This window comes from Hibiscus syriacus, unplaced genomic scaffold (genome assembly GCF_006381635.1).
Source record: "Hibiscus syriacus cultivar Baekdansim isolate YM2019G1 unplaced genomic scaffold, ASM638163v2 tig00110270_pilon, whole genome shotgun sequence".
NCBI lineage: Eukaryota > Viridiplantae > Streptophyta > Magnoliopsida > Malvales > Malvaceae > Hibiscus > Hibiscus syriacus.
Window position 1 is genome coordinate 81,030 of NW_024062656.1, and position 72,089 is coordinate 153,118.

Sequence of the window (72,089 nt, forward strand, 5' to 3'; positions counted from 1 at the left end):
CTCAGGCATCTTGAATTTGGGCGGGAGCACCAGGTCAGGAACTAGCACTAGTTCTATTGCATCCATCCCGTTGTGAGAGTTTTGTCCTCTCATTCCCTGAAATGTCTCTCTGCACCACTGTTTCAAATTCTCTGGGATCTCGTTCTTGGCTCTTCTCGTCGCTTGGTGACTAGGAATCCTGTTGGACGAGATAAGTGGTTGTGAATTAGCATGTGCCTTCACACATTCAACTGTTTCACGGGTCTAGGAAATTTTCTCTCTGCCTTTTCCTTGGTTAAGCTCAGCCATTTTTGCTACCATTTGGCCAACTATGTCCTTTTGGTTTTGCAAGATACGATCCACGGTGGTCTTTTGCATCTGCTCCATTTTAACCTCCCACTCAGCTTGCATCTTTTGTAAACTCTCTTCTAGCTCTTTCTTCAGTTGCTCAAATTTTGCATTCATTCTCAGTACTGTGTGAATGCAGTTGCACAGTTAGAAGTGTTTCCTTAAAGTTTCCCGCAAGGTATGATTAATGCATGTAACAATGCTTAAATGAATGTTGTGCAAAATGTAATGATGAAAATGCAGATGCAAAAATATTGATCCCAACGACGAATATTTTAGAACAATTTTCACCAGAGATACAAGTTTTCACATTACAAGACAGTCCAATTTACAAACATGTCTTCGCTTAGATGGTGAGCCTGGAATGGATCACTGCTTCATCTCGGATCTTCGTCCTCAATAATGATGCCCCTCAAGCGCTCTGTAATCTGACTCCGTTAATGCCTCGGTGGTAGTGAGGTCGGTGTGTCGCTCTTTGATAACTAGCGATGAAATGATTGTAGATAAGACTCCACTGCTAGATTACTCCTTGAATCAGTGGATCATCATCTCAGTATCGAATGATGCACGATCTTCGAGCTCACTGCTTCGTCTCGGATCTTTGTACTTGGAACCGATGCCCCTCAATGCTCTGTAAACTAACTCCATTAATACCTCGGCTATGCTGAAGTTTGTGCTTCACTCCCTGATGGTTAACGATGGAATAATTGTGGATGAGAATCTACTGCTGGATTACTCCTTAGATCAGTGGATTATCATATCAGTCTCGAATGATGCACGATATTCGAGAAAATCTCATTCTTGTACTCTGGACTTCTTTTTAGCCCTCGATGCATGTCTGTGTATGCGATCGCTCGATTGAAAACTTTTATCTCTTCTTGTGAAAATTTTCTCTCGAATATCCCCTTACGGATCAACACTTTTGCATTATGATGATGCAATGCAATGCAATGCAAATGATAAAATGACACAAACAAAAGAGAAGAAATAAGTTAGTATACACAAACAAAAGAGAAAAATAAGTTAGTACATGTAAAGTAACTGATACAAATAAAAAATGTAATTCAGAGATGAATATAACACCTACCCGTCATGATATCTACCCGAACATGCTTTCAATAAATAACATTCCTACCTAGACATGTTATCTACCCAAAATGATTTTTTTCAAGAAATTAATCCTAACCGCATGGTATCTAGTTCGCATGCTTTTATTTAACCTAATTTAAAGCAAAAAGGAAAGGTTCAGAAATGCTCCTCCTTTGTGTACACTTAGTTTGGGTACCTACTGACGGACAGAGGTTCGATATAACTATACCTAGGGTGACCGTTCTACGGTTCACTATATGCATGGTTTCGGCTCTAACAGGAAAATGGGACTCGAATTGTCCTTGATGTCGGTGCCCTCTTGAGCTGTCAAACCCTCGATCCTCACCCATTACAGGTTTCTAACGGAACGAGTTCAATTCGAGAGGATTCAATGTCTTATACCCATACGAGGAATAAATCCCTACGAAGGTATAAGATATGTATCCCATGGGTTATTAGCTAAAACTCATACGAAGAATAAATTCTTACGAGAGTAAAGCACTCACCCCGACTAATTTGGATCGAAGCTCGTGTCTAGAGCTTATGTTATGCACATGTATGTGATGTGTGTGAGGAGGAACGTACCTACCTTTGACTCAAAATGAAAAGAAAAAACTCGACAAAAACTTGGATAGAGCTGAAAGCAAAAAGATAAAATATTAGTATGATAATTAAAAATGAAGCAATTAAAAACTTCAATAAATGGATCATAAATTAACTAAAAACTAGAAATCATAATTTCCACCAAGATGACAATATGTAAACGACATACAGCCTGACTCTCTAAAAAAGGTCCCCAGCGGAGTCGCCAAGCTGTCATAACTATTTTTTTTTATAAAAACAATTAAATATTATTTTAAAAACGATTATGACTTTAATTAAAAAAAATTGGTGATTATGGATTAATTAAAATTAAATTGAAAATGAGTCGTCATCGACCTTTGGGTTAGGTAGGTCGAATACCTAAAAACGTCTTTTAAAAACAATTTTAAGAAAAATAGTTTTATAAGACAAAAATTTGATCTACGTTACCAAAGATTCATTTAAAACAGGTTCGGGAGTCGGTTACGTGTGGGGAATGATAAACACCCCTACAACGCCCAAAATTGGTACTGTGTCGCTTACACGTTGTCGTAAATGGTGGAAATTACGAATCGAATATAAATTTAAAAGATGATCCGTTTATTGAATTATAATTAATTTGCTTCGAATTAACTAATTACAGAAAATCCTTTAACTTGAAAGGAAATATCGAAATTAGCAATCCTCCATTGGGAAAGCTAATTTGACTATTTCTTATCAATAAAAGAATATTCCCTCATTAATAAATACGCGAATCGATTATAAATTAATATTGATAATTACATAAAAATAAATTAATAAAAACACATTGAATCATTCACATAAAATATTTAATTAATAAAATAAAATAGATTTATTTCAAGTCCTATTTCGTTCGAACGTCGTATCGGATTGTACCACTTCGATCAAGTGATGCTTTCCATGCCCGTTCTACGCATACGTGTACTTGAAAATATTCGAGTGACTGACATTTAACAAACTATTAAATAAAATAGCATTTGATAAAAAAAATATCTAACTTCACTACATAAACATGTAAATATTCATACACACGAACAAATAGATATAAAAAATTTAAAAGGACATAACTTACATAATAATGTTTATAACAAAAATACATACAACTATTTTAAAATATGTAATGTACAATAAATAAATAAAATGGATATCAACTTACAAAGTAAATAAGAAACAGGGAGTAGACAAGCTATTATTTTTTAGACTAACCAGTGATTAATTTACAAATTACTAAGATACATGGACTAAAAATGAATATTACAAGAAAAACAAAGGTCCAACTACAAAATATACACTTACACAGAGAACATCAAAGGATTAAAATGAACTGACATAAAAATTATCAGCTAAAATTAGAGATTAAACCATTGTACATAACACAAATCAGTTAGGACTAAAATGAAAGAAATCGCAAATATGGAGAGAATGTTAATAAAATTACTTAAATGTATCCATACCTAAGATAGTGACCAAGACATAAGAATCATAAACCATGAGGCCAGGTTCGAAAATAAGCAAACATAACTCAAAGTATGAAATGGTGACTTAAATGAATACGGGGTGAAACATATGGTTCAAAGAAAGAACTTCACAATTTTATATACTAATAAATATAAAGGACCAAAATATATGCAATGAAAAATTAACAACCAGAAGTCTAAGAGTATAAACAAGCATAATAACTATCTTACAAGGACTAAAATAAAAAACAAATAAATAAAGATCTTGAAACAACAAAATGAAGATTTCATTAAATAACTAAAATGCAAATATTACAACACAGGGACCCTCCTCACGTGATTTACCCATGTACCGACCTGAAAGTTGCCCTAAAGCACCTAAACAACGTTGTTTTGGGTTACTTAAATACCCCATTTTATGATTTTCGGCTAAAACCCTCCCCATTTCTAATTCACAGCCGTTCTCTTCCTCCCCGTTTCCTCTCTACTTCGTATCCTCACTGCCGAGGAAAACAAAACCCAAAAAAATCCCTACTACCGTGACTCGGTGGCCACGGGGAGCACAACCAAACTTAAACAACGAAACCTTTACCTTCGAAACAAAAGGGTTTTGGTCCGGTGAAGCTCGCGGCGGTGATGGCTCGGAAGGTAAGACCTTTCGGTCTTTTTCTCTTTCTCTTTATTTGGTTTTATTTTTTCTTTTTCCTTATTGTTTGGTTCTCACCCAATGCTCTCTGGTTTCTCTTTGCTTTTTTTTTCCTGGCCTTCCGAATCCTCCCTTGCATGCTATTTTTTTTGCTTCATTTATCCTTGATTTTTGGTAGGAATAATGATATCTATGTATAGGGGACAATTTTCCCGATTTATCGGGATTTTAGGTATTATTTTAATGGGTTTTGGATTTGATTTAATTTGTGACTGATTTGGGTGATATTTTGCATTGATTTGTCACTGTAGGGTTTCTATAGAGGACGACAGTGGCGGTGGGATGCTATCGGCGGCGACAAGAGTAAAGTCCAGCTCGAGCGTCTGCTGGGAACTGGGGAGTTGAAGGCGGCGGCTGGTGTTAGGGGATTAGGGTTAAAACCCTAATTTGTTTTAGGGTTTAAAACCCTAATCTGATGGGTTAGTTCAGACTGGGCCTGTGGATTGGTTGGCCTCCTGGTGGGCTTGAGTTGTATTGGGCTTTGGGTCTTTGTACTGGGCCTGGAAACAGAATGTAATATGTAAATAAAATAATAATAATAATGCTAATAATAATAATTAAAATAACGATAATAATAATATATAAAAAAGACCCGGACAAAAACGGGTGTCTACAGTTTCAATTTCAAAACTTTAAATAATGTTAAAAATTATTCAAATACAATTCTAAAATTGTTTGAATATATCAAGTTTTAGATGTCTGGGTAAATTACCCTGAATTTTTGTATTGATCAAGTATTAATAATAGATGTTGCTTTAGTTTAACTCACATTAAATTTTAGGTTTGATTTTAAATAATTATTTCTCTTCTTCTTATATAGCAAATATGATATGTTTTAGTCTAAAATATTTATAAATTTTGAAGAATATTATTTTTATTAAAATTTAATTTTAGTAACTAAATATCTTAACAAAAGTGAAATTCTTATAATCCTTGATCTAAATCAACTCTTAAAATTAAAATGCTTTTGGAAAACTTAAAGGATGCATCGAGTCGTCTCCTACAACTTTCAAATTCTCATATAATTTTATTATTTTAATTGACAATCTATTTTTCATTCTCCTTAAAATTTTATAAATTTATAATCTCAATTTTTTTAAATTTACCCTGCAACATAAATAATGCGTTTGACCACGGGAAAACTTATTGTTTGATCTAATAATGGGCAAGAGTTCACCTTTTGCTTTAATTGAGTGCTTAATGGATAAGATTAATAAGGTGATGTGCGAGTTTATATAAAAAAATTTAAATATTTTGAATTCCTAGGTAATATAAAAAAGATAATATATTTTTTGGTTAAAAAAATAAGATTTCAAACAAAAATTACTCTTCAAATCAAATAAAAAATATTTATAGTTTTTATTTTGTGAGATTTAATATATTTTATTGTTAGAGTGGAAATAAAAGAACAATTAAAAATTTAAAAACTCATTCAATTACTCAAATATTTTTTATTTTCTAAAATTATTAAGTTATTGTTAGAGTAAAAAAAATATTAATTTATTTTCTAAAATTATTAAGTTATTGTTAGGGTAGATATAATATATTTTCTAAAATATTCATAGAGTAAAAAAATTATTGTTATTTTCTAAAATATTAAGTTCAAATATTATAAATATTAAAAATACGAGTATCCATTGGTGAAGAGTTGAGAATTTTAGTAAATCACAAAATTACTCAAATCCTCGTTAACACGTTGTCTTATTACAAACAAGTGGACAATCTATTCATCTCATATCTCATTGAAAAAAAAAATAAGAAGAAGATAATGTCATTATTATAAGTAGGGATTAGCATAGGTTGGGTCGGGTCGGGTTTTTAGTTCACTCGACCTGAGAATAAGGGAGTCTTCATCCGAGATCCGACCTGACTCGATCAAAACAAGGTTTCACCCGACCCGACCCGAATATATGACTTAGAAACTCAATCCGACCCGACCCGAAATAATAAAAAATTATTTTTACTCAATAAAAATATTAACTTAATTGAAAAAAATTATATATAAGGGGAGTTATTATAATTATTCCTAAATATATGAGGTAAAATTATATATTTTTTCGGGTCAGATCGAATATTTTTCACCCTAAACCTCACACGACTCAAATATCACACTTAAAAAAATCGACCCAACCTGAACCAATTTTTTTTAAAAATCCGACCCGATCGAAATCCGTCGGGTTGAGTGCCCATCCCTAATTATAAGCCAACTCATAATTGGGACAACTTATTACAATATTGTCCAATTTCAAGGTGTATATACTTTGATGTATGAATCCAAATCTCTAAAAATTTGACACTTTTGTTATGAATCTTTTCTGGCCTTTCTCCTCACGTTTACCCCATCACTCCCTTTTCCTTTATCCCTTGTCTGCAATTTGATCCAATTATTGCAGTGGGGGACTTACAAAAAAGAAGAAGAAGCTGGATTTAATTCAATATTCCAAATTTCAAATGCAATTGCAATCTGGGTTTTGGCCTGATAAAATATTCCATTTCGGTAAGGATTTATCGATGGATTTGAGCTGTTGAGCTTCGATCTTCGTTAGGGTGTTGTTCTTCTTGATTGGGTTTTTCTTTGATTATCGATTGATCTTCAGTTTTTTTATTTTTGGTTGCATATTTGATCTGGGTTTTGTTTCATTTTAATGTTTTCCTTTCTTGGTAGCTTAGAATAGAAAATTTCCTGGAAAAATAAAAAGGGGGAATTATTCCATATATATATATCGAATGTTTGATCTGCTAGTAAATTTTTAATTTTTGGGTTCTTTCAGTTTTGATTTTGTTTTGTTTCTTTCCAATTTTGGTTGCTAGTTTTAAGTTATGGTCCGACTCGTCCATATTCTTCCCCAGTGCGTAGTTTTGCTGCTATACGAGATCTAACAACGAGTGTTTGTTCTTTGCTGGCATTAACGTTCAATGCTAGAATTATGGCGCCTGGTGGTGGTATCTGCAAAGAGATGATCGAGTCCCCTCTCGCGTTTTCCGATTACGATATGACGACTTCGAGTGCGGAGTTAAGAGGTTCACCTTTAAGAAAAGCTGCAACTGGTTTATGTGGAAATCTGGGATCGTCGTCGACCAACGATGTCCATGAACTACTCGAGTGTCCCGTCTGCGTAAATTTGATGTATCCTCCAATTTACCAGGTAGATTCACGTTACATGCCAAGAATAAAGTATTTGGAAATGCAATGCCTTTGAGATTTATAATTGTTTTTTGGTCAAATTGGTATGCATTCGTATTCGGTATCATGTTTAATGCAAAGTGAAACGAGATATATTTGTGTAAATCAATCAAGATTGAAGAAATTGACATTGCATCTATGCACAAAGCTGGAGATTTTTCCTCCGAAAATCTTTTATGCAGAAGAAACTGGGATTTTAATCTCCATGGAAGTAGTTGAAAATGTGCTAATATTTTTACTGCTATTTGGTTGTGGATATGTAGTGACTATGCTACTTCTTAATCAAACTATTTGGATGACTAAAGCTCTGTTTTTCTGAATCTTCATTTATATTAAAAGTAACCATGTTTGATGTATATTCGGACATGGATGTGGGGATATAAACCTTCCAAGGACTGTTCAAATATATGGATAAACTTCAAGAAAGTTTAATATATCCATGTTGGATGCATAGCTGCATCCGATGTTCACACGAGCCCGAGCAACATTTGCATCTCCTTGATTGCATCAATGCATCACAATCATTACATAAACTTTATACTTCAAAAATCTTCTATTGACAGTTTTTGGTATCTTCTATGTTAGTGTCCCAATGGTCACACTGTATGCTCGAAATGCAAGACTAGAGTTCACAACTGTTGCCCAACTTGCCGCAATGAGCTGGGAAATATAAGGTGTTTGGCTCTGGAGAAAGTAGCCGAGTCGCTGGAACTTCCCTGCAGATACCAGATTCTGGGTTGTCATGATATTTTCCCATACTACAGCAAGCTCAAGCACGAAAAAAACTGCAGGTATCGCCCGTATAATTGCCCGTATGCTGGAGCTGAATGCTCTGTCACTGGTGATATTCCTTCTCTTGTCACACATCTCAAGAATGATCACAAGGTCGACATGCATGACGGGTGTACTTTCAACCATCGATACGTCAAATCCAACCCCCACGAAGTAGAAAATGCCACATGGATGTTAACGGTGAGATCTCTCTTCCTCTCTATGACATTACACAAACTTGCAACATTCCAGAATGCATTTGGGGAATGATTACACAGCAACAGATGTTTAGAATTGCAATTTGAACGAACTCTAAAGTTGGCATTCCTTATTACATCTTCTGCTGATTAATTGAATGAATTATTTCGATCTTATAGTATGTATCAATGCAATTCCATTTGGTTTGATCCATTTATGTGGATCTGGTGCAGGTTTTCAATTGTTTCGGACGACAATTTTGTTTGCACTTTGAGGCTTTTCACATAGGAATGGCTCCGGTTTACATGGCCTTCCTGCGGTTCATGGGTGATGAAGACGAGGCAAGACAATTTAGTTATAGTCTGGAAGTTGGGGGCGGTGGCAGAAAGTTTATGTGGCAAGGGGTGCCTAGAAGCATTCGTGATAGTCATCGGAAAGTTCGTGATAGTCAAGACGGACTTATCATTCAGCGGAACCTGGCACTCTTCTTCTCCGGTGGTGATAGACAGGAACTGAAGCTGAAAGTTGCTGGCCGTATTTGGAAAGAACAGTAAGTTCAGCATTGAAAGCTGAGATATATATATATATATTTGTGGTAGGTTTTTGTGCATCTTTCTGTAAATTTTGTAGATAAAGATATCACTTTGTGAAGGAAACTATGAAGTTTATTTATGATTTTTTATGATATTTCAGCGGAATACGGATTTGAAGGAACTTATAGTTACAACTTACAATGGGACATAATTATAGAAGACAAAAATTCTATAAAAATATTAAACTTCAAAATCATCTTTAGAATAATATTTGTTTTTCAAATGATTTTTCTCGACTAAATTGTATGAGGGATGGGCATTTGACCCGAGCCCGAAGGGTTTTGACCCGATACAATCCTATAGAATTGAGTTTTCTTTTAAAAAAACCGGGTTCGGGCCGGACCATGTTATACGGGAGAAAATGTTGGGTCGGATTAAATCAGGTTTTTTAGTTCAAATTTCGGGTCGGGTGAAATCTCTTAAAATCGGGTTTGGGTTTGGATCGCTTGACGGATGGAGAGTAGTATTTTTTAGGTTAGAATCAGATAGATCAAAAATCCGATCCGATCTATGTCCATCTCTAATTGTATCTGGTTAATTCTAAGATCAAGTAATCAATTGGATAATAAATTTATAAATAGTATAGATACAAATAATTTATAGATCTACTTATATTATTGTCAAATTATATTAATCTTACATATTTTTTAATTGTTTGTTTATACAATTAGTGTTTTTGAAAAATTATTTCATACATAAGAATATAATTATTCTTGTAGTGCAGTTAAAATTTTGAATCAATATGATATTTTTCGTCTGTTGGATTTTGGCAACATCCTAACACAAACCAATCTCAAAATCCAGGGGCCACCACATGCACACATTTCAACCTCATTTCAGTTTCCCTATAAATGCATCTTCTACATAGCAAAAAAGAAGAAAGGTGGAGGCATTTCAGTCTTGGGTTTCACAACACAAGCTCACTGCCATTGGTAACTTTACATATGTTTCCTTTTTGTTTAATGCTTTTTCTCCTTTCATTTGCCTTGACATGCGGGTGTTGCAGGAGCAGTATAGGCATCAGCAATTGGGGCATCACTGGCCTATAATAGTGGCGGAAGAAGTTCACTTAAGCCAAGTGTGAGGCTTATTCATGCTAGGTTCTCTTCTCACCATTTTCTTTCTCAAAACCGAATTAAACTCACCTCAATTTGCTTTGTTTTTAATCATCATTTCTCTGTGTTTGATTTGATTGGATGTAGGATGCACTCACAAGCCTTAACTCTAGCGCTGTTGTCTTGTGCAGCAGCTTACCATTACTATGAAAAGAATGGCAGCAGTTAAGACTATGGTTTTAAATCGCTGTCGCGTTTTCGGTTATTTCGAATTTACCGTGATTGCGGCCATCGCGGGTAACTCGAACAGCGGCGAAACCGTTATATCGCGGCCGAAATCACAGTCGCGGACCGTTTTTTAAAACCCTGGTCAAGACAGGATCACCTCCAATGCCTAGAACAGTCATACCTCATAATTATGTAACATTGAAATCTTTTTTTTTATGGATTAATGGGTTGATGATGATGATGATGAAAATGTTGGAATTAATGACATTTCAAATCTATCAGTTATACTTGAACAAGTGTGTTAAGCTGCTGCAATCTACAAAACATTAAACATAAACCACTCGTTGCAATCACATATCAGGAGAAACCCAAAAAAATCAACAAATGAGAAAAATGAAAAACATTATGCGATGAACGTGGATTGAACACATGACCTTCAGATCTTTCGTCTGACGCTCTCCCAACTGAGCTATCCTCGCAATTGCTTAAATAATTATTAACTATATTGAGAAAATAACTTCAGTGATCAAAAATACCTTATAATATACGATTTTAACTAACTTTTTTTGAATTTGCCAAAATGACCAACTAAATTGCAATGCGATCGATAATTCGCAACGCGATCTCCGGTATCGCAAATCAGTTTTCATATTCGCATTGCGATAGTCCAAGTTCGCATTGCGATTTACATATTCGCATTGCGATAGTCCAAAATCGCAATGCGGACCACGACCACGACCCGACCCGAGACGGATGGCGGCGACGGCGGCGCGCGAGAGTTCCCCTTGTTCTCTATCACTCAACAAGGAAGTGAGAAAGCCAAACCTTAAATACCATTCACAATAGTATTTCTAATACTATGTGAGATTGAGCATTACCAACACTTGTTTACTTATGGGCTTTGTTTAGATAAGAATACAAGAAGAAAGGAACTTTCTATTTTTTTGGGTAAAATACACATTTAGTCCCTAATCTATTAATTTTGATCTATTTAGTACCTAAATTTTCATTATTTTAAAAAAATATCTAAATTTCATATTAATTGTTTTTATATTAATCTAAATCTAAATCTGATATTCGATATGATTTATTATAAATCCAGATTAAACTCAAATTGCTTTGGTTGTTTATAAGACCTTATATTACTACGCTACGAACAAGTAAGGACTTTGTGGCCCAATGGATATGATATGACGCTGGTCTACGGAACCAGAAATTCTGGGTTTGATCCCCAGCAGAGTCGCTAGCTCTTTTTTTTCTTCTTGGAATCCTGGCATTTGATTTTGACGATGAGTGCTCACTCATTTATCGTTTAAGATATGGTTGTCAGTTTTAACATGAGTGAGAAATTGAGAGAATAATGTCGACTGATGAAATACCCAAAACCCCAAACCCTTGAATGTACCGATGAAAATACCCAAAACAATCTGATTCATTTCCGACTATGAAAAGAAGGAACTTTGGGTCTGTTGTTGTTCACAATAGTTTTAAATTTGCAGTATGGTTGGTGTTTCGGCCACTGCTATGGTTTTCTATCATAGCTTTTAATAGAATTTACCTTTTTATAGTATTTAATTAGAAAATAAGTGACCAAACTATACCACTTTTTTCAAATAGGTGTTCAATTTTTTTTCGATTCATTCAGGTACCTAACGTTACAAATGTTATCATTTTAGATGTCTCGATCATAACATTCGTTAAATTCTACTGTTAAAGGACACATGCCACGTTATAATAATTTTAAAAATTAAAACTATATTTAAAAAACTCAAAACTTCGAAAATCCTGATTTCAACCCCTAAACCCACCCTGATCGCCACCCTTTTTTATCGACAAACCTCCACTTGACGATCGATAACCCCATGAAAAGCCACCGAAAGAGGAGTCAATCGATGATCGTTTGATGTGTGTACCCTGAAGAACCCAACGCTATAAATCGTAACTCCACACAATTTCGACGGTTAATCGACGACAAGGATGATGGCGTATGATTAGGAAGATAGGAAGGACGGCGGGAGCAACGACGGTGGTCGTGGCAAGGATGACGTTGATGGGTTAGGGTTAGGAATTTAGAATTTTTAGAGATTTGGGACTTTTTGTAATTTAAGAGAAATTAAGGTTTTTTTAAAATAAATATAATATTTTTTTAATTTTTTAAAAAATAAAATTTCCAAAATTATCAGAACGCGACATGTGTCACTTAACTGAGAAATTTAACGATCGTTACGACCCAGACACCTAAAATTGTAACGTTTGTAACGTCAGACACCTGAATGAATTGAAAAAAAGTTTAGACACCTATTTGAGAAAAGCGGTATAGTTTTGGTACTTATTTTCTAATTAAGCCTTTTTAAATGATCATGCGTTACTTTTTGCCAAACAAAATTGAATTAAAACTTTTGAATTTTTATTTAGGTTACTTGCCTACACCCTAACCGGGTAAATTTAGGAAAATAGTATTTTTTAAGGAAAATGTAGATTATATGAAATTATTTAGGGATTTTATGGTAAAGTGAACTATAAACTTATCCAATGTTAAGAAATAAAGTGAAAACCTTAAACTCTAAACCCTAAAATTTAATTGATAGTGAGCAAAGAGCCAACGACGATGTAAAAGATGATCTAGGGATGACAATAGTGGAAGCAATTTGAGTTTGTTTTTGTCAATAATAGTTTTGAATTTATAGTGTGCTTGTTGATGAAGAGAATAATCGCCGAGGAAGCCGTCATAACCAACCATTGGAATACATATGTTTATTTATTTATTATTATTATTTAGCTCAACTTTACATCTGTTTCCTTTTTTGTTTAATGCTTTTTCTCCTTTCATTTGTCTCGACATGCGGGTGTTGCAGGAGCAGTAAGGGCATCAGCAATTGGGGGGGGGGGGGGGCATCACTGGCTTATAATAGTTGGGGAAGAAGCTCTCTTAAGCCAAGTCCGAGGCTTATTCATGCTAGGTTCTCTTCTCACCATGTTCTTTCTCAAAACCAAATTAAACTCACCTCAATTTGCTTTGTTTTTAATCAACATTTTCTGTGTGTTTGATTTGATTGGATGTAGGATGCACTCGCAAGCCTTAACTCTAGCGGTGTTGTCTGGTGCAGCAGCTTACCATTACTATGAAAAGAATGCTAGCACTCAAGACAGGATCACCACCAATGCCTAGAACAGATTCATACCTCATTATTATGTTAATTATGTAACATTGGAATCTCTTTTTTTATGGATTAGTGGTTGATGATGATGAAAATATTAGAATTAATGATATATCAGATCTATCAGTTATAGTCCCTGCTTAGTTTCTTTCATGTTCCCCTACTCATGTTCTTTAATAATGGATGCAAGCTGAGAAAAATAATGAAAAGAGAGAAAATGAGTGCTTTGAGATGACAGAAACTCTCTTTAAAGCATTGACGATGAAAAAAATATGGAACAGGAACTTAACTCGAAAAAGAGCAGTAAAAGATGTTTGTCCAAACTAGGAAGGTCAAACTGCCAAAAATGCAACTCAGTCCAGACCATTAACAGATTCTTGAACAAGTGTGTTAAGCTGCTGCAATCTACCAAACATCAAACATAAACCATCTTCTGGTTTGCGATGAACGTGGATTGAACACGCGACCTTCAGATCTTCAGTCTGACGTTCTCTCAATTGAGCTATTCTCGCAAATACTTTACAAATTGAATAAGCAGTTATTAAATCTTTAATTTATGCTTCTCATGACTGGGGATTTAGAAGAATACTGTCGACTGATGAAATACCTAAAATCCATTTTCCCTGTAAGAATGTACCGATGAAAATACCCAAATCAAGTTTCACAAACTAATTCAGTTCTGATTATCAGGGAATGGAGTAGAAGAAGAAGAAATGGTGATGATGAAAGACGATATAGGGATGGAAAGAAATTTGGGTTTATTGTTTTTGGCAATAGTTTTGAAATTGCATTATGCTTGGTGTTGGGAGAATGGTGTTTCGCAACACTACTATGATGAAGTCAATGATCGCCGCCGCCACTGCCGCCGCCATTGGAATACATATGGGTTTTGTTTAAATAATAATACAAGATGTAAGGAACCTTTTATATATTTTTGAGTAATCTACACTTTTAGTATCTAAATTATCAATTTTAATCTACTTGTTACCTAAATTTTCATTATTTTAAAAGCATATCTAAAAATTGTTAGCAAAATTAAAAGTGTATTCGGATAGTTATTAGTGTCATGGTATATTAGTCATGATGCCATTAAATGGTATTTTAATGTTGTAAGTAGCCATTCACAATTAAAATACAAGATGGGAATGATTTTCAGCATTCACTCTCAACATGGTATTTCCATGTGAGAAAAGATTATATCTTTATGCTCAAATTCGTCTGGTATAGACTTATATTACATAACTGATTGTGTTGTCTTCTAAAGGCTTCATATATTTCTGTTACCTACCATAATTGAGTCTTGAAGGAAATGGTAGGTGATGAGTGTGAAATACTATTGTTCCCTTTTAAAACGGTTTTGCTTTAGAACCCCAAGCATTCCTTGTGTTTGTATTTCTAAGTCAAGTTTCTTTCAGTTTTAGCAGTCAGAAAATGACTTGAAAACAATATTTGGAACATAAAAGTTTAAGGCCTTTGTGTCATTGTATCTTGTGATAGTATTGTCATATCAAAGCATTGAAAATTAAGGTCGTGTATTCTGATAATTAATCTTTACTCTTGTTCATATTCTTCTTCTTAGATCTCTATTGCTTAATGTTTGTTTAGATGTATCTTAATTTGTATTGAATGCATAATTATGCTATTGACCTTTGGAAGTTTTTGGCCTTTGTTAAGACAATTTATTTAAAAGCCCTTTATCAGTTGTATTTGGCGCATATATAGACACAAGTGTGATGGTATTGGACCTTCAAGGATTCTCCAAATATATGAAAAAAACAGAGAAAAATTCATCGTGCTTTGTCGGATACATACATATTTTTGATACTCACATCTGAGTTTGAGTAAATGATGCATATATGTACAATGTTTTTCCCTTGTAACAATTGCTTCCCTTGGTGTGAAACTGAGAATTTTAGGATACGATAAATGATTGTTCTTTTTCCTTTTTAGTTCCTAGCATTTTACTCCACAAGGGGTGGAAAAGAAGAAATAATACAGATAAAATGCTGCATCGATGGAGTATTTCCCTTTTAACTTCATGGAATCATTTTAACTCCAAAGTTATACATTTTCTGTAGTTGAATCATTAACATTTTTTTGGCATTTGTTACATTTTTAATATTATTTTTTATAATATATTGATGTTTGCTTAAAGTATTCAGCATGAAAACCGGACGAATATACGTGGGAAGGAAAAGAGCAATAACATGCAACTCTTTTGTCATCTGCAATTGCTTTTTTGCTTACGTTATTAGCATTAGTTGCTGCTTACAACTTTTTGATGTTTGCTTTTGCATCAAGTCATATTGTGCTTTTTGTCTCTTTGAAGCTTGTTTTCTTCCATAACCATATGAATCCTTGAAGATAATCTGGTTACATATCTTTTAAGCCGGGGTTTAATACTTTGGTTAAGTCACCACAGAAGCAATGCCAAAAGAGGGCTGAGGTATATGCTTCCAAGCATGACTTGCCCCACGATTTCATTTAGTAAAGCTACGTAACTCGAACTCTATTCTGAGTCTCAGAAATGAGTGTGTTGGGCAAGGATATGTTCAATTTTTTAACTAGGGTTTTCATGTATTTGGAGAGTCCTTATAGGATCATATTTCTATACCCATGTTCAAATATTAAGAGTCGGAGTAAAATAAAAGCAGAGAGCTTATTTTGCAGAGGTTGATGCATTTGAACTAGAAGAGGTGGCATTAGCTGATGAGTTGGATTAGATTGAAGAGTATATTACTGCATCATTTAGGATAATGTAATTAAGATTCTCTGACCCTGCAATATTATCTAGAGATACTCAGAGTTTGAGTATCGGATACGAATATGTTTCTAACATGGGCATGTTTAATATTTTCTAAGGTCATACCTCATGGCCATACACATGTATCGATACGTATCTGATACGAATGTCTTCCCCATTGTAAATATATAGATACTGACAGATTTCGCTGTAATATCAGATGCTCGAAAGTCTTCCCCAACGTAGTCTAGCACTGTGTGCATCCAGTTATAGCTAGTTAAGTAGTTGACTGATAGATTTTCTGTGTCCATCCAAGTTTTTGCTGTTGTACACCAATAATGCAGGCTAGGCTTATGTTACTCGGATCAAGTTTGAAGCAACAAGGGGTACGCAGCAGTCCGGTTGTGCGAATCATCCATGTTTGAATTGTTGTCGTCGTCGTGTTGTTGTAGTCATGTAGTTTATTTTGAATATGACTGGTGGATGGAGGCTAGTGAAAGAAACTCTTTACCCTGGAAGGCTAAATGAGCCTCTAGATGGATTCATTTCTTTTTTCCCCCCCAATATAATAATAGTAAAGTAGCATTGGCATGTGATTGAGCACATATTAAGCAATCATTAATTATTAGAATATTTATCTGATTTCTTTTTCAACTTCCATAAGAAAAAGAAGAAATTAGTGTCTTTTGCTAATCTAATCTTCTTTTTCAACAGGCTATGGTTAAAGTTGATCATTCATTTTTGGCCAGAAAATCCAACAGTCTGGTATATTAATGAAAACTATACCTTTTAGAATAGCCATGTTTAATATTTGTGTTCGATAACTTCGTATTAGAATACTCGAATTCGTTAAGTTCGATTACTTGAGATGTTAGAACTCGAACTCGACGATGATTAAGATGAATTCTCTCCCTTTGTTTCAAGTCGAATTTGAGAAACTTGAAGAGCACAAATGTCCCATTTATTAAACATACAAATTTATTCAACATACAAACATTCACACAAGTGGAAAACATGGACAGTTTTAAATTGTACAAACAGCTCAATCAGTCATCTCAAACTGGCTTTTTTTACTTTCTTGCAGGAATGAAAACATGCTCTTCAATTTGCTTTCCGACAGTTGATTCTGATTTCCCCAGAATTTCCTGTAAGAGGTTTAATGTTTCCCATCTTGATCATAGACTTGGCAAATTCCTTGAAAAATAATTTAGTGTTGGCAGCATATCTTTTAACCAAATCATCAGTTGATGAATTCCCATTGAAGAGTTCTTGATCTGAATGGAGCAGACCCTTCTTGTCCAACAAATTTCCGTAATACAGACTATCGAAACGAATCGGTGTTTGACGATCGAGAGGGGCGAGCACATTTTCGTTTCCGCTTCTCGGGCAAATCTGTCGCAACGAGTTGGCGAAGGAGGGGTCTATGTCTGAATCATTGTAAATGTGTGACCGGAACGATGTGCATCGGGCAAGGCCAATGGTGTGCGAACCTGTGAATCCAAATCGAACCATGGTAATTCGATGTTAAAGTGTACTTGTTTGTAGGATAATCAGGATTTTAAATAGTGACCGCAATGAAATATCGGATTTCTTCGAGACATTTGGATTACCGGAAAGTATTACAAGGTCTTTTATTGAGAGACCCTGAGCTGAGAAGCTTGAAATAAGAGCACTTAGATTAAAGGTTGGTTGTGGAATGCTGCTGTTTGCTGCACTTTGGCTAGCGGTGGTCGAATCCCTTCTTCCCAAGCGTACCTTCCATGACGGACCCCCTAACTACAAATTCGAAAAAAATTATCAGTCCATAACATTGTTAATGCAAAGATTGTCGTCCAGCTTTCGCTTAGTGTACTAACCTGAACAACCGAATCACGAGCTGCAATGGCTAGAATATCAGCGCAGGATACAACTCTAGGACATGCTTTCTCCAGTTGAGCTTTGATGTTGTCGACGACAATGAACCCTCTCGCCGAGTTATTGTTTGGAGCCGCGGTTTTCTCACCTATGAAAGTCGAGTTATCGTCCAAAAGAATAGATCCATCACATCCCTATTCACCACAAGGATCCACATAAACTTAAATCAACGAAAATATCGAACACTATGTTACTGAGACTTGTCCAAAAACACATTCAACACGACTGTTCAAGACAGTATTTCTAGAAAAAAAAACGAACACTCACATTAACGAAACAGTCGTGAAAATGTAATCTCAGCAATGAAGCTCCAACGCGTGTTTCGTTCTTTATAGCAGCGGCAACTTCAGCCTCAACAATAGATAAAGCTTGTGGGCAGGTGGATGAGTAATAACCAGGGGAGAGTTGGCCTTTGGCCTGAAATGAACAAACAGCAGTAACCAAGATAAGAAACAGTGGACGAAAACAAGCCATGAAAACACTTTGTCGAACCGAATACAGAATGTAATTTGTTGCCTATCATATTGGAAACAAAATGATACCCTTTTTATATTGTGTAAAAGCGTTAATTTGATTGATTATCACAAAGGAAATGGCAAACGTGTAAGGTTTAAACCAAGGTAACGTAGGTTGCCAAGTAACTTTTATCAGCTGCCTTTAGTTTGTTGCTATGTTTATTTCTTGCAGGATCTTCTGATGAACGCTTGAGGTTCCTTTAGCCTCCAATGCTTCCTTTGAGTAAACAAAATCTAATTCGGTCCCGAGATTTTGTTTAACGAATGCCATCGTAATCGATTACTGCGATTCGACAGAAATTTATCGAAATTTAGTGGTGATCATAATCATAGTCATATAATTGCAGGCATATCTTTAATCAATCAAGCTGTTTCAGATAAAAGGTAGCATTCTCTATTAGTTTAGCCTATAATCCTCTTACAAGCACCATAATTTGCAGTTTTTTATTACATTTTGTTGTTTCATCAGGTATTTTCAATTGGCTTTCCTGCAATCGATCCTAATTTCCCCAGAATTTCCAGTGAGAGGCTTGATGTTCCCCATCTTGATCATGGATTTGGAGAACTGTTTGAAGAACCTTGAAGAATCTGCAGCATAGTTTTTGACTAAGGAATTGGTTGAAGCGCCGTTGACAAGCTCTTGATCAGAATGGAGGAGACCTTTGTTCTTCAACAAGTTCTGAAAGTAGAAATTGTCGAAAGAAGTTGGTGTCCATAAGTCGAGGGATCGATGAACGTTATCTTTCCCTGTTTTCCGGCATCTGTGTTGCAGGGACTTGGCAAACAAGGGATTTATGTTGGAGTCGTCGTAGATGCGTGCCCGAAACGATGTGCACCTTGCTAGGCCAATAGTATGTGCACCTGCATACAAAATTCTTATAAATACTCTTGTTTGAGATGGGCACCGAGACATATGACCCTAAACGTACATGAAAAAGACGTACCGGAAGTCTTAGTAACATAGTTGGAAATGATGGAATTCGACGAGTTTGAGTTTACCTGAAAGTGCAACCAAGTCTTTCAACGAGAGTCCTTGAGCACGAAAGCCAAACACGAGAGCACTTATGTTGAAATTGGGTGCAGGAATGAGCCTTCTTGCAGCATTTTTGCTAGCAGTGGTCCGAGTCCCTTCGCCCTAACTTAACTTTCCATGATGGACCCCCTAACTTCAAATTGTGGTCATAGACATTTTTTCAGTCACATTGCGGTCAACGGCTATAACATCTACTTAATTGTGGACTTACCACGACAGTCGAGTCACGAGCAGCAATGGCCAGAATATCGGCGCAGGAAACGACTCCGGGGCAAGCTTTCTCGAGTTTAGCTTTAATGTCGTCAACCACATCAAATCCCCTAGCCGAGTTCTTGTTCGGAGCTGCGGTTTTTCTCCAGTGAACGTCGAATTATCGTCCAACAATATCGATCCGTCACACCCCTGTAGGATTTTCCAAAGATCAAACAGCTTGAAGACTGAATCCGGTGCATCAAAAAAACAACATTATGAAACAACAATGGTCACATTAACAAAGCAGTCATGGAAATGCAAGCGGAGCAAAGATGCCCCAATGCGCGGTTCCTGCTTTACGGTGGCTTCGACTCGAGCTCCGACGATGGAGAGTGCTTCAGGACAAGTCGATTTGTAGTACTTGGGAGAGAGCTTGCTTCCATGGCTGCCAACAACAGATGCACGAGAGACAACAAAGATGAGTAGAAGTAACAAGGAAGAAGCTTTAGCCATGGGAATTCTTATGAAATCTTGAAGAAAAATGGTGCTTTTGGGTTCCGAAAACTACGCAAAGTGGAATATACAGTACCCTTTTGAGCCTAATATCGGCTCAATTTGTTCATATATTTAGAAATCTGCCATTGGTGTTTAACGAGAAAGTGAGAAATTATACGTTGTTTAATCACACAATAGTCTTAGAGTTAACCCTTGAAGTAATGGCAATTTTTTTCTCATAATCTATGTTTAGCAAACTCATCAAAATGACATTTTTTTACATTGTTCTTCAACATCATTTCCATCTTATAAAATGATTATTTGATCATCTTTGATACATGTTTAATATTTTGATAACATCAAATTTATCTGCTACATGTATTAGCTTGTAGCTACGGCCTAGTAAAATACCTAAAATCCCTAAATCTTATTCAGATTATAGTGTTCAATTCAATTTTTTTGGGGGTCTGGTTCATTGATAAATGAGAGCTTCAAAGAAATCTGTCACATGGAGAGGAAAAAGAGCAGTCTGGTGGCCCTTTGGATTGGAGAAAACTATCGAAGACAATAATTCAAATTAATGACGAGACGGTAGATAAAAAGAATACTATAAAAATAATAATTAAAATTCATACCACACATCATCCATCTATTCATTTTCTTAACCAACGTAATAATTCAAATTTAAAATAATCGCAAAATTAAACATCTACCTTAAAAGACCCCAAATTTAAAATAGATGTAATTTAAATATTTGTTTATTAGTTAAGTCAGTTCAATCTAGATAATAATTTTGAAGTTACAAATAAAATCACAGTACTGTAATATTTATATGATTTCGATTAGAATCAACAGTGCAAAACATAAATAAAATTACAATACTCATTAATGTTGGGAAATAAAACGAGTAACAAGTAATTTCCCTATAACCAAATTAGTGAGAATGCGAAATAAAAGCGGAAAAATAATACCCGAAATTGATAACGGAGTTCAGCTAATTTGCTTACGTCTCCAGACTGCTGCAGATCTTTTACTAAGAGAGAAAATTTACAGGTGTTTACAAAACACTCACTACTCACAAGAAAGCTCTCTAGTATTGGGAGAAAGAAATGATTTTTGGGATGATTTTGAAGCTAAATGAGCTAGGGTATTTATAGTTGAAGCTAAATGAGCTAGGGTATTTATAGTTGAAGCTTAAGGACTTAATCTTGTAAATACCCTAAAGTCTAGTGACTAATTATGATTATCCCATTACAATATTTCAACAAACATCTATCAAACTTTGAAAAACCATTTTTCAAAGAAACATTTACCAAACTTTGAAAACCATTTTCAAAGAAACATTTACTAAACTTTGAAAACTATTTTTTCAAAGTTGGTTGCCAAACTTTGAACTTTTAACAATCTCCTACTTGAAGACTGATTTTAATCTGTATTCACACCTCGATCAATGCAGTAGCTTTTCTAGTCTTGTTACTCTAGCATGCCAACTGAAGTTGAACACAACTTCAGTTTGTCTATAGTCACCGTCTTTGTCAACATGTCTGTCAGATTTTGATCTCCACTAATCTTTTCAAGCTTCAAAATCCCATCTTCCAGAAGAGATCGGATAAAATGGTATCTCAATTGTATGTGCTTCGTCCTAGAATGAAAAGATGGATTCTTTGCTAGATGGATAGCACTTTGACTGTCGCAATACAAGACATTGTTTTCTTGTTTCTTGCCTAACTCTTCTAAGAAACTTTAGAGCCAAACCATCTCCTTGCTGGCTTCCGTAACAGCGACATATTCTGCTTCAGTTGTGGAGAGAGCAACTATCTTCTGTAGTTGAGAAACCCAACTCACTGTGGTTCCTCCTAGAGTATAGACATACCCTGTAGTGTTCCTTCTGATGTCAACATTTCCGCCTAAGTCAGCATCTACATAGCCTGTCAGTATCGTATCTCCACCTTTGAAACAAAGTGCTTTGTTTGTGGTACCCCGCAGATATCTGAGGATCCATTTGACTGCTTCCCAGTGTACCTTGCTCGGATTATTCATGTACATGCTAACAGCTCCCACTGCTTGAGCAATATCTGGTCTGGTACAAACCATGGCATACGTCAGATTTCCAATTACTGAGGCATACAGCACCTTCACCATGTGTGTACATTCTTCCTCCGTCTTTGGTGACTGTTCTTTGGAGAGTCTGAAATGAACACCTAAATGTGTACTTACTGGTTTAGTATCTTGCATGTTGAACCTGGAGAGTACTTTGTTGATGTACTCAGCCTGTGATAATATCAAAGTCCCCGACTTTGTGTCTCTCTTGATCCTCATCCCAAGAATCTGCTTTGCAGCGCCCAAATCCTTCATAGCAAACTGCTTCAACAATTTTTGCTTCAAGTTTATAATCTCTTGCATGTCTGAGCCTGCAACGAGCATGTCATCAACGTACAACAATAAAATAATGAAGCTATTGTCGAACCTCTTGATGTAGCAACAATGATCTGTTTGGCATATGGTAAAACCATTGCTACCCATGAAGCTATCGAACTTCTTGTACAACTGTCTAGGAGCTTGTTTTAAACCATACAAGCTCTTCTTCAACCTGCATACCAGGCTTTTTTTGCCTGCCTCTATGAAGCCTTATGGCTACCTCATATAGATTTCTTCCTCCAAATCACCATGAAGAAAAGATGTCTTCACATCTAACTGCTCAAGATGTAAATTCTCTACAGCTACAATTTTCAACACCAGTTTAATTGTAGATAGCTTCACGACTGGAGAGAAAATTTCATTGTAGTCAAAACCTTCTTTTTGCTGAAAGCCTTTGACAACCAATCTTGCTTTGTAGCGTTTGCTCCCATCATGCTCTTCTTTGATCCTGTAAATCCACTTGTTACGGAGTGCTTTCTTGCCTGGTGGTAATTCAGCTAATTTCCAAGTCTGATTTGACATAAGTGAGTCCATCTCATCTTTCATGGAAGACTCCCACTTGACTGAATCCTCCAGCTGCATTGCTTCATCGTAGCACTCTTGTTCACCATTTTCAGTCAGTAACAAGTAGTGCAAAGAAGGCGAATAACGCTGGGTTGGTTTAGGAATTCTAAGGGAGCGTCTCAGTTTTGGTGTGCCTGGTTCTTCTTGAACTGCTTCAGGACTGATCTGAACATCATTTCCAGAAATCTCCTCGAACTCAGCAAATTCTTTTATTTCAGCTTCGGTATTGGAGCTACTCGATTCTACGGTTGATATGTCTTTGTACATCACATTCTCATTGAAAATGACATCTCTGCTTCTGATGATCTTTTGATTTTCATAGTCCCAAAACTGGTAACCGAACTCATCACCACCATAACCAACAAAGACGCATTTGTTGGACTTGGCATCAAGTTTACTTCTTTAAGTAGAATCTATGTGTACATAAGAAATACAACCAAACACTCTTAAGTGTGAAAGGTTTATTTCTTTCTTACTCTAAACTTCCTATGGTATTCTGTCATCCAAAGGAACTGAGGGCCCACAGTTGATCAGGTAACTTGCAGTGTTGATAGCTTCATCCCATAGAAATTTGGGTAATCTGGCATGTATCCTCATGCTTCTGGCACGTTCATTCAGAGTTTTGTTCACGCGCTCTGCTACGCCATTCTGCTGCGGTGTCATGTAAACTGTTGTCTTCATCTTAATCCCATTGTTTGCGCAGAAATATCTGAATCTACGATTTCTGTACTCTCCTCCATTGTCAGACCTTAACCGATTGACTTTCAGACCAGTCTCATTTTCCACCATGACCGTCCATTTTCTGAAGGTATCAAAGACTTCTGATTTCTTCTTCAGAAAATAAACCCACACCTTCCTTGTAGAATCATCGATGAAGGTGACATAATATAATGAGCCTGCAAGAGATGGAACTGGAGATGGTCCTTATACATCAGTATGAACCAACTCTAACTTTTCAGCCTTGGGTGTCTTACCAATCTTTGCAAAGCTGATTTTCATTTATTTGCCAAAGATGCAATCCTCGCATAGTCCGACATCTACATTCTTTAGATCTGGCAACTTCCCTTTTGACAAAAGTGTCTTCATCCCTTTCTCGCTCATATGACAAATCTTTTGGTGCCATAGGTTTGATTTTCCATCAGCATCTGCTACAGTAATGATATTCTCTAAGTTTGAGGTTATATAGAGAGTATCAGTCTTCTTACCACGAGAAATGATGAGTGCTCCTTTGGTAATCTTCCATTCACAGCCTGAAAAGGTTGTATTATAACCTTCTCCATCAAGCTGTACTACATAAATCAAATTTCTTTTGAGTCAATGAATATGTCTTACTCCTTTCAGCGTCCAGGTGGTCTGGTTTTGCAACTTTAATCGGATGTCTCCTTTTCCGACGATCTTCAAGGTTTCATCATCAGCTAGATGAACCTTCCCAAAATCACCACTGACATAGTTCTCCATGATTTCTCGGCATGGGGTGGAGTGGAAAGATGCCCATGAATCCAAGATCCATGATTCAATCGTACTGTTGACGCTTAGAATCATGGCATCACATGTCTCCTCTGTCATGTTGGCAGATTCCTGTGCGCCGGTATCTTTCTTCGGTGCTCGACAATCTCTTTTAAAGTGACCCTTCTTGTCACAATTATAACAAGTATAATCTTTCTTTCCCGTTCTTGATTTTTCCCTTCTGGATTTGGATCTGCCACGATTTGAATTTCTCTCTGAAGTTCTCCCTCTAGACTCCGTATGCAAGGCTGAGGAGGTTCATGCTTCACCCGATTCTCTCCGTCGAATTTCTTCGCTCAGTACTAGATCCCGAACATCGTCGAATTTCAATTTGTTGTTTCCCGACGAGCTGCTAACTGCTATAACAGTAGCATTCCAACTGTCTGGTAGAGATGATAAGAGTATTAAAGCCCAAACTTCATCATCAAATTCAATTTCCACGGAACTCAATTGGGTTGTGATTGTGTTGAGCTCATTTAGGTGTTGAGCCACTGATGCCCCTTCCTCCATCCACAAATTGAATAATCGCCTCATCAAATGAACTTTGTTTGAGGGCGATGGCTTCTCATACATATTGAAGAGAGCCGCCATAAGACTCGTCGTGGTCTTTTCCTTTGCTATGTTAAAAGCAACATTTCGGGACAACGTCAGTCGGATAACTCCGAGGGCTTGTCTGTCGAGAAGAGCCCAGTCTTCAATCTTCATGCCCTCTGGTTGTTTTCCTGAGAGAGGTTGATATAGATTTTTCTGGTACAGAAAATCTTCAATCTGCATCTTCCAAAAGCCAAAGTCCGCACCATCGAACTTTTCAATTTTCACATTCCCTTCGTCTGCAGCCATCGCTCCCACTCGAATCTGGCTTCTTCGAATCGTTTATGACAATTTGTGCGAACCACCGTGTATTATAACACCTCCGTCAACAAACTCGTATCGTCGACAAATTTTTTACTATTCACAAAATTCATTATAACCTCGCAAAAATTGACAAAATTCACAATCAAAAGCTCTGATATCAGTTGTTGCGAAATAACCGAGTACGAGTAATTCCCCTATAACCAGATTAGTGAGAATGCGAAATAAAAGCGGAAAAATAATACCCGAAATTGATAACGAAGTTCATCCAATTTGCTTACGTCTCCGGACTGCTGTAGATCTTTTACTAAAAGAGAAAATTTGCAGGTGTTTACAAAACACTCACTACTCACAAGAAAGCTCTCTAGTATTTGGAGAAAGAAATGATTTTTGGGATGGTTTTGAAGCTAAATGAGCTAGGATATTTATAGTTGAAGCTTAAGGACTTAATTTTGTAAATACCCTAAAGTTTAGTGACTAATTATGATTATCCCATTACAATATTTCAATAAACATCTACCAAACTTTGAAAAACCAGTTTTCAAAGAAACATTTACCAAACTTTGAAAACCAATTTCAAAGAAACATTTACCAAACTTTGAAAATTATTTTTTCAAGGTTGGTTGCCAAACTATGAACTTTTAACAATTAATATATATAAAGTACGATTAAAATCAATTCTTACAGTATATAAATTATAGCACTTATGCTTGTTGTTTTCTTCCCAAAATGATGGCTTATTATTCTCTTTATCCATATTTAACAATTAAGCCTTATTGTGTTTTGCTTAAACGTCCCGAAAACCATGCACTTTAGGTAACCTTAAAAAAAGGGAATGATTGGGGTAATATTCGTTTGAAATTGCCGAGTACAGGCACAGCCTCTCACATCACTGTCCAGATAAATTAGGGCATTTGGCCCTGCTTGTCAACCCCTAAAACTGGCAAAACCCTAAGCCTAGTATACTGTGGAATAATGATGCCATGGGATCTGTTATTTTCTTGTTTTGGATAACGTTCGAACATGTTATTTAATTTCTGTCACCGAGGGAAAACAGGGTTGGGATCTCTTCTTTTCTTGTTTTGGATCAATATTGAATTTATTTTCACCCCAAAATTGTTTGCTGATATTATTATTATTATCTGTTTTAAGAGAGCCGATGGGTAAAAGATTGATAAACTTGATTGACACACTCAAAACCATGTTAACCCAACCCTACGTAAATATGTAAACTTAGACTCAATCAATATATTTTCCATTTGAATTCTTTCGGGGGTTTAAATTATAAAATAAAGTGTTTTCTTTTAGATATTTCAAGTTCGAGTAGTTTTATTAGTATAATATGTGTATATGATGAAGAATTTAAAAATATTTTTGAGAATATATATATATATATATATATATATTCATAAAACAAGTAGAATTAAATAAGTTTATTAAAGTTGAAATCCAAATATTCTTTCTTTTTATAGAATTTTGAAATGGTGACATTGAATTACACCTATTTAAACATTGTGCTATTAGTAAAATTTGAAGGTTGTCCAAATTATTCAGAATATAATTTAAAATATATTATTTAAAGCTGTTTATATAAAAGATGATTATTTCGACAGTGAATATTTTGAAAAGCAAAATTTAAATCTATCATATGTCTTATTTAAAAATTTAAATTCTAAACTTTAATACTTCGAATTTTAAACTTCAAACCTTGAATGTTAAAAAATTAAGAATTATGTTAATATGACATTTTAATTATTTTTCAATCATGACGTGACATTATATTATGATGATACATGAACATTACCCTTAAACTTTTAAATATGAGTGACCAAAATAGAATCAAAATGTAACATTAAATATAATTTAAAATAAATAAAAATTAAGTGGCCAAAACATAAACTAAATAATAAATGGGTGATTGAATAAATAATATACCCTGTTTTGGGCATAGGGCCCATGGCCTATGCATAGATGCCTCTGAATATAAGTCCTGTTTGGTATGACTTTCTAAAATCACTTTTAGTTAAAAAAACTCGATTTGACAACAAAATCAATGTCAAACGTGTAAAAAAAATTATGGTGAAAACGATGTTTGCAAACCAACCGCAAAAACTAAGATTTGTAGCTTTTTTCATTTTTAACTTTACGTTTGGAAGCAAATTATAATTTTACACTTACTAATGGATATGCCCCACTCAATTATGTATTTACATTTTATTTTAATAATTTAGTATTAACATGTTTAAAAATAATTTTTTTACTTAATAATTTATTTTAATTACCTAAAATAAATGGTGCAAATTTTGATGATGCACAATGACGATGCATAATGGCGATACAAATTTTATTTGTATACATGCAGGTTTTGATGATGCAAATTTTATGTTGTACGAAAAAATGACGAGACTTATGAACATAACACAAAAGATGTACAAGATGGAAAAAGTAATGATGATGATGAATTAAACGCTCCATCTTGTTATGAAATAGAATTATTGAGAGATATCATAACTTCTAATTTAATAAATTCACTTTAATTTGTATCCATTAATGTATTTTTTGTAATATTTATTTTGTAAAAATAAGTATTTAAATTATTATCTTTTAATAATTTTATATCCACATATTAAAAAGTATTGATGATATATTTTTTTAATAAAATATTTTATATATAAAAATATTATTAATGAGTTATCTGTAAATATTTTTATTATAGTTTATGTTGATATATTTTATATATCATAGTATTAATAAGTGTAAATATAATTTAAATTCTATATTTTTAATTTATAACATAATGTATATAATAAGCATTTTATATTTTCAAGCCACTTTTTAACAACAACCTCAAATAATTAAATTTTAAACTACACTTTTAAAAGTTCTTTTCTACAACACTTTTAAAAGTCACTTTTCAAAAATCCTACCAAACTGACCCATAAAAGATTTATTTGGTTAGGTGAAAAATAGAAGGATGGAAGAAGGAAATCAAAAAATAAAAAATATAATAAAATTTAAATGTGTTTGGCAGGAAAGAAAAAACGAGAAAGAAGAAAATGAGAGGATGACAATTTTCTACACTCTTATGTAGAAATAAATCATTTCAATTTGAAAGAGGAAAATGAGAGAAAGTGAAAGAGATGTAAGTTAGTTTAAAACATGTATTTTTAAAATTTAATTGTTTCTTATTAATTTTTTCAATTCTACGAAACAATGAAGGAAAAGAAAATACGATTTTCTTTTAATTTTCTATCTTTTTTACCAAGCGCATGGAAATAAAATTTAATTTGTTTATCTTTTCATTTTTTATTCCTTTAATTTTTCATCTTTCTAATTTGTGCATTTTGAGAAAAGAGATTGTAACACCCCAAATTCTGAGCTAGTAGTTTCAGGTTTACTCGATAGACATGTTGACCTCATGAAATTTATAATTAGAGTCGTTGGGCCAAGTTGGGCTCAATTGGATTTGGAATTGAGCCCAAAAGAGTTATAAAAAGGAGATTTTAAATATAAGACAAAATATGAATGACTAAAAGTGTAATTTTTCCATTTGTGAAAATATGATGGTTTTATTTCCTCCTTCATCTTCATCTTCTTCTCTTCATTCCTCATTCCTCATTCTCATTTCCTTCTCCTCCTTCCTCCTAAGTGTCATACCTCCAAGGTAAGATCTTTAAGCATCTTTCATGCTCCCTTTAGGCTTAAAATTTGTCCTTAAGCTTTCTAGCAACTTTTTTGGTGATTCAACAACTTGATTTCATGTTTTGGACAAAAGGAAATGGGTGGTGAGCATCCTAGAACAAGGAGAAGGTAAGAGAAAGTGTGGTTGAGCTAAAAGACCTTTATTTTAGATTCCCTAACTAAGGTAGTGTATTTTTAATCCTTTTTTGTGTTATGAACTTCCTAAACATGATGCTTTGTTGGGGATTTGGGTTTTGAGCATATTTGGGGAGTTTTGCATGATTTGTCTAGGTGACGTTTTTGTGGTAAATGTAGTATTTTTATAGTTCTAAATAACCCTAAAAAACTCCCATAAACTTTAGAAGTTAATTTGGGACCAAACTAGAGTGTTTAAGAGGATTCTTGAGTGTTTCCCGAGCTTAAACAAAGCATTTCTGGGTTTGAGTATCGATACTGGATGAACAATATCGATAATGGATGAACTAAGATGAATTTTGGGCAATTTTGGCAAAAAGTATCGATACTAAAGGGAGGAGTATCGATATTGCCCCTCTGGTATTGATACTGAGGGTATATGGTATCGATATCATTGCTAGAAATAGGTTCTAATACCAACTCTGGAAATAGGTTTTAATACCAATGTTGGAAAAAGGGTACTAATACTGGGAATTGGAGTATCGATAATGCTCCACTAGTATCAATACTGAGGGTATCTGATATTGATATTGGGCCACTCTTTAGCAAACAAAAGTAATTTTTGGTACCGATACTTATAGGGATATTGATATTTGACCTTAGGGTATAGATATTGCAAGTTGAGTATCAATAATACCCACTTTGGATAGTTAGTTTTGACCTCGTTAAGGCTCGTAAGAGTCAAGGATGATCCAAAATGGTAAAACTTAGTTCGTGAAAGACGTAAATAGCCAAAGGGGCCCTCAAACACTCATAAGAGTGGGTTACAATCGAAGTAAACCATAATAAGCATATAACTTATGAGTTTCTTCAATCAAACACGTATTGAGTAATCGTGAATGAATGATAATTTCGAAATATATGCCAGCGAGTGAGACGATGAATGAAGTGAATAAAATGTTAGTGGAAGACAAGTACTACCCATATACATATAATCAAGGATATGTAAGTAGTCCTACTGGTTCAAGGGATAACCGATGAGAAGTACGATGAGAATGATTAGGGAATCATTGTTAGTGAATTATACCCAAATCGAGTGTTGGGCTTGTTATTTTATACCTAGTGGGTAGCAGTGATTATGAATTACGTTAAGGGCATAAAACACTAAAATACTAATAAGCTTTTGTATAATGTTCTAGTATAGAGAACAAATGAGATAATAGTGAGTGAGGGAAAAATTTCACCTACTTGTGTTGTAATTGACAATAATGACAAGATAATAATGTGATAATAACGTAATGATAATGATAATTTTGTCATAATCATAAGAACCTTATGAGGTAAGATTCCATAATACTAGCCTTTGTGTGACACTTGGGAAACAACAAGGACTCCCGAGTTACTTTAGTAGTATAACAATCATCTTACGTGTACAAAATATTTGGATATATCCAAGTTAGTGAGAGATCAATTTAAGTGTTATTTGAACGTTGTACTGATGCTATGTGACCCAGACACATTCGAGTACTCTAAAGGACTATACTAGCAGGACGTAGGCTCCGATGTTATGTGACCTTAGAGGCGTCCTAGGTACTATGCAATAAGGGCCCTTTCTAGATGAAGATTTCGATGCTAAGTGACCCGAGTCTTATCCAGGGTACCTTTGGTAGGATAGAGGGGTGTGAGTCCTGAGATGCTAAGTAACCCTCTGACTACACCATGATGCCTACCCTTGTTTTTGTGATTGTACTTGGCGTCTTTGTGATATTGGGTACTACATTGTGTGTCCATTATGATGCATTATAGTATTATACTGAGGTTAAAGACCTAGTATATGTTTACTCATGGCGAGGCCCTCAGTAAAGACTAAGGAAAGCGTGAGAATTACACTAAAGAGGTAGCATTGTTGAATCTTAAGTAGGTAACACTTGATTAGGATCATGCATGTACCTACTACTTATTAACATGTCTTCTAGCATGCTTATGTTTATGAGATGCATATGCTTCTCTATATTAGTGGTTACACTACCGAGTTTTGTAAGCTCAACGTTCGGATTTTTTTTGTAGGTTATTATATCGAGTCATTCAACGAGCACTATTGTAGCAGGTTTTCCAGCATTTCTCTCAAAGTATTGGTTGGCTACTTGTAGTGGGCATGTGTATTCATAGAACCCTTACTTATGTATCATGAGTTGTAAACTTTGATTTGTATTAATTGATTTTATATGTGTCATGGAGCTCCAATTTATAAAAATAATTTTATTACTATTATTGATGTCTTTTATAAATATATTGTATTTTTAAATGAAAAAAAATGGTTAGTCACTTCGGTGGTTCCATGCGACATTCAAATCCTCTGGACTTCGAGTAAGATCGGATTAGGGTGTTACAGAGATTGCAATTTTGGAATAGATAAAATAGTCCTCGGAATTTCAAAATTCAAACAACTTGCTAGAATTCAAGCTAATATTTGTTAGAGATGGTTCAAAATTTAAGCTAGATTTTGCACCTCTTGAAATAATATACAATTATTTTAAATTAAAATTATTTAATTTAAATAAAAATTTAAATCAAATCAGATTAAATCATACTCTCATCTTCCCACTAAAGGTGTCTCTTTTGATTTTTAAAATTGTCTCATTTAAAATATCATATCATAAAAGTTAACAAACAACACTTATATTTCTTTTTTTTACCTTTATATGCTCCTCTCTTTTATATTTATCAAAATAAATCAGTCAAATCTATCAATCACCTTTTAAGGATAATTTTATTAGTTAACTTGATCGAATATATCTCTTAAAACTATATGAATAATCAATATAAGACACAAACTATAGGACAAAAAGAATAATTTAATTCTTTAGAAAGCTTTATGTGGAACTCAAATTTAATTTTTGTTTAGATTGTTGGTATTCATTATTTTTTTATTATATCATATATTTATTTTTTAGGAACAATCTTAAAGTGAGGTTTAGCATGCTTGGCTTTTACACAAATTTCACATTTGTTTAAGCTAGTTATGTCTAGTTTAGGCATAATATTCATTTTCATATGTTTCTTTAAAGATTGAATATTTACATGACCTAATCTAATATTCCACATATCAATAGTTTCAACAATATAAGAAGAAGTAGTAACTTTATTTTCATTAAGTTGAGTTTCTATGACAAATAAACCCCCATTTAGAAAACCTTTCCAAACATAATCACCGTTTCGGGAAAGTACAATTTTATCTGTCTCAAAAACTGACTTAATGCATGCCTTATTTAAAAGTCTGCCTCTTATTAAACTTCTACGCAAGACAGGTACATACATGACATTATTATTGAGTAAAACCTAGCCTTTATCCAGCACTTCAGAGCTGCTGGAGTTTCCCATGTACACGCGTTCACCTTTATCCCCATCCTCAAACTTAGTGAAAAATTCACTCTTTGCGTAGAAATGCCTAGAAGTGTCAGTGTCGACGACCCACTTAGTATTGTTCGTCAGTAGATTTACTTCTGAAACCACCGCGATAATGACATCATCAATATTGTTCTCTGTAATATTTATTTGTGGTTTGTTTCAATTCTAGTGATTAGAACGGTGTTGACACTGATAGGCTTTATGGTCGACTAGTCCGCACACATACCTCTTAAAGGATTTCCCTTCAACTTTGGGCTTACCTGGTTTTTTTAAGTAGGCATTCTTCTGAGGTTTCGTCTTCTTGTTTTGATTTCCTCTTTTGAAGTTTGTGATTTTTTTAAACTTAGACCCTGAAGCAACACCAAACTCAACCAGGTTAGCTTTAAAAGATAATTAACTAATAGAGTTAGTAACCTTATCCTTTAACCAGTTAGCCTTTTCTATCTTCATATGACCCACCAGCTCCTCAAGCAAAATGTCCCTCTTTTTATGTTTGAGAGAGTTACAGTAATCAGACCAGGACTTGGGTAGCTTCTCGTCAGTCATGGACTTGGTCCATGATCGACTTCTCGTCAGTCATTTGGAATCTCAGTCACTCGCCAACGACATATTTCTTGATACTCACATCATCAACACCATACTTCTTCTCCAACGTGTCCCAAATCATCTTGGTGTTCATTTCTTTGAGGAACATGTCAAACAACTTGATAGACATGTGACTCAAGAGATGACCTCACACCGTCTTGTTGTCTTTCTTGTACTTTTTCGCGGAAGTGATGGTAGCAGCAGTAGCAGCAAAAGAAAAGACGACATCAGGTGTGGCCTCATCAATAGTAGAATCAACTGGGGTAGTCACCGGAGTAGGCAGTGATGGCTTCAGTAGCACGAAGTCAAGATCAAGCTGCTCGAAGAAAATCAAAATCCGTTAGGACCACCTTCGATAATTCAAACATTCTAAGGTATCGAGTTTGGAAAGATAAGGGATCAATTTGCTCAGTGGTGTCGACATTTTGCAATAATTAATTTGTTTCTAAATTGTTGGAAATAAAGACTGCAAAATGAGACGTTAGCAATTGACTGGACAATATAAAAATTTTGAAAAATGAACAACGAAAAATGTGTCGTTGTGAAAACCACTGCCTTAGAAACAAATTATCCCCCGAGGTTAACACGGTCGTTCCAAATTCTATACACCTGAAATCAGAGTGGACTTCTGGTGGTACTGCTCATCTAATAGCAGCAAAGAGAATAACTCAAAATATCTTTAAATGAAAAGATATGATAATGTTGAGTGTGTTGAGATTGATATGAAGCTCTCTATTTATATGCTATGCTTTAAGGGTAAAATCGTCCAATGCAAATCATATATAAAATCTGATTAAGTTTTTTAATTAAAATCGTGTTTGAAACTGTAGTAATAAACATATGAATTTAACCTCAATTTGGCCCAGGTTCGTGCTTTAACACTCAATTGCTTGTCTCCAAGTAATTAACTATGTATCCTTTGTAATTACTCTATAATTGGCACAACAAACACTCTGAACATAGTTGTAAAATTGTCCATATTCATTCAACGTTTCACATACATGAATTCAAAAGCTGACAATTTAAAATTTAATTTTCATAAATTAAAGCGACAGCTAACCATGTCCACAAGCACGAGACGAGACAAAAGGCAGCAATGGTGCACAATATTTTTCTTTGTTCTATATCACTCAACAAAAGATGGAAGAATGAATACTATAAATATTTAAGCCAAATGGTATTTTCCACTCAATATGTAGTGTTTTTCTGCATTACCAACATAATGTTCATTCAACTCCCAAAAGCAATCGATGGATAAAACTCCCAGGGATAAATTATGTAAGTCTTATATTCATTATAATACAACTTTTGGAGTTTAGATTTATGTATCTTATGCTGTATGAAGTCTTGTAAATAGTGATCATGTACATGCTTATAAATTATAAGCAATTGAAAGCTATCTATTATATTATATTATATTATATTATATTATATTATATTATATTATATTATATTATATTATATTATATTATATTATATTATATTATATTATATTATATTATATTATATTATATTATATTATATTATATTATATTATATTATATTATATTATATTATATTATATTATATTATATTATATTATATTATATTATATTATTCAGAAACATCTCAATCACAGTTTCCTTTTACTACTTTTCTTCACGTGCAAGGAAAATAAATGTATTCTCTAACATGAATTTTACAAAATAATAAATTTACGAAAAGTGATAACTTACAATGATAACAATTGTTTGGATCTCATGTCAAATTACACTTTTCGTCCATCCAGCTTTATCTTTTTAAAATTACACTTTTCGTTTTTCTCTTTACTCGTACCTTTTGTATATGCACTTAACATTGTGATAACTAATATGCACATTGTAAATATATTATACAACTACAAGCACTTAACTTCTATTTAAAAACTATGAAGTGTAATGGTTGTTTATCTTATTTTTTAATTATGTGAGTCGAATCCGATCTCTATTCATAAGAATAAGAAATATTTTATGATCAATCATTTATTTTTAGCAGAACACTTACGAAGAAGAAAAAGGCACGGTTACTGATAGTAGATACCCTAGTTTTGACAAAAACAAGAAAATTTTGTGCTAGGGGCTGAGATGGAATTAAAAAATCGGGGGAGGGGGGAATTTGAAAATTGTGTTAAAAAAACTTAAATTAAGTTTTTGGAATTTAAGATGTACTAAATGTGATATTCTACCATTAAACACAAAGGTTTAAATATTAATATAGACAAATTTGTAGCTAGAGATATAGACCAAGGGAGACTGTGATTGGTTATCTCTAAAAAAAATTTAATTCTCATATAATTAAAGTTTTTTTTTTTACATTTTCTATTATAATATATTTTATTTTCCTAAAATTTTATAAATTCTTCATCTAAAATTTTATAAATTTATTTTTCTATAGATAAAATAATATGTTTATCCTTATTTAGTCCCTAAATAAGATACGAAGAAAAAAGGTGCGAAGGAGTATTATGCCACATCTTTGTGCAGCTTCAAATGAATTGATTGTAGTGACTATATAAAGCGCTGGCTTTTGCGTTGTGTGTTTAGAAATTGGAAGTGCGTGCAAGCTCTTTCACTACACCATTTGCTTATAAGTTTCGCAACGCTTCTTTCTTCTTCTTCATGATTTGCTTATAAGCTTCTTCAAGTCGCCGTCGTCTTCTTCTTACTATTATTTTCTTGTTCTCTAATCTAATGGAAACCAAAGGTTATACCCAAGACGGAGCTGTGGATCTTCGCGGCCGGCCCGTGCTTGCCCCCAAACTGGGAAATGGAAAGCCTGTGCTTTCCTCGTTGGTAATAAACTATCACCTTTTCCTTTACTACTTGAAGACACTTCTTTTATCGCTCAAGTCCTTATATATATATATATATATATAATTATGATCCACTTATATAATGTAATTTTTTTTTAATTTTAGACAGATTTCATATTATTGTACAAGTGAAAATAGTGTCTAGAATAACTCATACTTTTTTCCAATGAATATCTCCTTATTTTCTATTGTAAATCTCAACAGTCTATTTTCATTTATAAAAAAATTAATTTGTGTAAAATTTTCATTCATAAAAAATTTTAAATTTGTGTAAAATAATATATATATATATACCGTGCTTCAAGTCTAATACATAATCTGAAGAATGAACATGATATGAAGCATTTGAAAGGATGGCTTTCTATGGAATAGCTTCAAACTTAGTGAACCACTTGACCACACAACACCTTTCATCAGTTAGAAATGTGAATATCTGGTCAGGATCGGTCTGGATTACACCAATTCTGGGAGCATTCATCGCAAATACTTACATGGGCTGATTCTCTCTATCATGTATCTTTCTAAACCAAGCTTTTATTTATCCAGAAACCGATGTAGGATTTTATATTAGAGAACAAACTTATAAAATTTTTAAGAGATAAAAATATATTATCAATAGAAAAACCATCATCCGCCTCTCCCTGTGTACATCAACATACTATTCATTATATTGCAAATGTAATCTGAATAACTGGTGATGATTAAAACCTGTATTGAAAGGCAATCTAAAAAGTAACATAAATCCAAAATGTATATTTCAAATGATGGGTGTTTATATTCACTATCTTCAACCACCAAGGAAAAAAAATTAGATGACCCTTATTCTCATATGTAATGAGGTAAGGGGGAGGTATGATAGTAGGCTGCCCCCAATACCAGGTTGAGAGCAGCTTCCGTGGGAGACATCCGAATTATGAATTATCAACCGTGGGACTCAATCCCACGACCCCAATATTAAGAGCCTTGTACTCTACCAACTGAACTGGACAGACAATTCCTCAACCACCAAAGAGGTAATACCAATTGTTTGGACCATATTTGTAGATAACTACCATCAAAAGGCAAATAGGGTTTAATAATTTTTTTTGTTTTGGCTATGGTGGGTCCACTGAATGATGCTAAGATTTGATTTAGTGGACTTAATTAACATGGACATTACTTTACATTTTGCTATGACACAGAGCATATTTTATTTTCATTAGGCCCACAAAGAAGATGCCATCTACATTGGGAAACTATTATGTTCTATTGTTTTAAATTCATTAAATACCACTCCACAAAGAAGTTCTTGATTTGACTTGCAGTGCTATTTGAACAAATGAATGGTACATTTTTTCTATCCTTAAACTTGTGTACATGTAATGTAATATGTTATGTTGACGTCGATGGTAATTTAGAGTGATAATAAGATTATATCTATTTAATTTTTTTTAATTTTAAACAATACACTCCCTATAAATACAGCTACTCGAACATGAAATCTAACACTCTCTTTTACCACTGAAGTTTAATAAGTTCAACATTAAATGAGTTTTAATTTGATTGATATGTGATTGTATTCGAATAACCGGGGTGACACGTGAATCAGGGAATGATAATGTTGACAACAGCAGTTTCATTGAAGTCTTTGAAGCCAACTTGCAGAGAAGGTGTTTGTAACAAGGCGTCAACGCTACAAGTTGTCTTCTTCTACACATCACTTTACACCATATCCATTGGAGCAGGGGGAACAAAGCCCAACATATCAACCTTTTCGGCAGACCAATTTGATGATTTCAATCCCCATGAAAAGAAGCTCAAGGCCTCATTCTTCAATTGGTGAATGTTCAGCTCTTTCTTGGGTGCCTTGTTTGCCACTCTTGGCCTTGTTTACATTCAAGAAAACTTGGATTGGGGACTTTGCTATGGGATCCCAGCAGTTGGCCTTTTGTGCTCCCTATTTGTGTTCTATTTTGGGACCCCAATGTACAGACACAAAGTAAAGAAGACTAAAAGCCCTGCCTGGGACCTTATTCAAGTCTCCATTGCCGCCTTTCAGAATCGGAAACTTCAGCTCCCTAACAACCCATCTCAGCTTCATGAACTTGAGCCTCAGGATTACATCAGCAGTGGAAAAAGACAAGTGTAATACACTCCAATTTTCAGGTTCTTGGACAAGGCTGCAGTCAAAGATGGGAACTCAAGTAGCCCACCTTGCACTGTAACTCAAGTGGAAGGAACCAAACTTGTCCTCGGTATGCTTTTAATATGGCTAGTGACCTTAATACCTAGCACCATATGGGCTCAAATACAATCTGTTTGTGAAACAAGGCACCACCATGGACAGAAGCATAGGTTCAAGCTTCCAAATCCCAGCAGCTTCACTAGGGAGCTTTGTCACCCTCTCCATGCTCATCTCCGTGCCATTGTACGACCTCCATTTCGTGCCATTCATGCGTCAAAGAACCGGAAACCCTAGAGGGATAACCCTCCTTCAAAGGCTTGGCATTGGATTCGTCATCCAGATCATTGCCATTGCTATTGCATATGCTGTCGAGGTTCAAAGGCTGCATGTCATAAGAGTGCACCAAATCACAGGGCCTAAAGAAATAGTTCCCATGAACATATTCTACCTTTTACCTCAGTATGTTTTGATGGGGATTGCTGATGTGTTCAATGCCATTGGACTGCTGGAATTCTTCTACGACCAATCACCAGAAGACATGCAAAGCTTGGGGACGACCTTTTTCACCAGTGGTAACAGAATCGGGAACTTTTTGAACAGCTTTTTAGTAACAATGGTGGATAAAATTACAAGCAGAGGTAATAACAAAAGCTGGATTGGAGACAACTTGAATGACTCTCATCTAGATTACTACTATGGATTCCTTTTGGTCATATCAACCCTTAACTTAGGGGCCTTCCTTTGGGCATCAAGCAAATATGCCTACGAAAGGGAAACCAAAGAAGTCAATGAGGGTTGTATTGAAATGGATAGTAAAGCCTTAGAGAAATATCCAATAGGACTACAAGTATAAACAGATAAATATATACATAGATATATTAAAAAATGATGGTATATGAGATCATGTTATACCCTTTTGTATGATATGTGCATCAATTAATGTTTTCACCTTCTATTTTAAAGAGGAAAGTGTGTGTGCATGTATCATAACAAATGCAAACTATATATAGAGAACAATAATTTGAAGAATGAAGACAATTCAAAACACTACTCTTGATTGATGATTCTCTCCAATACAATACAATAGGAAGTGGGTTTAACTGCTAAGGGAAGATTTATCTAATTCCAAAACTGAGATCATTGGTTTTGTAATGACTCTTAATGTACAAGATCTTGTGAAGGTTTGATGTACAGAATCCGTACAAATGTAACCCTCCAAAGCAACATAATGTTGTGCATTTCTCATTTCATCCTTGCCGTTTCATAGAAGTGCAGATCCTCCGTTTAGCTGATAGTCGAGGCCTCAACTGCACAGGATGTGAAATGTAACACTACAAGGTTCAAAACTATCCTGAATTCATATAAAGTTACTATGCAAGAATCTCGAGTGCTTTGATTCTAGAGATTAAGGCAAGCCCAAAACAACGTAAATAATGAATTAATAACCACATAATCATATAATAGTTGTCCAAGAAATTTGATTCAATAAAATTACATTTTATTCCACCCTGAGATTTTGTTTCACCCCTCCGACCACTAGAAGCCTTTTATCTGGAAATACCATAAATAATTAATAAAATACAGATCCTTTGTGTGTCTTTGAATCTGATGCCAAGGAAACAATCTAACTTGTTGCAGGAGTTTCTTTCTTTTTTTTTTCTTCTTTCTCTTTGAAAAGAGAACATATTTGGTAATGGCATAATGTCAAAATTAGCCCCCAATGTTTATCAAAATGGTCATGTTGGCGCCTATTCTTTTTTTGGAGCATTTTGACCCCAATGTTACAATTTAGGGCAAAAAGGCTTATAACGTTTGACTGAATGGTCACTTTGAGCCCTATTTTTTTCTGAAGCATTTTGCCTCTCAACATTTCATTTTAGAGTACAAAGGACCCCATTTTGAAGCGTTAACCTTTTGTTAACTAACGGTACACGAGGGGACTTTTTGCCCCAAAATACAAACATTGGAGGCCAAAATGTTCCAAAATAAAGAATAGGAGGCAAAACAACCATTTTGGTAAATGTTGGGGGTTAATTTTGGTGTTATGCCTTTGGCATTTCATACAGTTAACAATATTCGTACTTCCATGGAGTTTTATGGTTCATATTGAGTAGTTTTAGTTCTTATTTCTTTAGGCACTTTCAGCCTAAAATCAAGTAGTAATAGGTCAAAAAGCTAAATTCGGATTACAAGGAAACAAAAAACAAAAGGAATAGTAACAAACGTGGCAATAAGCAACCCAAACTCAAAACTTACCAGATGATGGCATCAATTCTACTTGATGAATCTTTCAACTTTCAATTATTCTTTTGGCAGAAAGAAAATTATGAGCCTAAAACAGAAAAGAATTTCATCCCTTTCAACCAGAAGCCCGGTTTTGGAGGTTCTGTATTCAGCACATCTAATAGTATAGGATATATAAATTCCATGTTCTATACTAAATAGCTCTTCTTTGTTTCGACAAATTTGCTTATGCAAGAATGTATAACTTTAAATTTGGGATCATGTTAATTTATAGTAGCCCAAGTTGCAAACAAAGTTCAAGGCTTCTTTAAGCCTCCTTCCATTCATTATTTGATATTAAGATATCGAGTACAACAAAAACCAAACTGCACACAGTAATTAGTGAAGATAACAAAATGAGTGCATTGGTTCATACCAGCTCAATATACTTGAGTTGCTTCAAAATTTGATCAGTTTCAAGCTCCTGATAAAATAAATGCAGCAACAGTTTGATTAGAGTACAATTTATGTCATACTTATGACAGACTAAAATTGAATTTTACATATCAAAAGAAATTCAATTTTATTCTCGAGTTGTATTTTCATGATAAAAGAGCCAGAGAATAGGAAGCAAATACTATTGTTGTAGAACCTTGAACAGGTAATCAGCATGATAAAAAGAGGAGAGGAAAAAGGTGGATGTGGTCAATATGCCATAAAACCTTATAGTGGCAGCTGGTTCTTTAGATAAAACTACCACTTATATGACACCGCAAGTTCTGTTTTGGACAAATTGATGAACTGTAACCAATAATTTTTCTTCTCTAAAGATTGCATAGCTTTGTTAAGCAGCTTGAGTCTTAAATTGACATCCACGTTAAAAAGTATATACTTCCATTAAATTAGTTGCAAATTGATGACACTGAACAACATCACCCCAAATTTCAGCATCCAATGAAAGATATGATTAATCCCAGACCTAGACTAGTCTTCCAGATTAGAAAGAACAAAATAAAATTCTAAACTGATTATTGCTCCATGAAGATGTCCCATGTTAATTACAAATTCCAAAACCTAAGTCAGGTGCCATAACCTGAAAGATTGCAATCCAGAAAAACGACATCGGAGAAAATAAAGATGTTAAAAGGCTTATCACCTGAGGTACAGAACAATCTGCATGGGATGGATCCCAATGCACAGAGCAGAAGCACTCCCAATCATTGGTTTGGACTTCAAAAAGCGGAGCCCTAGAAAGCAAGAACTTAGAACTTAAGAATCTTGCATGATTGATACAAGAATCAAAAGAACACCAAGAAAGAGACTTTAAACTTATAGGTATGTTAAGTTACTAGAAATGGAGTCTTAAATAACAATAGCTCATCTAGGTAATGTTTAGTACCTAGTTAGAACGGACTTCCTCCAGCTCTTAAGAACAATTTAATCATCCTTATCCACAATTATCATTATCAATAATATCTTAGGCGCACAGAGTTCACCAATCATCGGATAAAAAAATGAGCTATGCTGAACTTTCATCTCAATTTTCAAAATTTTGCATGAAAAACAATATCCCCTACAATCCATAAACCATTAAGCATACAATAATGAAAAAGGATAGTGAAATATGACATGTACTCTCGTTTGTATTCTCTTTAAGTTCATTCTTTGTAATTTGACAATTCTGAACTGAATTCTTCCAGCTTTTCAAAACAATTTAAAGATCTTTATCTACAATTATCATTATCAACAATATCTTAGGCATGTAGCATCGACCAGTTATCTCCTCAATTTTCAAATTTACTACAAGAAACAATTTCATCTACTAAACGTTAAGCACACAATAAGTGAAAGGAGGGTGATATGTGACAGATATCCTTGTTATTGTTTGTCGTTTGCTACTAGAGGATCAACAGTAACGTAATGTAACATGTTTTGTTTGAGATATGGGTCCTTTTGTTCAGCATTCAAACTTTTAGACATAAAGAACTGATATCATTTTAAGTTTTAAAAATAAACATCCACTAGTTAATCATAAATAAACTGATTACGATAACCTAGAAATAAGTGCCATGAGTTTTAGAAAATATCGACTTTGTACTAACATAAATGGAAAGAAAGAAGAAAAATATCAAAGCAAGTAGACTATACCTGTGCCACTTTCCGCAGATGGTTCCTTTACTGCCTCCTACAGCTTCTATGAAGTCTCTGCATTGAAGCCAGTTCCCTATTGAGCTTACTTTAGATGACTTGTTGCAATTCATTTCCTATGAAGAAAGATTTGTCAATTCTCCTCAAACCAAATTGCCACTTGTCTGCAAAATGGCAACACTAACCATGACAGAAATCAAAGCCTTACATGTAAATCAGTAAATTCTGAAATATCCAAGTTTAGTGGTTCACCAATGGTATCAACATCACTGCATCATATAAAAAGAAGGTATTTATGAAAGACAACACTTGTGGATTAAGAAAGCACACAATAGCACCTAATTTTTTTCCCAAAAAGATTTAACTTTCCCTAAGCTGAACTATTTATGAAGGACAACACCTGTGGATTAAGAAAGCACATTTTTTTCCAAAAAGATTAACTTTTCCTAAGCTGAACTATTTATGAAGGACAATACTTGTGGATCAAGAAAGCACACAATGGCTCCTATTTCCCCCCGAAAAGACTAACTTTTCCTAAGCTGAAAATTATCAGTTCTATTTTGCCCAAGAATTATGAGACGTGGGGACTCCAAAACAAAGTGGTAGCTAAAGCAGACCCCTTCCAATTAGAATAAACTGTTAACTCATTAAAATAACATAGGCACTTATAGAACATCTCAGCCATGGAAGGTAAATGAGAAAACTCGACTACATATCTATATATTAAAAGGGACACCATAACAGTTTCTGACTAAATATCATAAATTGAAAATCTAAATTCTTACTTCTTCAGTAAAAAAGGCACTTGAGCAAGATCACATCAACATAGTGATAATCAGTTCTGAAATAAAAGGCGGAATTTCTTTTGCCATTGTTGCATGCAACCTTAAACAATTAGACTGCAACATGACAAGCAATCAATGAAATCCTATCAGTGTAATGAAAAGAAAGATGATTGGCATCATCGCTTTCTTCAAGGTTGATGCAATTAGCCTGCTCCTAAAGTCAAATTTCTTTAATCTCTTTCCCGTATAACTTATCTAGCCTTCCAAATTTTGGCTTCTCTCTAGCTCAAGGCAGAACTTGTACCTAGGACCTTTCTTACAAAAAATGATAAAATTGTTCATAATCATTAATCAATATAACTTCTTAGCAATCTCTCCTTAGTTCTTAAGCTCCTCATATCTAAAAGCATCAAACAGTACTTTCGACTGCATTGTTTCAGACAGATTTTCATCTGTCACAGAGGGAAGCCTAGGTAAAAGTATTTGGGAACATGACAACATAAATACAACCTCAAATAGAGAAGTGCATCATTCATATCTATGTTCTGGTATGCACACAATTAGAAAGCATCTAAATGATTGCAATCCATATAAACAATTAACTTAAAAATAAATAGTTCATGGAACATACTTATCAATTGGACCAGAACATTCAGGAAGTTCTGCTTGAAAACCTTTTCCAATTCGGACACTAATTCTATAAGGCTCAGCATCTCCCAACATTAATTCTATTGGACTGACTTCCCATTTAGTTGATACATCTCTGTCTCTACCCATTCCACCAGTGATACTAAAAGGCCTTCTTGCAATTATCTCCTTGAGCATTATCCGCTTCTTTTTCATACACAAAATACAATACCACTCATCAACAGGTATTTTCTTTACCTTGGGATTGCAGCAACGCATATGAAATGCCTCTTCACAACTGTCACAGATTAGCATCTTTTGTGCTGTTCCTGAACGGCCACAAATATTGCATAACCTGGAACACCTACTACCACTTCTATTCAAAATTTCCTCATTAGCACAAGCCCTATATATCCCAACTTCCTCAACATTCTTCTTCTGAAGTACAGGGAGCCACTTACCTTTCTCAAATAGATCTACCCTCACAACTTCGGCAGCTATTATACTAGAGGAAGTGCACTCAGCATTTTCATCCACCTCACCTTTCGTAGAAGCAAGTAAAAGATTCAGAGTTGACTTTGACGATGAACAGCTATCATTTATACTGTCAACATCTATAGTTTTCTGCATAACGGTTTTATGTACATCATCAAAACTATGGTCATTCAAACCCGAACATCCATTAGCAAATTCATATTTTAAACTGAGAGGTTCTCTATTGCATACAAGAGGCATCACAGTATCTCCCACAGCTACATTTCTATATTCAACATGAGAAACTCCATTTCGCTCCAATGTTGCCACTGAAAGAGCACCCGAACTGACAACAGAGAGGCAATCCCCACTTCTATTTGAATTCACTAGGGCCTCTGCACAACAGTTGGCAACAGAAGCACTACCATTGTCAATGCTGCCTTGTCGTTTCTTCCTCCTACTGAAAACAAAAACAGGGACAGGGATTTCGGACAGAAAACTCACAGATGACAGTTGAGAACCAGATCTTGGTAACGGAGGGCATGAGCCCTCAGCCACTTTGCATCCACTCAGAAGAAAAGTATCATCACATCTAGAAGGCATCTGCCAAATTTTTATTACCAGGCATCCAATCACATAAAGAATCTTTGTTTCCCAAGGTTAGAAACATAAACTAGGCAGGCTTCAACTGAAGTCTCCATCAACAATTCACTTTATATATTCAACAACAACAATCTGGGTATTTTCCTAAGCACTCTCAAATTACTTTCACTAATCAAGAAACCCCCACTCTTTATTCCATTTCAACCTTCCTAGTCAATTCCAAAGATATTTTCAGCAAACTACTATACAAGAGAAATATACCCAATTGGAAGAAAGTAGAGGTGAGAATTTTGCATACCCTTTTCGCAAATAAACCATAAAAGTAACTCCGCTTTTGCATTATCAAGCCGTGAACATCTTTTTAGCAAGAACAGAATAATGAAGGGAATTCAAAAGATCAAACCTGGCATAACTGTTGTAAACCGAATCGTTGAGGCAGAATCTGAAGAGGGCAATGGGTTTTGGTGTTTGTGATCCGGTTGACGGTGGCTTTTGAACGCGGTCAAATGTCATTTGGGCCTTGTTGATTTTGAATTTTAAACTTGTTTGAAATTCAAACTTTTGAGCTTAAAAAGCCCTCTTGAAAAGATGAAAACATAAACCTAACAAAGTTATAATTATTTGATGAGTCAAATTAAGTAAAAAAATTGAATTAGTCTAGTTGGTGAATTCAATTTTATAATTTTAACTTTATCTGAAATTTTTTTATGTTAAGTTGAGTTTAAAATTTGAGTCGAGATGAGTTATTTGAGTTTTTGTTTAAATTTAATTATAAATATTTATAATAAAAAAAATGATTCAACTCGAACTTGAAAATTATTAATTAATTACTAAAACTTTCAAGTTATTCGAGTTATACACTTGAATTTTATAAATCAAACTTTATTTAAAAAATTCAAGTTGAATCAAATTTTTAAAATTACTACTCAAGTCAAATTTATAAAATTACTAGTTGAGTCAATTTTTTTAACATCAAATTGAATAAATAAAAAATCAATTTTTCCAATCGAACTTTACTTATCCTAAACCTAACTTTCTTTATTGATTTGATAAAAAAATTAACATGTATAAAATATGATATATAATTATCAAATCATTAAGGCTTAATGTAAAAATAAGTACTTAAATATACTTAAAGTTAAATTTAGGCGCCTAAAGAAATTTTTATTAAAAATAAGTGTCTAATATTTCAGACGTTACACTTTTAGGTGTATGCAGTTAAATTCGAAGGTCGTTAAGTCACAAATATAAGGCTAATAAAAATTTAAAAATTTTATTTTAAAATAAAAAAATATTTTATTTATGAAAAACCCCAAAATTCTCTTAAATCTAAAAAGAACCCAAAACTCTAAAAAAACCCAAATTCCAAACTCCTTTACTCACATTAGTCGTCGTCTGTGTTACCTTGGTCGTCACCCTTTTTCCTCAGCACTTCATATAATCAGATTTCAACGCATGGTGGGAGAAATCATCGATTGAATTGTTGGAATCATCGGCCTTAGCCGGAATCAATAAGTCGATGTAATCACCCATTTTTGTTGCAATCGTCGCTTGAATCATTGGGGTTCAGTCGTTGGGTGTTCATATGGTCAGGCGTCGTCGATATTTTGGCTGATTGGCGGTTATTATAACGACTAGTGATGATGAAGTGGTTGAAATTAGAGTTTTTTATAATTTATAAAAAATAGTTTTTTAAATAATGATTTTAAGTGTTTTTAAAATAAAAAAGCTTTGAAATTTTATATGATTGACATGTATCAGAAAACGATCAAATTTAACGGTGGTTACGATCTAGACACCTAAAAGTGTAACGTTGGAAACGTTAAGTACCTATTTCTAGCAAGAAATTCTTTAAGCACCTAAAGTTAACTTGAAGTACCTAAAGTTAACTTTAAGTATAGCATGGACACTTACTTTAGCCAATTATTGAAATTTTAATCATTAAAAAATTAAAAAATATGTAATAACTACCTCAAAATTAAGGTTTAGGATTCAAAATACACTCTATTTTTTTTAAAAAAATTAATATTTCAACATTATTTTTTTATTAATATCGGATAATTACAAGTGATAGTATTTTTTTAAAGAGTCTCAATTATATGATAATGAATACTCAAATACCTTACATTTGTTGGATCTCAAACCCAATATCTCTAAAGATAACAATAATCTATTTAATCATTAAGGTCGATTGGTTCATATGCATTAGTTTCTTTATTAAATTGGAACTTTTTATTGAAGAATTATATTAATTATTTTTTTCAAAATCGACCCTTAGTTGTAATATCTTTTAGCTATTTAACTAATTGGAACTTTTACTGAAGAATTATATCAATTAATTTTTTTTTTCAAAATCGACCCTTAGTTGTAATATTTTTTAGCTATTTGTGTCGCATGATATTCCCATGGGTTTGCAACATAGAAGATCCATATTTTAAAAAAATTAGAAACTTATAAAATAAAAATTATTTTTTTTCATGGTACGTTGGTGGATATTACATTCCAAGTCAATTGTTCAGTTTGATCATGCAATGTGTTTCGACTATGTCTACGTAGATTTTTTAGAATGGCGACCACTCGAAATCATCTACTCTTACACGGGAAATTCGACAGGGTGATCCGTTTTTACCTTGCTTATTTGTAGTATGTATGAAACGAATCGCACAGGTCATCCAGGCTGTTATCGTCAATTGGGATTGGACACCTTTTTAGACAAGCAAACGGAGTCTAGGCATTTCTCACATGTTCTTTGTCGATGATATGCTTCTCTTTGCTAAGGAGTCGATGGAAAAATGTGAGGTAGTTCGACATGGGTTGGATCATTTTTGTAAGGTGTCTAGTCACAAGGCTAGCTTAACCAAAACGACGATATTCTACTCTAAAAATGTCCCCGCCCACTCACGTTTCGAATAAGCAGAGCTTTCAGATTTCAGGAGGTTAATGATTTAGGGCGATACTTGGGTGTTCCATTGCTACACAATCGTGTTACATCGAATTCGTATACTTACTTGATTCGGATGGTTCAGAATAAATTATCTGATTGGGCAGCGAAAACCTTACTCTTACGAAATGAATTACTTTAGCAAAAGCAATCCTAGTTGTTCTCCTGATTTATACCATGCAAATGGTTGTTCTGCATAAAAAATGTGTACGAAACTAAAACATTTGATTAAATCACTACAGCAAAAGTGTTCTGTAGCGGCGTTTGGAGAGTAAACGCCACAATATTTTGGTATATAGCGGCGTTTATAATTCGAACGCCGCCAAATGATACTTTAGCGGCGTTTTTCCAACAAACGCCGCAATAGAGTGGTAATTTAGCGGCGTTTATGGCACAAACTGGTATAGAGTTATTTATAGTGCTGTTTTATCAACAAACGTCGCAAAAGATTAGTCATTTAGCGGCGTTTTTCTAAAAGCGCCGCTATAGAGTAGTAATAGTGTAGCGTTTTTTTATAAACGCCGCAATATGGTTGTTTATAGTGGCGATTTTAAAAATGCTGCAATATGCTTCATCAATATGTGATACTTTAGAGGCGTTTTTCAAAAACATGACGCAATAGAGAAGAATTTTGTAGCGTTTTAGGCCAAACGCCGCAATATAGTGATAATTTAACGGCGTTTATACCACAAACGCCGCAATAGAATGATAAAGTAGCGGCGTTTATATCTCAAATGTCGTAACAAATAATGCTTTAGCGTCATTTTTAGACAAATGCCACAATAGTGTTACTCAATAGTGGTTTTTTTTGTATAAACGCCGTAAAAAATATGTGATATAGTGGCCTTTTTTTAAAAACGCCGCAAAATGTTAAATATATGTGCCTCCCTTTTCTCCTACTCGAACCCTAAAATCATTTCAACTCTTCTTCCCTCAAAGCTTCTTCTTTGGTACAACAACAGGATGAGCACGATTCCAAGCATCGTCGTCTTTTGAATGTCCCGGCGATCAAATCGGTCCTCTGACCGACGAACTATAACACAATTGCACGGTTTGATCCCTCTTATCACTAATGATATTTTTCATTTTTGTTTTTGTTGGTATTCTGAAAATGGGGAAAACCCATAAAGCTAACGTATTGGAGAAAAAAAGGAGCAGGTGTTGCATTGAGTAAGAGAAATTATCGTAGGAATGTCTACGTGGCGTATTTTCTCTGACGATTGATCAAATTATCATTGGGAGGTTATCGGTCCGGTCTCGTCGTCGAAACTCGATGATGAGCCGAAAGGAACTTCTATTGCTCCATACTCTTCCATGGTCGATCTCCTAGTTGAAGGTAATAATCTATAAATCTTTAAGCTGCTATATATACTCTACGGTCACTAAAATTTCATAGATCATACGCATGTAGGATCTTCAAAGCTTATTGAGAACGATGATAGAGGAGTGGATAAATGCCCGATGTTTAGAACCGAATTTGGTAACTCTGTGGCGTTGAAAGAATATTCAATTGCAAAAGCAGTATCTATCCTCAATGAAGACGACGTTGCCTCAACTGTTACTCCAAGTAAACGTTTATATCATCTATTTAAATTTAATTTAATGTTTGATTCAGTTCCCAAGCCAACTCCAATCAAGTTTCATAGTGTAGGTGGAAGGTCGTTATTTGTTTCAAGTAAAGCACTGAAGCGCGCAAAGAGTCTTCTTGGTGAACTGGAGGTTGGGGATTTATTTGGTGAAATGGATGAAGAGTTTCTCCATATGGAGTTTACAGGGAAGAAAAACTTAACGATGCGTCGTCAAACAAGGAAAACAATTTTCCTACGTCATTTCCCCAAGAAGGAGCACAACTAAATATATTCTAGTGAATAATATGATGAAAAAACAGTTTATGCATAACTTTAATGTTTCTAAATTTTATTATATTGCCTCTACTGTTAAGTATATTGATGCATAACTTATGACTTAATTGAAATGTATGGTTGTTGGTAATTAGGTTAAACAAAAAGAGGAGTAAATTTATGTTATGTAGAGCATAAATTAAATATTTATAAAATGTTAATCTTATATAAATCAATGTATTTAGCAGCATTTGTATAAAAAATGTAGAGTACAAATGAAATATGTAAAATCATTTAATTTTATCTAAATAAAGGTAATTAGTGGCATTTATATCCACAAACGTCGCAATAGATTAGCATTGTAGAGGCGTTTTAATACAAACGCCACAAAAGAGTTAGACATTAGTGGCGTTTTCATAGAAACACCGCAAAAGATTAGTAATTTAGCGACGTTTTTACAAAAACGCCGCAATAGGTTTCACATATAACGGTGTTTTGCTAACAAACGCCGCAAATGATGCGTACTTTAGTGGCGTTTTGACAAAAAATGCCGCAAATGTTTTTAACATTAGTTGCGTTTTTAATTTAAAACGCCGCAATTGGTTACCCTTTAGTGGTGTTTGTATTGTTAAACGCCGCAAAGTCCATTTTAATTCTCCTCTAGCCCTAGCCTTTTTTCCATCACTATTATCCGTTCCCTCACGCCGATTACAACAACCATCTCCTTTATTGCACCCAGCCTCCTTCGCCTCCAACGTCATCGCAAGTAGTACACCATTCTTCGGTCGATAAGTAAAATCCCAAATCCAACCCAGATTGTTCTTAACCCTTCTTCCTTTGTTTCCCTTCGATTTCTCTCTGATTTGAGACTCGGATAAAAAATTTCGCGACGAAAACGATAAGCTTTTCGCGATACCCAGGTTAGGCTTTCTTTCTCTTCATTCGTTTGCCCTCTTAATAGTGTTTATAACTTCTTTCTTGTTTTGGTTGAGTTGTTTATAAGCTTTTCTCTCTGATTTGGTTGAAGATGAGATGCGTAAAACTCGTAAATAGCTCTTGGTATAAAAGGTTACTTTGGGTTTCAACCTTTGATGCAAATTGAGATCGTTGTGCAGGTTTTTTATTTTTGTAAATTTTACATATACAAATTGTTGCATCTGGTCTGCAACTTGCTCTGCTCTTCTCTTCTCTTTACTGTTATGGTTTTGCTTAACTTGCTCATTTTGTTACTCTATTTATGCTTAATGAAATTGTTATGAATCTATAATGAATTTTATTTTCTATTCAATTTGATATTTCGAAATGATTTGTTAAGTACATCATATGCGGCTTTCATGTAAGAAACTTGTATGCTGCTTTTATGAAATATGATATCCTTTCATTCAATGTTGAGATTGACTGGTTGTTTAAATGGGATCATCTAATGTGGTTAGTTGTATGATAAGGTTGATTTCTTTTCATTCATTTATGCTTTTTGGATGTGTTCTTCCATGTTTGCTGCTTCGAACATAAATTATTTTAATTTTTCAGTAAGCTTGAGTTTTGTGCTTGATCTAAATTTTCTTCGTTTTTTTCTGCGGTGTTGTGAATCGGTTAAAATTTTGTAGTTCTTTATATCTACTATTTGTCAGAACAAGAGCACATCTGAAGTATTGTTAAAACTTAAAATACGAGCTTCCTTTTTGGACATAGTTTATGACTTTAGATGCTACAATAATAAATTGGGTTATGGGATTGTGATGAATGTAATCAAATTGCTAAAATAATATATATAAACAATTAATGATTTTAAGTGTGATGGAAACAGGAAACTGACTCTAAATGTGGAAATTTTGATGTCATTCTGCAGTTGCTTTTGCTGTTATGGAGTTACTTTTCTGTTGTTTTGACTGATCCGGGTAGTGTGCCACCTAACTGGAGGCCAGCTGCGGATGAGGAAAAAGGGGAGACTGACCAGTTGAATGATCCGGAGTTCAATGGTTTGCAGCCAGACACATCGAATCAAAGAATTCGATATTGTCAGAAGTGCAACCACCTGAAACCACCACGCTGCCATCATTGTTCTGTTTGTACATTCTTCATATGCAAAATTTCTTCGTTCCTTTTCTTGATCAGCTTATTAAACTGTTATTCTTGATTATCACTTTCACATCGACTTTATTGTGCAATGAAATTGCAGAAACCTTTGGAATGAGGATGATTCAACTAATATCATAACATTTTCTGCATTGCCATTTCTGACAGGTCTTTTTCCGGTCCCAACAAGAGCATCGCATTCCCAAGTAGTTCCTTAGGATTTTCAGAATCGCATTCGCAAGTAGTTCCATAACAAGAGCATCACTGTGTTCTACTTCCAAGCTTTTTGGTATTTAACTCTCCATTATTGTTTCTCTTTAAGTTTTCTTCATTTATTCTGTTTTATTTGTTTATTTAACTCCTCATCATTAATGGATTCTCAAAGATAATACCATAAAAAAGAAATGGTAATAATCCATGACTAGTAATAGGTACCTTGCATCGAACCTTCCTTGAGAATATATCGATGGTAAAGGAAATTCTCAACCTTAATTATCGACGGAACAAGGATGTGATCCCATTAACAGAGATAAAAAACCATTATAAAAATCTAACAAACTAAAACAATATTTAAGCAAAGGACTAGAACAGACAATAGACGTAAGGACATTTAATAAAATTCTAGGGCACTTCCTACATCCGCTCGGGGACTTAACCAACGCCTTATTAATGGCCAGTAAACACCAGTATCCTAACCCCAATATGAAATTACCTCCATAGTATTGATGATAGGTAGTTAGAGGTATTTGGGAGCCCGTCCATTGCAGATGATAGCAACTCGCCATATAGAATTTGGAGCATATTCGAAAAGTCTTTATCTTAATTAGGAGAACCAATCAACTATATTTTCTGATTACGCATAAGTCCCTCAGATGACGAATTCAACCAAAAAAAAACTGACTCATCTGACCACGATAAGGGGTCTGATGATACTATTTTAACTTAATTTGTGAGAATACACTGAAACGATTCTTGAAAATAAATAAACCATTTTTGCTACCTTTTTTGCATAACATGAATGTCGATATTTTCTTGCATATTTTGTTATACACTTTCATCGGTTTGAATTCTCTCTCTAGGTGTTAATAGAGTTGAGCAGCTCGAATTTAATTCGATTGTGAGGAACACGTTTCTCAGGAAACAAAGGTAATTTTCTCTCTTTAAGAATGAAACATGAGTTTGTTTAGATATAAATGCATATTGATTTCGATGAAACATCTGTGAAAGTGATTAGTTCTATACTATGTAGTTCTATATATGTACCCTTATAATTTTTATAAAATAACATAGATATAATTGCTCCCATAACATTTTATAATTTTAAAAGTCTTATAATTTAGGAGTGATTAGTTCTTTACTATGCAAATATTAGTATGCACTAAATCTGATAGTTTAATGCTTATGTTTAGGTTCTAACTTTTTCTATAATATTAGCATTTAACATTTGAAATTGAAACTCCATAAATACGAAATGGATAAGACTTGGATGGATTTCTCAAGGGTAAGCGTCGAATATCGAAATGGAGTCGAAAACTTTCTAAATTTAGCTTTTCTGAATGCAAGCCAAGAGAATATGATTCTTTGCCCTTGTAAGAACTGTGTTAACATTAACTGGCACATTCGTGAAGTTGTGTACAAGTATCTAGTTGTTTTTGAATTTGTTCGGGAGTATAGAAAATGGATCTTTCATGGAGAGTTTGTATCAGATAGATCTGCTTCCACGAGTTATTCGACTTATCCTGCTCCTTCTCACCATCCAACTTTTAGAGAAGATGACATGGAAGAGATGTTACGAGATACATTTAATATGCACAATAGTCAGTCGTATGTTACAGAAAATTATTGGCAGAATGATGTTAATGATTCCATTTAGATGAGAAGAATTGGATGCGATGAAGAGCCAAATGGAGAAGTGGAAAAGTTTTGCAAGTTGTTGAATGAAATGAATGAACAACTTTATGACAGATCAAAGTTTTCAAAGCTTTCTTTATGCATTCGTCTTTTCCACTTAAAATGCTGGGAGGGTGGACTGAGAACTCCTTTACGCAATTATTGGAGTTACTAGGAGAAGTGTTTCCTTTTGCAAAAATCCCTCAATCATGTAAAGATATGCAGAAAATGATAAAAGATTTGGGTCTTGGATATGACAAAATTCATAGTTGTCCGAATAATTGTATGTTGTATTGGAGTGATCGAAAAAATCAGGAGTCTTGTCATGTATGCGGAAAATCTCGATGGATGAGTAAGGAGGAAGAAAATGTTAATGAGGATGAAGCTCAAGCACCATCAAGAAAGAAACCCGTCAAGAGTCTTCGATATTTTCCTCTCATACCTAGGCTACAAAGATTGTTTATGTCCTCCAAGACTGCTGAGTCTATGAGGTGGCATCATGATGGCAGAACCGATGATGGATTATTACGGCATCATGCGGATTCTTTAGCTTGGAAGTCATTTGACAACAAATATCCAAGTTTTGCGAGAGATCCTCGAAATGCCAGGCTCGATTTTGCAACTGATGGGTTTAATCCATTCAAACTCATGAGTACTTCGTATAGTACTTGGCATATTGTACTTGTTCCATACAATTTGTCTCCCTGGATTTACATGAAACAATCATCTTATCCATGATAATCCCTGGCGAGAAAGGCCCTGAAAATGATATTGATATTTACATGCAGCCGCTAATTGCAGAGTTAAAACAGTTATGGGAAGGTGTCGAAACGTACAATGTGTTGACGAAGGAGAACTTTAATTTATGCGTGATATTATTATGAACAATTAATGATTTTCCTACTTATGCAAATTTATCTGGTTAGAGTACCAAAGGTCATTATGTTTGTCCTTGTTGTGCATGTTCGAAGTGGTTGGTTAATGGAAAGAAGTTCTCTTACATGGGACATCGTCGGTGGTTACCTGATAATCATAGATTTAGATGTCAAAAGAATATGTTTGATGGTTATGAAGAGTTTTGAAATGCTCCTGACCAAACAACCGGCTCTGAAATATTTAGAATGTTGAAAAATATCAATTTTACTTATGGAAAGATGAATCAACCAAGTAGTATACGTTCAAAGAAAAAGGCAAATCATGTCAATAAAGAGGTTAAAGTTGACCAATAAAGTGATGACGAGTCTGATGAAGAGGATGATCCAAATGAGGTAGACTTGTGGAAAAAGATGAGTATATTCTTCGAGTTACCTTATTGGAAGAAGCAAATTTTGAGACATAATCTTGATGTAATGCATTTTGAGAATAATGTTTGTGAGAATATTATCGGGACCATTCTGAATGATGGCAGAAAATCTAAAGATAATCTTAACAGTCGACTTGACTTAGTGGACATGGGAATTCAGCATGATCTTCATCTGCAATTACATCCGAATGGAAGATATTTCTTGTCGTCTTCTATCTTTTCTCTTTCGAAGAAAGAAAAAGAAGTGTTTTGCACGGTGTTGAAGGATATAAAGGTCCCATATGGGTATGCATAAAACATTTCTCGATGTGCCAGTGTTAAAGATCGAAGACTTTATGGTTTAAAGTCACATGATTATCATATATTAATTCAAGATTTACTGTCAGTAGCTGTTCGCGGTTGCATGTCGAGTAAGGTGACGTCTTGTACATTGAACTTTCTAATATAATAAAAGCCATCTGTGGGAAAGTTTTGATGGTTGAAAAACTTGATAAACTACAAGATCGAATCGCCTTGACTTTATGCAACTTGGAGAAGATATTTCCACCTTCATTCTTCACAATTATGGTGCATCTGCTAATTCATCTTCCTCACGAAGCAAGAGTTGGTGGACCAGTTTTCTATCGATGGATGTACCCTATAGAGAGGTGTTAATTAAATTATACGTTTGAAATTAGAGATTGGGTTTTACAATTTAATAAAATGTATTTACGCAGTATGTTGTTTTGTGTGTAGGTTCTTGGGCAAGTTGAAGTCTTACTGTCGTAATAAGCGTTATCCGGAAGGATCAATTGCTGAAGGGTATTTGGCAGAGGAATGTATGACATTTTCCTCTAGATATTTGGAAGATGTTGAAACAAGATGAAATAGACCAAATCGAAATGATGTGTTAAGTACTAATGACTTACCTGAACATTATTTGTTTGGAAGTTATGGTCAACCATTAGGGAAAGTTAAAATTGCACACTTAGATGATACGTCTTGGGTACAAGCACATCGATATGTTCTTTTCCATCACGATTCAATAGATCCATTTCGCACGTAAGTCTTTCGGACCCAATCCTAATGAAATCTCTTAATCTTTTATACTTATCATTTCTTAACGACATAATATATTTTATAGTGAGTTTAAAGAAGTCTTGAGATCTCGTGCACGCTCCCAAAGATTACATCAGCGAGAGATACATAAGTTATTCACAGAAACTTTTCATGAATGGTTAGGCCAGACGGTAAGCAACTAAATCATTCAACATACGTGTAAACAATACATGTCTTAGTTTTTATATCGAAATCAATGCAAATTAATTCACCATTCATATGTAATAGGTTTGGAGTGGGAGAGAAGTTAGTGAAGATGTTAAATGGCTTTCTCAAATTCCGAATAGAATAGTTAAAAGATATAATGCCTTCCTTATTAATGGGTTCAGGTTCCACACGAAGTCTCGTGAAAGATTAAGGAGGACACAAAATTGTGGAGTCGTAGTTACTTCGTCAACTACAAGATATGTTAGTGCCAGGGACAATAATCCGCAGGAGGGAGAGGTCGATTATTATGGAAATATTACGGACATTATTGAGTTAGATTATTATGGAAAACAAAAGGTTGTGCTATTTCAGTGTGACTGGGTTGATGTAAACATATGCTTAAAAAGAGATAAATTTGGGTTTACAATGGTGAATTTCTCTCGATTAATTTACACTGGTCAACGGTTGATGGATTAACCATTTGTATTTTCTTCTCAAGTGAAACAAATATTTTACTATCAGGATCCAATGGATGACGGTTGGTATGTTGTGCTCCGTAATACTCCCAGAGACTTGATAGACATTGAGGATGAAAGTAGAGATGAAATTGAAACAATATCAGAATGTTTACCTCTACTACCACAAAACTTAGATGAAACTATCATAAATACAACATAATTTCAATGGGTTTGGGAGAACGTTGATGAAAATATTTATGACAACTGACATTATATAAGAATGTCGTAAGATTTTAGATATAAATTTATTTATTTATAATGTTATAACCTTTAACATGTTGTCTTTCAATATATTAAGTAATTAATTCTTTTTTACCCATTTTTTATTACAGATATCATGCCGAGGAGAAAAATAACTGATTTGCGGGTTATTCGAGCTTCTAAAGACCATGAAAAAACAAATAATGATCAATCGAATGCAGATCAGTCTTCTGAAGTTCCTGAAACTGTTGAAGAAGAAGTAGAAATTCAAGGTAATCTTCGAAACTTTATTTACTACTTTGTTCATTTTCAAAACTGACATTTAATAATTTCTTATATAGTTGGAAATGCTAGAACGCGCAAGACTCGAGGACGTACAACTTTGAAGAAATTATACCAACTTCCTCCTAGGCACCGTGTCAAAGTTTCAAGAAACGATGTCGGTCAACCTATTGGCCCATAAACACGTCTTCTAGCAGGTTACTTAGGCATAGATGGCATATTGTGAATTTGTTACCAATCAATTATGAGTCATGGCGCGAAATGCCTAATAGTAACAAAAATAAAGCGTTGGATTTTGTTAAGGTAATAATGTAATTATAATATATACTCTATAGAAATTCAATACTAATGTATACTTACGGTGCATACTTATTTGCTGCATAGGAGAAATTTTCTTCAGAGGTCTCTGACGATTATGTGAAGCAAGCGTTAGGGAAGAGATGAAGGGAACACAATAGCTCCTTAAAGAAGAAATACTTCAAGAATGATCTCAGCCTTGAAGAGAAGCTGCAAACAGTCCCACCTGGAATGCTCAGGTAATAATGGGAAGATGCAATCAGATTTTGGAGTTCACAAAAAAAAACAGGTATGATGTATTTTTCAGAAATAATTGTAACGAATTATAAATCATCATTAAAAGTGGTTGTTTGAAATTATAGGACCGAGAGCATGTTGGTGTTGCTAGCAGGCACAACAAAAGTTTACGCACACGGCAAGATCGAAGAGCTTTGCTTGTATAGCTAATGAGGAGGTATTATAGATTATTGACATTGTTTTTTTGTATTCCATGTACATACTAACTCATAGTAATTATATTATGGTACATTGTAGGAAAATACATCTGGTTCTAAAGTTGGTCGAATCCAACTATTCGACATGACACATACGAAGAAGGATGGCACTCCTATGACTGCTGAAGCTGCATAAATTATGGTACGTTTATTGGGTATATATTTTAAATTTACCTGACTTTATTTATATTTGTACCATAACATTTTTTATTTTAATTAATTATTCACCTTATTATTAGGAAAAATTGAGGGAGAAAAGGGAGGAGTATCATGTTACTGCTTCGAGTCAAGGTCTTGTTAATGTTGATGACATTGAAAACCAAGCTATTAATGATGTTTTGGGTCCTGAAAGATATGGTTGGGTGCGCTGTCAAGGATCATTTGTTACTCCCACCAAATATTTTGGATCCAGTTCACATTACATGTCATCACAGTCTCAATCTTCCCAATTAGAAGTTAGTCGTTTAAAACAAAAGTTGGCTGAGATAGATTAACAAATGGCTAACATGAAAGCGGAAAATGAAGCAAGGGAAGCAGAGAGAGCAACAAAGGCAGCACGGAGAGAAGCAACATATCAGCAGAGATGTGAAGAAGTTGAAAAACGACTCAATGAAATGATGCAGATGATACATAAAACTCAACCTCAAAATCCACGATCATAGTCTCATTTATGTTATCAACATTCTGTTAATGTTACTGAACCGTGTTTAACTGAACTTATATTACGTTAATGAAAACTTTTATTTATTATATTGGATTTGATGTTGCTTATTATGGATATAGAGTTTGATGTTATTGATGTCATGTTTGTTGGATAATGGAACAGGTTGAAAAACAAATTTGGGGTAATCGACAATAATTTTTTAATTGGTTAAATTCTATGTTATTTAGCGGCGTTTATAAAAAAAGCCGCAATATACCATACATTTAGTGGCGTTTATATCAAAAAAACGCCGTGAAATATCAATACCTATTGCGGCGTTTTTTATAAAAATGTCACTATATACTAGACCTTTAGCGGCGTTTGTATCCTAAAAATGCTGCTATATAGTATCCTTTTCGTGGTGTTTGCATCAAGAAAACGCCGCTAAATCTCAACACTTATTGCGGTGTTTGTGATAAAAATGCCGCTAAATATCAGTACTTATTGCGGCGTTTGTTGAACAAATGTTACTATATATCGTTACCTATTGCGGCATTTTTCGTTGACAAATGCCGTGAACTTTAGCGGTGCTTTTTGCGGCGTTTGTCATAACGCCGTAGGTTTTTTTGCGGCGTTTTTAGGAAGTTTTGTTATAGTGAATGTTTTGTATGGGGTATTTCACATGACGAAAAAGGGGTTTATTTGGTGCGTTGAGAGGAGTTGTATAAGTCGACCTCTCTAGGTGGACTTGGATTTCGTAATCTAAGTATCCATAATAAATCGTTCTTAATGAAACTCATGTTCCATCTTATAAGGAAGAAGGATGTTTTATGGGTCCGGTTCCTTCAGGTGAAATACAAATATTTTTAGTTATTGCCCGATCGACTTGTTACGCGTAATTGCTCACAATTATGGAAGGCATTTGCATGGTATGGAACGACATTCACGAAAACATTGTTCATTGTGTGAGTGACGAGCGTTCTATTAAGTTCTAGCGTGACTGGTGGCTGGCGGGGTATGATCCCTTAATTTCTTACGTTCATGATAGATTGCTTTATCTTGTAGGGAGCGGTACAATGGAAAACATAGGGATGGTGCTGGTAATTAGCTTTGGGATCGATTTAATCAGATACTACCAGTGAATATTCTTCTCCGTATTGTAGTAATAAGAGGGTTGTTATCCTTGGTAACCGACGATATGGTCAGGTGCAAGCGCGACCAGATCTTCAATTCTCAGTTAAGACAACATATATGATTTAGAGTGGTCTAACAGTGGAGGTGGTGGATGAGCGGCTGTGGAAAGTGATTCGTTAATTTCGAGAATTATACAAGGTTAAAATCTTTATGTGGACTATGTGTGCTAACAAGATCGTGACGAATGAACAATAGTTATGTGACACACTAATCCAATCTGATCCAAAAATCGAAAGATTAGAACATCACACGGGAATATCTAGGTGGCTAACTCAAAAAGTTTCTATTAAAACAACGATAATCATCATATAAAAATCATCCATAGTACTATGAAATGAAAACATAATAAATTAGAGTACACATATGGGGGAACTCCTAAATACATCCAAAATATTAATATTAAGTTTAAAATAAAAATAGAATTATGACTGAATACAAGGTTCTATGCATAGTGCGTGCCCTTTAGCATAAATCAAGCCTCGACCAATCTAGACTATATGATGATAAAGCTCCACGAATGATCCCCTAAGAATTTGTGCATAAAAACACATTTTGAATATTGAGCTGACGAGTATAGTGTGACACTAACAACTATATTGTACTACATGCATTCACTAAATGAGCATGCTAGCGACATATGTATGAATACATAGAAATGCTGACATGACATACTGAGGTAGGTTTCATGGTATGGCTGAGGGTTTTGCATCTTGGAACACACACCCCTCTAGTTTACCTAAGATGCCCTTGGGTATCCAGGGTAAGATCCATAAATGCGTCAGAAACGTACACCAGGACAACTTACTCCGTCGAGTCATGGGGTATATGCGCCCAACTGGCGAATGAAGTGTCTTTGCACTGACTAATATATATCAAGAATTTTCTGTAATGAGATGATTGTAATATGCTAAAGTAACTTGGGTGTCTTGGTTGTTTCTCAAGTATCAAACAAGGTTAGTTTCATGTTATCCTATCTGTTATTGTTTCTAGTTGTACTACATTTATTATTGCTCTCACTTGTAGTTTTATTTTATGGAATTCTAGTTTTATTGGCCACCTCAAGTCTAACCCCTTAACCATTTGGATTATTTATCCAAACTGTAGGTTGGTACTAATATTGAGCTTTTCACTTTCGGTACTGACCTGGGAGTATCGATACCCAACCTTTTATATTGATACTGAAATGGCTATTATCCTGATTATCAATACTAAATTTTGTTTCGACGTTTAAAAAAATATTTCATGAGTACCGATACCTAAATTGGCTATTGGAATTCGCTAAGTTAACTTGATATTGATACTCCTCCTACGAGTATCGATGCCCAATGAATGAGTATTGTTACTCCTTGCCAATACTTCCTTATTTTAACACATCCGAAAAATAATATTGATATTGTTCTTCTAGTACCAATACCTCCTTATTTTAACACATCCAACAAACAATATAGATATTGTTCTTCTAGTACCAATACTCAAACTTAGAAATGCCTTATTTGGGCACGAGTTATGAGTGTGTTACCTAGACTACTAAGATGTTGGAAATACTTAAAGCTCAACCAATAGTCAATTTTATTTCCCTTTGTTCTTGGAGCTTTCTCTCACTTGTCCCATTAGACAAGAATCAAACATAAGGGTTACTAATTGGATTTAAAAGCTTACAAATATATTTTGGGGTTTTTAAGGCTCAAATCCTCTAAAAATGAGTTGAACTAACATAGGGTTCTAAACCCTCACTAAAACCCTTCTTATGGATACCATGACAAAATGGAGAGATTGATGGCTTAGATTCAAGATTTGGAGATCGAGGTTATGATTCTTACCTTGGTTTGGTAGGACTAGGTGAGATGACAACTAAAGCTTCTATATTTACTCTAGCACAAGAAAAATGAATGAGTTGAAGAAGATGAGGAAAATGACAAAGGGCTTTTGTGAGGAAAAATAGAATTTGTTGATTACATCACTACAATTAAAGGTTTTTCAGTCTTTGTTTTAAAATTTGGTATAATTGTTTCCATAGTCCCTCAAACTTTGGTTACAACTCAAAAATCCCCTTTTTGACAACTATTGGGCAAAATCCAAGCCCAATTCTACTCAAACTTGGGCCAAAGTCTCCTACAAGTTAATAGGTTCTTTAAATGCCTTCTCGAGTTAACCTAAAACTATTAACCTATGATTTGGGGCTTTACAACTCTCCCCTCTTAATTAGAAATTTTATCCTCAAAACTTACCTGGATAGAATATGTGAGGGTATTGAGTTTCATATCCTCATCGATTTCCCAAGTTTCCTCCTTAACGCCATGGTTCCTCCACAACTCATTTACTAGAGGGATCATTTTGTTCTTTAGCTCATTTACATCTCTTACTAAGATTCTAATCGGCTCTTCCCCATAGGTCATGTTTAGGCTCACCTCGATATGTTCTAAAAGTATGACATGGAACAATACCTTATAAGCATGGATACATGAAACACTTTGTGGATACATTCTAGCTCTGATGGTAAGGCTAATTAGTAAGCCATTGGTCCAACTCTCTCTAGTACCTCATAAGGTCCTATGAAGCGCAGGGTCAACTTTCGCTTGCACCCAAAATAAAACACTTTATTCTATGGGGGAACCTTGAGGAACATATTGTTCCCTACTGCGAACTCTATATCCTTGCACTTTAAATTTTCATACGATCGTTGTCTATATAAGGCTTTCTTTAATCGACTCTAAATTAATTGAATCTTCTCCTTAGTTTCTCTGATCAAGTCAGGACCCATAATTTTACCCTCACTAAGCTCTGTCCAACAAAATGGAGTCCTATACTTGCATCCATGTAAAGCTTCATATTAAACCATCTGGATAATCGACTAAAAATTGTTATTATGAGGAAACTCCATTAATGACAAGTGGTCATCCCAACTATCATCAAAGTCTATAATGGTGCACCTAAGCATGTCTTCTAAGATCTTAATAACATGTTCAAATTGGTCGTTTATCTGAGGATGGAAAGTAGTGTTAAAGTGTAATTTTGTGCCTAAGGATTCATGAAGCATTTTCTAAAATTAGGAGGTAAATTGAGGATGTATGTCGGATATGATGGAAGTCAATAACCTATGCAACCTTAATATCTTACAGATGTACAATTAAGCTAATCACACTAAGGTATAGTCCATTTGAACTGAGAGAAAATGAGTTGGCTTGGTTAAGCGGTTTATTACTACCCAAATTGTGTCATGTCTCTGGTTGGTCATTGGTAAGCCAGTCACAATGTCTTACTTCTAATGATGTATCTGAATGGGTTAGAGTATCTTTGAGGGAACTTGGTGTTCCGCTTTTATATGCTGATATATTCATCTAGCGATAAACTCATACACTTCTTTCTCCATTCTTGGCCACTAGTACAACTGTCAAAGCTCTTGGTACATTTTATTACTGCTTGGGTAAATTGAGAGTGGACTGCAATGTGTCTTATGAAGAATCTTATTACGTAACTGAGTGTCTGCAAGTATACACAACTGACCCCTAAAGTATGACACATCCCTATTGTATAACTCAAAACATGGTGCCTCGCCCTAACGAACCTGCTCCATCTGAGCCCTTAATTGATCATCTAAACTTACAATCTTTTGGTCTCGCCTATTAGATCTGGCTCGACTCACAAATTGGCTAACAACTTACGTTTACTAGTTAGAATCAAATTTTCTAGCAGGGCTCACAACTCTATCATCGACTTCATTCTTAAGGCATATGCCACTACGTTTACCTTACCTGATTGGTAATCTATCACATATTCATAGTCTTAAGCAACTTGATCCACCTATGCTGCCTCAAGTTTAACTCTTTCGGTGTAAGTAGATACTTAAGATTCTTGTGATCGGTGAAGATGTGACATTTCTCACCAAACATATAGTGTCACCAAATTTTCAAGGCAAAAACTACTGCTGCTAGCTCTAGGTCGGGTGGGGTAATTACACCCGTGTGGTTTAAGTTGACTGTAACACCCCAAATCTCGAGTTATAAGTTTCAGGCTATCTCGAGAGAGAGTTATAAAGACCCATCTAGCATGTAAGAAGCCTTAACCCAATTATAAATTGAATTAGGCTTAATTCAACCCATTATAGTTTAAAGGGGGTGTTTTTTGTTATAGGATGAAGCACCAAAAGAACAATTGACCTCTAAACTATTTTGAAAGTTGATTTCTTATTAAAATAGATTATGCAAACGTGCATGCCTATCTTTTTCTTCACAATCTTCTTTGTCTTTTTCTATTTTCTCTCTCCATTTAGTTTAGTAAGAAGCTTAAAGGTGAAATTTTTCTTATTTTCTAGCCATAGTTCGAATTCCTTAAAGTAAGAAAGGAAAACTCCATATCAGAGCTTCAATTCAACCCCATTTTCTTATGGTTTGGTTATGGTGGCCAAGATAGGGTTTTAGAAGGGTTTTGGATTTTAGAACTCTTGGATGTTCCAAATCCATCCCAAAGATTTTAGAATCACGTTTTTACTTTATTTAAACCTTTAAGTAAGTTAGTGTTCCAAACCTTAGTTCGAAGGAGTAGGATATCTGTCACCTCTGTATTGTGCTTTAGACCTTGAAGGAACGCCAATTATTTGCCAAGTTTTGTAAGTGTGAGTTTTGGTTATTAGAGGTATCATTTTTGGGTCATGTGGTGTCCGCAAAGGGTATCCAGGTTGACCCTCAGAAGATCTAAGTTGTATTTGAGTGGGAGCCACCCAGGAATGTGTCTGAGGTACGTAGTTTTTAAGGACTTGTTGGTTACTACCATCGTTTTGTTAAAGGGTTTTCTATGATTACCGCTCCGATGAATAAATTACTACAAATTGGAGTATCGTTTATATGGGATGATAAGTGTCAGTAGAGCTTCGAGAGACTAAAAGAGATTTTGATTGAAGTACTAGTGTTGACTCAACTGGAGTCGAGTAAAGACTATATCGTGTTAAATGATGCTTCACTAAATGGGTTGGGTTATGTATTGATGTAGGAGGGTAAAGTGGTTGCGTATACGTTCTAACAACTTAAACTACATGAGTGCAACAACCCCACTTATGATCTAGAGCTAGTAATCGTAGTCTTTGCCTTGAAGATTTTGAGGCATTTCCTCTTTAGAGAAAAGTGTTATATCTTCACCGACCAGAAGAGTTTGAAGAATTTGCTCATGCAAAATGAGATAAATCTAAGGCAATGAAGTTGGGAGAAGTTTCTTAAGGATTATGACCATGTCATCGACTACCATCCGAGTAACACGAATATGGTGGCAAACACTTTGAGTTAAAAGGCAATGTCTAATCTTCGAGCCCTGTTTGCATGTCTAAGTTTGACTATCAATGGTGGAATGTTGGTAGAGTTACAAGTTGAACCTGAGTGGTTTAAGGAAGTGAGGAAACTTCAAAGGTCTGATGATCGCTTGTTAGCTAAGATTGAACAGAGTCATTGTCGTGAGGCGCCTGGATTTGAGCTAAAGGATGACGAAGTATTATTTTTCTGAGGATGTTTGTGTGTTCCGTCGAAGAAGTAAATATGAACTAATATCCTTGGTGAGGCACATTGTAGTATGATTTCAGTCCATCCTGGAGGGAACAAGATATATTAGGACTTACGTTAATTGTATTGGTAGTCGGGTATGAAAAAAGAAATAATTGAGTTTGTGTTTAGGTGTTTGGCTTGTCAGTAAATTAAAGCGGAACATCATGTTCCATTTGGGTTACTTCAGTCTATCCAGATTTTAAAGTGGAAATGGGATAGAGTGACCATGGATTTTTTTATTGAGTTACCGTTGACACGAAGAAAGCATAACATAATCTAGGTAGTGGTCGATAGGTTGACTAAATCTGTTTATTTTCTGTCAGTTCACATGGATTTCACCCTAGATAGATTGCCTAGATTATACCTCAAAGAAATAGTATGATTTCATGGAGTACTGACTCTATTATCTCTAACTGAGACATGTGGTTCACATCGAGGTTTTGAAAAACACTTCATGAAGCCTTGGCTACCTTATTGCATTTCAGTACCACTTTCCATTCGCATACTGATGGCCATTTCGAGCATGTGATTTAAATCTTGGAAGACATGCTTAGCTATTGCATGATAGACCTTTTAGGTAGTTGGGACGACCACCTACTACTAGTCGACTTTGCATACAATAACAAATATTAGATAAGTTTAAGAAGTCAAGGAAAAAGTCTGATTGATTCAGAATCGACTAAGGGAAACTTTTGACCATCAAAGATCGTACGTAAATGTGAAGCGCAATGACATAGAGTTTGAGTTGGGCGGTAAGGTTTTCCTTAAGATGTCAACTTGGAAGAGATTTCTTAGGTTTGGGTGCAAAAGGAAGTGACTCTGCGCTTCATCGGATCCTATGAGATTCTTAAGAGTCTCAGACCCGTAGCCTACCAACTAGCCTTACCGCAAGACATGGAATGCATCCATAATATTTTCTATGTGTCGATGCTTATGAGGCATCGTTCTAACCCCTCTCATGTTATCCCGTTAGAGCAAATCGAAGTAAGACAAAATATGACCTACGAAGAAGAATAAAGATTTTGGATCGAGAGGTTAAGGAATTAAGGAACAAGTGAATTTCGTTAGTGAAGGTCTTATGGAGGAACCATAAGACTGATGAAGCTACTTGGGAGACCAATGAAGGCATGCAACTTTAGTATCCACATCTGTTCTACTCAGGTAAATTTCGAGGATGTAGTTTCTTCTTAAGATGGGAGAATTGTAACGCCCCGAATCCCAGTTAAAAGTTTTGGGCTAACCCAAGAGAGAGTAATAAAGACCCATCTAGCATGTAAGAAGCCTTAACCCAATTTTGAAGTAAATTGGGCTTGATTGAGCCCATTATGATTTAAAGGGGGTTTTTTTCAAATAAGGTTAGAGGAAGGAGGTCCAAAAGAATAATTAACCCATAATCTATTTTAAAGTTGATTTCTCATTAAAATAGACGATGTAAATGTGTAGACCTATCTTTTTCTTCATCATCTTTCTTGTATTTTTCTTCTTCTTCTTCCTTTTTTCTCTCTTCATTTGGTTTAGTAAGAAGCTTAAGGTGAAATATTTCTTTTTCTCTAGCCTTAGTTTGAATTCCTTAAGGTAAGAAAAGAAAACTCCACATCTAGAGCTTTAATTTAAACTCATTCTCTCATATTTTGGTCATGGTGGCCAAGATAGGGTTTTGGATTTTAGAACTTTTGGATGCTCTAAATTCATCCCAAAGAGTTTAAATCACATTTTTACTTTATTTAAACCTCCAAGTAAGTAATTAATTTATTTGCTTTTGGTTAGTAAGAAAAGTTGGAGAAAGCTCAAAGGTGAAGGGTAAAAAGAAAGAGGTCCTTGAGTGAGTTTGGGGTTGTTCATCCAACTCCTAGGTGTAAGGTAATCAACTTATAACCTTTCCTTACTGCTTGCAGATTAACATGTGTAGTTTTGGTGCTTGTATGGGTCTATGAAGTATTTGGGTGCATTAGGAGGTTCAAAGCATGAAAAATGTGAATTTGTTGTTGTTCATGCATAAAGTGATTACCTTTTATGGCCTTCAAGTACTAAATAAGTTTTAAACACCAGTTGAGAGTCTTAGGAACAATTCAGGAGTGTTTTGGAAAATTTTAGATGAGTAAAACAGAGTTTCTAGTATAGGGTATCGATATTGTAAGAACAATACTGATATTGTTCATCGTAGAAGAGCAAAATTCAAAGGGAATTATGAAGAGAGTATCAATACCCCATAAATAAGTTTCGATATGGATCAGGTGGTATAGATACTCAGGGCCTAATATCGATACTCATGGACTTGAATAGATTCTAGTAAGTTATTTTGGTATTGGTACTCATGGGAGTAATACTCTTATATGGGGTATCGGTACTGAGGCATTTTCAAAACATCAAAGGTAAATTTGGTATCGATACTCGGGGAAGTATCCCTACCCTAGGAGATGAAGTACTGATACCTAAGGGGTATTATTGGTACCCTTGTGAATTTTTTGGCTATAAGGTCAACTTGAATTGGAATGATGAAAAAGGGGTACAATAAGATTATAAGTGAAAACCCTAATAATTATGTGATAGCATAAGATCTTAATGAGGTAAGATTCTATAAGAATTATGCCTTGTTTGATACTTGGGAAACACTAAGGACACCTGAGTTACTAGTGTACAATATCCGTATAGTTAAGTATAGTTGAGTAAAGGATTATTCAGGTCTGAAATTAATGATTGGACACTTTAAATGCTAGTTGAATGTCATGCTGATGATTAGTGGCCCGACCATATCATGAGTACACTAGAGTTGGGCGAGGTTTTGATGTTATATGACTCGGACCTAACTTAAAGGATAGAGAGACACTGATGTTGTGTAACCTATGTCTCGACTAAGATTCTTTAGTAAGCAAAGAGAGGTGTGAGTTTCGTGATGCTAAGTGACCCCGGGCTACACCATGATGCTTACATTTGTTATTGTGATAGTATATGCAAATGTTCATAACCATACTTGTAGAATGCTTACATGTTGGATGAATGTAGCATTGTAAGGTTATTTGTGTGGTACTGAGCTTGTGAACTCAACATATGAAATGTGTTTTTGTGCACAGTTTCTTAGGTGCCAGTTGAGGAGCTTGTCGCCAGACTTAGGACTTCCAGACTTGTTTATCTTGCAGAGTACGTTTCGAATATTATAGTGGGCATGTATTGTTATAGACCCTTGTTATTTTTATGAGTCGTAAATTCTATTTTGTACTCATGTATTTTGGAGACAGATGTTGGGAGCTCCCACATATTTTTAAATACTTATATTTTGTAAATGTACTTATCTTTTAGTATTTATATTATGTTGGATATCATATTGGTTAATAGATTTCAAAAAAAAATGGTTAGTCGCTCAGGTGGTTCCGTGTGAAATCCTAATCCTCTGAATTTTGGGTCGGGATGGATTAGGGTGTTACATTGATTGATGCGTAAGCTACAATGTAACACCCCCAACCCGTACCCGACCCGAATAAGAGTCTGAGGTTTCACATTGACTTTTCAGACTTTGACTCTTGACAAAATTCAAGGAAAATTTAAAACTTTCATTAAAATAAAGGAATTTTATTTACATAAATTGACCAAAATAACCAAATTCGATCAGAGCATTCATAACTGACACTTTTCTTACATGCCAACACACTATACACAACAAAATACATACTTTATCAGTTACTTTTGATCTGGTCTTCTAGTAATGTTATTGTTCTTGCCACTCCTATTTCTGTTCTTCCCGATTCTTGGTACCTACATGTAAATCACTTACACGCTAAGTCACAGACTTAGTGAGGCATAAAATAAACATATAACAATAATATCACGAACATGCATTACTATCAATCCACTAAGACATTACGATGCACATGTGAATACCACACTATGATATATGAGTAGGATATGTATGACTAAACAATTATGTTTCATAAGAATTTCCTTTAGTTTATCTTTGGATGACCATGTACATTATTGAGAACAGAAGGTACGCGAGTACACTGAGGTTGTGCACAATGCTATCACCACAGCTCGAATAAAATCCCACTAGGGGCATTGAATATTTGTCCTGAATGACCGCTATGTCCCGAAGGACCACTGATATGTCCCAAAGGACCACTATGTCCCGAAGGACCACTGATAATCCCTCGACTCTTGACATGCCAATTATACCTACAACTCTCATATTAAATAACATGGGCTTAATTATAAATACATTTCTCATTTCATATCTCTTTCATCACTGTCCATGTAAACACATTAGTCACTTCATATGATCATTTTCATTATTTCACATACCTGGAATGATTCTCTAATGATGTCATTCATTCATATAATATCATGTTAAATCATGAATGAATTATACATGGAATCATTATAACATTAATACACATATATATGTATGCATGTGCATGAATATGGAATCATAAATTCAATTATAAGAGATAGACTTATCACAAGGCTTATCTCAATACAATTCTATCTAGGATAGGCACTCACCTTAGCCTTTCTTGATTTGACTCGATCCTACTCCTTTGATTGTTCCGGAACAAGATTACATTCTATATCTACATAGTAATACATTGATACATATCAATATACTAATTGATATATTATAAACTAGGCTAAAAAGAAAGTTATTTTCATCTTTTAATGAAAGTATGCATCGATGCACTCTACAGTGTATCGATGCATTCCTTAACGTGTGCATCGATGCACTAGCTATGCATCGGTACACAAATCCCATTCGATGTTTGTATTTTAAGGGGGTGCATCGATGCACTCCTTATGCATCGATGCACTAATGGCAGTCGATGTTCATTTATTTGAGAGTGCATCGGTGAATGTGTATCGATGCACACATCCCAGAAATGTTATTTTGAGCACGAAAATCCCTTCATAATCCTCTTAACACTTCCTATTTCACCTCCTTTTATGTCTCTAACTTGCATACACCTACTTAAACTAATTATTATCCATTCAATACCTCTTAAACTTAAAAATCCATTCTTCCACATAGAATTCAAGAATCTCACTCAAATTCCAACATGTTCTAAATCTAATTCTAACACTTCGTATATCTTAATTAAGTCGATGACAAGTCAAATTCAATCTCCAATTCTCATTATGAACTTTATTTCAAAATTTCATTCAATAACTCATAATCTTTAATTCTTCCTACCCCTTTCATCTTGTTGTTTTAAAGAAAATTAAGCTTTCATTAAGCTTAATTAGCATCTAAGGATCAAAACCAGACTTAAATTTCAGCAAACAATTAGCTCATGAGAAATCTCGCATTTGTTTTGACCTCTTAACGCGTGGAGAAAGAAGAGAAGAAGAGAACTCGGGAACCTTGTGTTTTGCTTCAATCTCTTCCACGTGTAGCTAATATATATCTCTTCTTTAATTATTTTCCAAGCAAATGACTATTCTATCCTTTAATTTCATCTTCCTTGCAATTTAACCCTATACCAAATTACAATACTATTCAATTATTCTGCTTTAGTCACCAAATTCTGAAGTTTTATAATTTAGTCACTAACCCGGTATTGAGTTTGTAACAAATATCCCCCTTAAGAAAATTCGTCCTCGAATTTTCATTACGCAAAGAGATTGGGGTACTGAATCCTCATGTCCTCTTCACGTTCCCAAGTTGTTTCCTCTATCTTGTTTCTTTAACTAATGGAATAGTCTTATTTCTTAGTTGTTTAATCTCGTGAGCTAAGATTTTAATCGGTTCCTCTTTATAAGTCAAATCCGGTTGAACCTCAACCTCTTCTGGAGTCACAATATGGGAAGAATCAGATTGATACTTCCGAAGCATTGAGACATGAAAAACATTGTGAATTTTCTTAATTTCAAGTGGCAATGCTAGTTGATATGCCACTGGTCCAACTCTCTTTACGATCTCATAGGGTCCAATGAACCGAGGACTTAGCTTTCCTCTTCGACCAAACCTCAACACTTTCTTCCAAGGAGAAACTTTGAGAAACACTTTATCTCCAATTTGATATTCTATCCATTTTCTCTTTAAATATGCGTATGATTTCTGTCTATCAGCTGCTGCTTTGAGATTACTTTGAATTACTTGGACCTCAGGACCAAGAATTTCTTTATCTTTAAGCTCGAACCAATTTAGGGCGTACGACATCTTCTTCCATAAAGAGCTTCATAGGGAGCCATTTTGATACTTGATTGATAATTGTTGTTGTATGCAAACTCGGCAAGTGATAGGTACCTCTCCCATGATCCTTTGAACTCAATAACACAAGCTCTCAACATATCCTCCAAAATTTGGATTGTTCGCTTGGATTGCCCATCAGTTTGAGGATGAAACGCTGTACTAAAGTTCAACCGAGTTCCCAACGCTCTATGTAA

At 34.7% G+C, this 72,089-nt stretch overlaps 3 protein-coding genes, 1 long non-coding RNA gene, 1 other non-coding gene and 2 pseudogenes across 6 annotated transcripts; 3 read left to right on the top strand and 4 right to left on the bottom strand.

Moving 5' to 3' along the window:
* Positions 1-6,479: 6,479 nt before the first annotated feature.
* On the top strand, positions 6,480-8,998 carry LOC120115669 (E3 ubiquitin-protein ligase SINAT2-like). Of its 2 annotated transcripts, none has more exons than XM_039136297.1 (4): positions 6,480-6,679; positions 6,994-7,328; positions 7,952-8,338; positions 8,569-8,998. In XM_039136297.1, the coding sequence occupies exons 1-4, from the start codon at positions 6,634-6,636 to the stop codon at positions 8,887-8,889; spliced, it is 1,089 nt and encodes a 362-aa protein (XP_038992228.1). In that variant the 5' UTR covers positions 6,480-6,633; the 3' UTR covers positions 8,890-8,998. The 2 variants fall into 2 exon arrangements, with proteins under 2 accessions (XP_038992228.1, XP_038992231.1); XM_039136300.1 differs by having other exon boundaries at positions 6,486-6,679; positions 7,106-7,328; positions 8,569-8,995.
* A 1,619-nt stretch (positions 8,999-10,617) lies between these two features.
* Positions 10,618-10,690, bottom strand: TRNAF-AAA. Its single transcript has one exon. It is a non-coding gene; the product is annotated as a tRNA-Phe (tRNA).
* Positions 10,691-13,122: 2,432 nt separating this feature from the next.
* Positions 13,123-13,481, top strand: LOC120115717. Its single transcript, XR_005515498.1, has 2 exons — positions 13,123-13,171; positions 13,275-13,481. It is a non-coding gene; the product is annotated as an uncharacterized LOC120115717 (long non-coding RNA).
* A 3,589-nt stretch (positions 13,482-17,070) lies between these two features.
* On the bottom strand, positions 17,071-18,512 carry LOC120115655 (peroxidase P7-like). The gene is made up of 4 exons (XM_039136287.1): positions 18,294-18,512; positions 17,969-18,160; positions 17,723-17,888; positions 17,071-17,602 (listed from the first exon to the last, which is right to left on the bottom strand). The coding sequence occupies exons 1-4, from the start codon at positions 18,498-18,500 to the stop codon at positions 17,214-17,216; spliced, it is 954 nt and encodes a 317-aa protein (XP_038992218.1). The 5' UTR covers positions 18,501-18,512; the 3' UTR covers positions 17,071-17,213.
* Positions 18,513-18,984: 472 nt separating this feature from the next.
* LOC120115661 lies at positions 18,985-20,394 on the bottom strand (annotated as a pseudogene).
* Positions 20,395-37,786: 17,392 nt separating this feature from the next.
* Positions 37,787-39,257, top strand: LOC120115671 (annotated as a pseudogene).
* Positions 39,258-39,422: 165 nt separating this feature from the next.
* LOC120115670 lies at positions 39,423-45,743 on the bottom strand. Its single transcript, XM_039136301.1, has 6 exons — positions 44,192-45,743; positions 42,984-43,044; positions 42,776-42,891; positions 41,784-41,874; positions 41,064-41,111; positions 39,423-39,711 (listed from the first exon to the last, which is right to left on the bottom strand). Exons 1-6 carry the CDS (start codon positions 45,262-45,264, stop codon positions 39,652-39,654), a joined length of 1,449 nt encoding a protein of 482 aa, XP_038992232.1. The 5' UTR covers positions 45,265-45,743; the 3' UTR covers positions 39,423-39,651.
* Between the last annotated feature and the right edge of the window lie 26,346 nt (positions 45,744-72,089).

What these genes read in the sequence shown, in the direction of transcription:
- LOC120115669 (XM_039136297.1), top strand. Translation starts at nt 6,634, where the DNA reads ATGCAATTGCAATCTGGGTTTTGGCCTGATAAAATATTCCATTTCG. An exon ending in TGATAAAATATTCCATTTCG is followed by an intron (nt 6,680 to 6,993) that starts GTAAGGATTTAT and finishes TTTGGTTGCTAG; the next exon opens with TTTTAAGTTATGGTCCGACT. An exon ending in ATGCCACATGGATGTTAACG is followed by an intron (nt 8,339 to 8,568) that starts GTGAGATCTCTC and finishes GATCTGGTGCAG; the next exon opens with GTTTTCAATTGTTTCGGACG.
- LOC120115655 (XM_039136287.1), bottom strand. Translation starts at nt 18,500, where the DNA reads ATGGCTTGTTTTCGTCCACTGTTTCTTATCTTGGTTACTGCTGTTTGT. An exon ending in TTCACGACTGTTTCGTTAAT is followed by an intron (nt 18,161 to 18,293) that starts GTGAGTGTTCGT and finishes TGTGGTGAATAG; the next exon opens with GGATGTGATGGATCTATTCT. An exon ending in CTCGTGATTCGGTTGTTCAG is followed by an intron (nt 17,889 to 17,968) that starts GTTAGTACACTA and finishes TCGAATTTGTAG; the next exon opens with TTAGGGGGTCCGTCATGGAA.
- LOC120115670 (XM_039136301.1), bottom strand. Translation starts at nt 45,264, where the DNA reads ATGCCTTCTAGATGTGATGATACTTTTCTTCTGAGTGGATGCAAAGTG. An exon ending in CAGAATTTACTGATTTACAT is followed by an intron (nt 42,892 to 42,983) that starts GTAAGGCTTTGA and finishes CTTTCTTCATAG; the next exon opens with GAAATGAATTGCAACAAGTC. An exon ending in CAGATTGTTCTGTACCTCAG is followed by an intron (nt 41,112 to 41,783) that starts GTGATAAGCCTT and finishes TTATTTTATCAG; the next exon opens with GAGCTTGAAACTGATCAAAT.